A 71,025-nucleotide genomic window follows, 5' to 3' on the forward strand; every position below is an offset into this window, starting at 1 on the left:
CCTCGAGGTTCACTGATCCAGTGGTGAGGGAGAGCCAGGGCCATGCTGTCACTCATCAGTCATTCAATCAATCAATCATATTTATTGACTGCTTACTGAGGGCAGAGCATTGTACTAAGGACTTGGAAGAGTACAATATAACAGACTTGGTAGAAGCAATCCCTGCCCACAAGGGTCTTACAGTCTAAAGGGTATTTATTGATATAAATAAACTATGGATATATACATTAAGTGCTTGTCCACTAATAATTATGTTATTTGTTAAGCCCTTACCGTGCGCCAAGCTCTGGGGCAGATATAAGGTAAGCAGGTTGTCCCATGAGGGGCTCACAGTCTTAATCCCCATTTTACAGATGAGGTAACTGAGGCCCAGAGAAGTTAAGTGACTTGCCCAAGGTCACACAGCAGACAAGTGGCAGAGCCAGGATTAGAACCCATGACCTCTGACTCCCAAGCCCGGGCTCTTGACACTAAGCCATGCTGCTTCTCTATTGGATAAGAATGATGCTTTAGCATAAGATGCTGTGATCAAGATAAAATAGCACCAGGCTTAAATTTGCTGAGCCTGTATTGCATATGATATTAGATGCAAAGAAGATGTCATAACCATATTTCACTGAAGGTCTGTATTAATATCTCCCTCCTCCTCTAGACTGTAGGCTTGTTGTGGGCAGGGAATCTGTCCACCAACTCTGTTATATTGTACTCTTCCAAGGGCTTAGTATAGTGCTCTGCACATAGTAATCACTCAATAAAGCAGCATGGCTTTATTGAGAAGCGGCATGGCTCAGTGGAAAGAGCACAGGCTTGGGAGTCAGGGGTCATGGGTTCTAATCCCAGCTCCGCCACTTGTCAGCTGTGTGACTTTGGTTAAGTCACTTAACTTCTCTGCGCTTCAGTTCCCTCATCTGTAAAATGGGGATAAAGACTGTGAGCCCACATGGGACAACCTAATTACCTTGTATCCCCCCCCCCCCCCGCCCCCCGTGGCTTAGAACAGTGCTTGGCACATAGTAAGCACTTATCAAATGCCATCATTATTATTATCATTATTAATAAATACCATTGATGATGAATGTGTGTTAGCTAGGATGGGGTTGAGACTCTTCCATGGCTGGTGACCACAGTGGCCTGAACAGGTCAACCCACAGTCTTGGAAGTGACAACCAAATCTTGATGAACCCCATCTGTGACAGCTGCCTATTAAATCTGTGCTTAGAGGATCTCTGCTAGACCCAGGAGTCCTTCGATATCTGGGAGAAATCTGAGGGATTCTGTCAATAATCTACTCCAACTCCCAAGGTTGCCATAGTGCATACTTAAGCCTCTAAAGTCAGGCTGGATCAAATGGGGCCCAGTTCCTAGAAAAATCAGGGCTGGCCTAGCCCTGCATTGTTGAGCTGGGATTGGATTTATCTGAGAAGGCACTAGGCCTGTTCTATCAGTCTTATACTTCTGAATAGAAGCTGAAAAACTGGAGGTGGACAATCGAGGAGAGGACTTGAGAATTTAGCATCTGTGTGGCTTTGGGGCTTAAGCCTGGGGGATTTGCAGCTTCCTGATGGGGTTTGGTTGGTTTGGAGCTGATTGGAGCTCTCTGGGGGCTCTGACTTTCAGAGATGCCCAGAGTAGCCACAGGCCATAGTGGATCCTTTGGTCATCAAATGCCCAGAAGCACTGCCTCTTTGGCCATGGGAGTCTTCCCCATGTACTGCCATCTAGGCCCCCAGAGATAGTGTCTTAAGGCTGGAGAGCAGAATTCCAATACAGCACTGCAAACAGAAGCAAGTAGGTGGTTGTAGAGTTCTTGAAAAAGAGCACAAGATACGGTAGTAGGAAGCAACCAACAAGACTCCGGGAAGAGCAAATCATGCCAGAACCAATTCCATTTCCTTCTATCACAGAGTGCCAGACGTGAAGATGGGAGTAGAGGGGAAAGGGAAAGGGAGCTATAAATGATGTCTACCTCAATGGTAGTTTGATATTTGACTCTATCAACATGATGGTCTTATCAATAAGCTAATGTTCAGGTGAAGGCGAAATGGACTCGAGTCACTCCCAAAATAGAGTCATCTAGGGCCATCTAGAGTCATCTATTCATCTAGTAGTGCTAAGTGCATCAAGGGTCACAGGGGTTGGTTCTGGTTGCTCTTCAATACCTTTCTCAACGACCAGGATGAAGGAATTGAAAGGATATTTAACAAGTTTACAGATCACACAAGTAATAAAAATAAGAAGAACTGTGGTATTTATCAAGCGTTTATTATGTGTTAACCACTATTCTAAGTGCTGGGGTAGTTACAAGTTAATCTGATCAGACATAGTCCCTATCCCATTTGGGTCTCACACCTTAAGTAGAAGGAGAACAGGCATTGAATCCCATTTTACAGATGGGGAAACTGGGGCCCAGAGAAGTTAAGTGACATGCCCGAGGTCACACAGCAGACAAATGGCAGAGCCAGTATTAGAACCCAGGTCCTCTGACTCCCAGGTTTGGGCTTTTTCCAGTAAGCCATGCTGCTTCCTAGCAACATGAGTATGAATCAGCAATTCTTTATGAACATGGTATTGAGATTTATACTTAAATGTAACTAGAATATGATGTACAAGAGTCAGGCAGGAACCCTTCTCTTACAGTCTGCATTGGACAGACCCCTGGTTTTGGTTGTAGTAAGCCACTTGAGGGCACAGACCTTGACTTCTGTTGTAATTGTCTTAGCTCCTGGCACATCAATTAAATCAATCAATCAATGGTAAAGCACTTATACTGTGCCGAGCCTTGTACTAAGCGCTTGGGAGAGTACAAGACTTGGGAGAATAGATATGATCCCTGCTCTCAAGGAGCTTGTGATCTAGAGGGGAAGAACAGACACTAATATAAATGACAGGTAGGGGAAATAATTGAGTTAAAGATTTGTATGAAAGTGTTTATGGGGGAGGTGACAGCCTTTGCACATAGTAAGCACTCAATCGATCAATTTGGAGATGTTGCTGTTGAGGATGATGAATATGAGGGAACAGCTTTAAATTGCAGCAAGAGAAAATTTGGGTGGGCATAAGAAGGAACTGGACATTTTAGGCACTAAAACAGGTGACTGCAAGAGGCTTGGGAATCTCCTGCCTTGGAAAATACAAGAACAGGCATGAAGATTCCCCCTGTTGGAAATGGAAGACAGGTGGCATTTGAAAGAACAAAAGGACAAGAACAAGAGGATTTAAAGCACTCAATCACTTTGCCCCCTCCTATCTCCCCTCACTTTCTGCTACTACAACCCAGCCGGTACACTTTGTTCCTCTAATGCCAACCTATTCACTGTACCTCAATCTCGTCTATCTCATCAATGACCTCTTACTCATGTCCTGCCTCTGGCCTGGACCACCTTCCCTCTTCAAATCCGACAATTGCTCTCCCCACCTTCAAAACCTTATTGAAGGCACGTCTCCTCCAAGAGGCCTTCTCTGATTATGCCCTTCTTTCTAGTTCTCCCACTCCCTTCTGCGCCGCCTTGACTTGTTCCCTTTATTCACCCCACCCCCCAGCCCCACAGTATTTATGTCTATATCTGTAATTTTATTTATTTATATTAATATCTGTCTCCCCTTCTAGACTGTTAGCCTGTTGTGGGCAGGGAATGTGTCATATTATAACAGTAATATATAACACAATATAACAGTATAACTGATAATATTCTGAGAAATCCTCAAGATAACCATGGGTTATCTGGGAAGGGAGAAATAGGGGAAATGGGGTTAGGAGGGTTCGGGCAGGTCTTCTTCCATTTGGCTGACAGACCCATTTTCAAGCTAGGCTCAGTGGATTGGTATTCTGGGTAAATGGGGCTCAGGTTGGGCCACAACATGGCAGGCTGGGCTTGGGAGCACCAGGATTTGGGTCTGTGGCTGACTCTATCTTGTTTGAACCTCTTCAGACCCTTGCTAGTTGGAGAGAAGTCCCTTAGGCCCAGCAGGGGCTGGGGGAAGTGAGGGATGAAGGGAAGGACTGGGGAGGGAGCATCTGAAGTCTGAGCAGGGAACAGTGCTTTGTCCCACCAGACTCTCCCTCTGTTTGTCCTGGTTCTGAGGGGGCAAGGGAACTGCCATTCTCGTCACTCAGGATGCAGTGGGTGGCCCAGCCGCAAACTCCCTCCCCTTGAGATGCCGCCCTTAAGCTGTGAGTTTTCCTTCCTCTGCAGATAACCGATTTCCTCTGGAAAGTTTCAGGGGAAACACTCTGTTGCCACATTGAGTCAGCTTGAGAACCTGTTGCCCAGGACTAGAGAGAGGTGTGTGGCCCAGTCCTGATCCAAGATGGCCCAGGTCCCTTCAGAAACCTTGTCCAGCCCAAACGGAGTGCTGGGGAACCAAAGCTTCAAGAGACCCATGCTCCCAAAGCCACGGGCTTGGGGCCATCTTCATCCTCCTCATCTTCATCCTCCTCATCCTCATTGTCTTCATCCTCCTCATCCCCTTCATCATCTTTCTAGGCGGGGCCATGTTTCTGCAGATTTTGCGGGAAACTCGCTGCTGTTTTCGGAAAAACCGTGTTGTGGTCTCCTCTTCTGCACCCAGAAATGTACTTCCCCTACACAAGGAAACTCTCACTCAGGGAAAATAATTGCCCATTTCCTCCTGTGCAAAGGGTTTTTTTTTCTTTAAATCTTCCTGTGCTTTAAACCCAGACATATCTCCTGCAGGGAATGATGTGTCTGTCTGTCCCCACCTCCAAGGGCACTTATCACCCTTGATGACACCCTTGACAGCCGGTGTCCCCCTGGGAACTTACCATAGTTTATCTTGGTTTCTGGTTTTCTGGTTCTCCACTTATAATTTCTCCCACCTCAGCACCTGACTCTTCCAAGAGAGAGCCCAGTTATTCTGGTGTGTGAACATCCTCCTCGGTGACTTGAGGGCGGGAGAGAGAGAGGCTCCACCGATCCGCTGATAGGTTTAGGGCCCTAGAACTCCATTTTGGATCCATATTAGTGCATCAAGATTCCTGTCCCCACCCCCAACAGGCCTTCACTAAGGAAGCTGACAGACCTTGGTAGATTATTTATGTTAACGTATGTCTCCCCCTCTAGACTATTAAGCTTGTTGTGGGCAGGGAATATGTCTGTTTATTATTATATTGTACCCTCTCAAGTACTTAGTACAGTGCTCTGCACATAGTAAGTGCTCGATAAATATGATTGAACGCATATGGCTGCAGACTGCCTGCTGAGTGCTCCGTGAGCATAGACATACATGTCTCACTTGCCTTGCAGGTGATCATGCCTAGGTCTCCCTATACCCCAGCCAGACTTCCAAGCTAGAACTCCTCTTCCTCCCCCCAAAGCTGGACATCACAAGGCAGAGGAAATTGGGGGATGGAGGGGCCAAGGGCTTAGGGGTAAGCACTGCCTGGTCCACTGAGCTTCCTATAGACCACCACTGCCTAGGAGACTGGGGAATTCTGTTGGGATCAAATGGAAAACCCACTCCCAGGCATCTCCCCAGGCCTAGATCCACTTAGCCACCTAGCAAGGAGCCATGGGGCAGCATGGAGTCACTATGAATCGGAAACGACCCTATGGCACTTAATAATAACTGTGTGCAGAGTACTATTCTGAATACCTGCCTTGTGCAAATGCCTACTGTGGGCAAGACACTGTTCTAGGTGCTTGGAAACATTCAACAGAAGAGAACCATCACTATCCTTTGGATACTGGATATTGGAGAAACAGCGTGGCTCAGTGGAAAGAGCACGGGCTTGGGAGTCAGAGGTCATGTGTTCTAATCCCGGCTCCGCCACTTATCGGCTGTGTGACTTTGGGCAAGTCACTTCACTTCTCTGTGCCTCAGTTACCTCATCTGTAAAATGGGGATTAAGATTGTGAGCCCCAGATGGAACAACCTGATCATCTCGTATCCCCCCAGCGCTTAGAACAGTGCTTTGCACATAGTAAGCACTTAACAAATACCTTATCATTATTATTATTATCATCCTGTGAGAGTTAATGGCCTTGACAAGGGGACACAAATTGCTCTACAAAGAGGAGGCCTTCCGCCCAAGCCTTCATTTCCCCTTTTACCTCTCCCCTCCGTGTTGCCTATGCACTTGGGCCTGTGCTCCATAAACATTTTGACATTCACCCCACAGCACTTATGTACATGACATACTCTGCTGCTTATGTCATTTATTTTAAAGACTGTCTTCCCATGTAGACTGTTAGCTCCTTGAGGGAAGGGATCATGTCTATCAACTCTTTTGTATTGTACTCTCCCAAGTGCTTAGTGCAGTCTTCTGCACACAGTAAACAGTCACTACCAATCGATCAGTTATCAATCAGTGGTATTTATTGAGCACTTAATGTCTTCAGAGCACTGAACTAAGTATTTGGGAAAGTAATAATGGTATTCATTAAGCACTTACTGTGTGCCGAGCACAGTTCTATGTGCTGGGCTAGATATAACCTTTTCAGGTTGGACACAGTCCCTGTCCCACATGGGGCTTTCAGTCTTAATCCCCATTTTACAGATGAAGTAACCGAGGCCCAGAGAATAATAATAATAATAATAATAATAATAATAATAATAATAATAACAATATTTGCTAAGCACTTACTAAATGCCAAGCACTGTTCTAAGTACTGGGGTAGATACAAGGTAATCAGGTTGTCCTACATGGGGCTCACAGTCTTAATCCCCACTTTACAGATGAGGTAACTGAGGCACAGAGAAGTGAAGTGACTTGCCTAAGGTTACACAGCAGACAAGTGGCAGAGCCGGGATTAGAACCTAGGTCCTCTGACACCCAGGCCCCTGCTCTTTCTGGTAGATGTGATCCCTGGGCCCAAACAGCTTATAGTCTACAGGGGGAGAGCGATGAACCAATAAATACCATTAACTGATACAGTTGTTTCATGGGTTTCAACAGTTTATGGTGCTGGACATTAATTGGGGATGACTTGTTTAAAGAGGTTGGAATTTAGGAGGAATATGGGGAGAGCTGTGGTCTGTAGGATTTGGGAAGAGAGGACTTCCAAGCCAGGGAAACCGGGTGAGTGAGGGGACGGAGGCTGGAAAGTCGATTGCGAGGTATGGTTAGAAGATTGGCTTGGGAAGAATGAAGACAAGGAATCAGGGAATAACGGGTGAAGAAAGCAGTTAGGAAAATTGGAACTAGATGGTGGAGAACCTTGAAGATGACTGTGAAGGGTTTTTGTTTGACACATCACACAGGGAGCCAGTGGAAGGTTTTGAGGAGGGGAGAGAGATAGGCTGAGTGATACTTCAGGAAGATGATCTGTACAGCAGTGTGTGGTATAGATTGGAAAGCAAGGTGTCAGGGGAGAATGGAGGCAGAGTAGTGCCTGGAGGCTCTGAGACCAGAGAGAAGGCTAATGCAATAGTCTAACAGGACCAAGACCAGAGCTTCTAACAGGCTGGTAGTAATTTCCTTACAGAGGAAGGGACAGATAAAGGAGATGTTGTATAAGAAGAACGGGCAGGATTTAGCAGTAAGTTGAATGTGAGAGTTGAAAGATGGAGGATTTGATGATACTGAGGTTGTGGGCTTCTGGGACAGAGGAACGTGGTGTTACTGACTGAGATGGGAAAGTTAGAAGTAGGAATGAATTTGGGGGAAAGATGAGGAGTTCTGCTTTACACATGAAGTAATTAAGACTAAGGCTTAGTCTCTAAGCTAGCTGATTGTATGATATGAACAAGAAAGTGGGGATTAATCAGGGAATGCCAGCTGGAGGAGGTGACATTTTAAGGTTTTAAAGACAGGGGAGAGACCCAATTAGGTGGATCTAAGGGGAGAAGGGAGTCTAACGAGTGAGGTACAGTAAGCATAGCTTGGAAGAATCAAAGAATGCATGATGGGGTGTAGAAGAGTAAATGAGAGGCGAGAGAGAGAGAGAGAGAGAGAGAGAGAGAGAGAGAGGGAGAGAGAGAGAGAGAGAGAGAGAGAGAGAGAGAGAGAGAGAGAGAGCACTGTCTGGTGGAGAGCCTTGAAATCTTTCTCACTCTTATCCCGACTCCTCAACCCTCTTCCCTCCCACCCCTCATGTCCACCCCTCATGTATATGTGTATGACAGTGAAGTTCACCTATGAGTGCATGTGTGTCTGAAAAGACTAATGCGTGTCCCATGGTCCTAGTCACATTGGGCACGCAGAAGGCTGCCCCTGGTTGTGTTATTATTACAGTATTATTATATTATTATCATTATTATTACTATGGCATTTATTAAGTGCTTACTGTTTGTCAAGCACTTTTCTAAACACTGGAGTGGATACAAGCTAATCAGGTTTGGACACAATCCCACATGGGCCTCACAATCTAAGTAATGCTTAATGTTTGCAGCACCTGGCATTGTTTTCTCTTTTGCCACCTTGTTTCTTGTTCCATACAAAGTTTTTGCTCAAAGAGAGACTCTGCTTTCTTAATCCAAACCCCCACATACCTGCTCTGACCCTCTGACCCCACCTCTAAAAGCAGGCACAAGAGTGGGAGCAGGAACCCACTCCAGTCATAGGGGCCTGGGACACCGGGAGCCTCTTCAGTTCCACGAAGGGAAGAGAGTGGTGGTGGAAAAGGTTCTAGAGAGACCAAGTGTAAAAACTGAGGATTTCAGGGAGCGGGAAGGGAGAGCAAAGCCACTAGCTAGGAAGCATGTGGAGGTTTGGGGGAGAATGATGTGTCAAATATCCACTAAAGTTTCCCGTCCAACCGCTAGGTGTCAGTGTTGCACCACAAGCGGCTGCTGGAAGGATTATTCCTGTCTCCTACTTCCACTTCGGACTACAGCTCAATCAGTGACATTATTGACTGCTTACTGTGTGCAGAGCACTGTACTAAGCGCTTGGGAGTGTACAATATAACAGAGTTGGTAGACACAACCCCTGCCCACAATGAGCTTACAATCTAGAGGCAAGGGACAAAGTCTCAAACCTAGGGGCTGGATGCAGTCTACTTAGGCAAACTCGTAAAGGTGTCTTCACACTCGAAGAAGACACCATTGATGGTGAAATCCACTTATGGGTGTATATTTGTACATATTTATTACTCTATTTATTTTAATGATATATACATAGCTATAATTATATTTATTCTGATGGTGAGCCCATTATTGGCTAGGGACCGTCTCTATATGTTGCCGATTTGTACTTTCCAAGCACTTAGTACAGTGCTCTGCACACAGTAAGCACTCAATAAATATGATTGAATGAATGAATGGAATGACCAATGTGAAGACCCATAATTTTGCCTGCATTGTGAAACTATCTCTTGCTGTGCTGTCGTGGTTGTTGTTTGCAGCACTGTTTTCACTTTTGCCTCCTTGCCTAATGATCCTCACAAAATTTCTGCCCCCACTCCTTTCGTGATACCAGTGTGCCACACTGGTCTATCTGAGGCAAGCGACTTCCACTTTTAAACTGGAATGTGGCATTGTTGGAAGCTTTGTCTTACTGTCCCCTAAAACTTCTCCTCTGGCCCCCTTGCTTGCTATTTCCCAATTTCAGTCCATCATATTGCAGTTGTCTGCATATCTTTCTGTCTTCCATTCTCCTCTCACATGTCACCTAGTGCACCAGTGTTGTGGTGAGCAGAGTTTCAGTGCTAGGAGAGTGATATCTTTCTAGGATTTCATTGCTTCTAATCCCATTTAGCTATTTGATTTTTTTAAAAATCGTATTTGGTAAGTTCTTACTATGTGCCAGGCACAATACTAAGCCCTGGGGTAGATACAGGATAATCAGATTTGATTGTGTCCCACATGGGGCTCACAGCCTTAATCCCCATTTTACAGATGAGGTAACTGGGACACAGAGAAGTTGTGTGACTCCCCCAAGGTCACACAGCAGACAAGTGGTGAAGCCAGAATTAGAACCTGGGTCCTCTGACCCCCAGGCCCATGCTCTTACCATTCAACAACGCTGCTTCCCGTAAGCAGGGACTTATGTTGCTGACTTGTACTTCCCAATCACTTAGTACAGTGCTCTGCACACAGTAAGCGCTCAATAAATATGATTGAATGAATGAGTGAATGAATGAATGAATGAATGAATGAATGAATGAATGAATGAATAAGCAGCTGATTCTGAATATAGCCCTTAAGTGACAGTGATGGAACTGCTCAAGGAATCAAGGTGTCCTCTCCATGCTTATGGATCTCAACAGGTGTGCTATAGGGTACAGGTGTTTTATCATTCTTCATGGCTCTGCCTGCTGTGGTGACTTCCATAGTAGTTGAAACAAATGCCATATCTTTGCATGTTGGAAGGATTGTATGTTTTGCGGGGCCACCTCTTCAATAGCAGAGAAGGCGTGTAGAGGAGAACATAAACTCCTCACCCTCGGCTTCAAGGCTCTCCATCACCTCGCCCCCTCCTACCTCACCTCCCTTCTCTCCTTCTACAGCCCAGCCCACACCCTCTGCTCCTCTGCCACTAATCTCCTCACCATGCCTCGTTCTCACCTGTCCCGCCGTCGACCCCTGGCCCACGTCATCCCCCTGGCCTGGAATGCCCTCCCTCCCCACATCCGCCAAGCTAGCTCTCTTCCTCCCTTCAAGGCCCTACTGAGAGCTCACCTCCTCCAGGAGGCCTTCCCAGACTGAGCCCCCTCCTTCCTCTCCCCCTCCTCCCCCTCTCCATCCCCCCTGCCTTACCTCCTTCCCTTCCCCACAGCACCTGTATATATGTATATATGTTTGTTCGTATTTATTACTCTATTTATTTTACTTGTACATATCTATTCTATTTGTTTTATTTCATTAATATGTTTTGTTTTGTTCTCTGTCTCCCCCTTCTAGACTGTGAGCCAACTGTTGGGTAGGGACCGTCTCTATATGTTGCCAACTTGTACTTCCCAAGCGCTTAGTACAGTGCTCTGCACACAGTAAGCACTCAATAAATATGATTGATTGATTGATTGATTGATTAAAATATTTTTGCCATCTCTTCAAGATTCCCACTTTTCTGGGAATGAAGCTGGAATGTCTTCAGTTTCCAGAAGAGCTGTGAGGGCATGTATAGGGCCAAATACTGTCTGTAACAATATGGAGACTAGACTGTAAGCTCACTGTGGGCAGGGAATGTGTCTACCAACTCTGGTATATTGTACTCTGCTAAGCTCTTAGTACAGTGGTCTGCACACAACAGACTCTCAACAAACACCATTTATTGATTGGTCGTTTGATTGAAATACAATTCACTGTAAAAGTTCTTGGTTTTGTGGCTGTCTGCATGGCCCTGGCTTTCCTCCATTTTGGCATCCTGCTGTATATGTTCCTAAACTTGATCTGCATGCCGCAATGAAGGTTTTTAGAAGCCTCACTCTTGCCTGAGTCCTAGGATGCCACAGATGCTGTTGGTGTAGTAGACGTTTGGCTGCAAGTAGACTTTAGATCTTCCTGAAAGGACCATCTAGGGCTGAACTGCTGTTGGGACCAATGTGCAGAAGAGGCAGATGTTTGACAGACCTGGAAGGGCTTATTTTACCCATCCTCAGCATTCTTGTATATATGTCTATTCAATTGTACATTCAATTTTTGGACTAATCGTGTCACTGTTTTTAAGTTTGTCACCCCCCTCCTCCATCTGCAATTGTTCTGCTAGTGTATCCGTAGAGTTCTCTTGGTAAAATTACGGAATTGATTTACCATTGCCTCCATTCACGCAGTAAACTTGAGTCTCCGCCCTCGACTCTCTCCCATGCTGCTGCTGCCCAGCACAGGTGAGTTTTGACTAGTAGCAGATTGCCTTCCACTTGCTAGCCACTGGCCTAGCTAAGAATGGAATGGGTATGCCCCTCCTTGACTCCCCCCCACCGTAGACAAGATTGGTCCTCAGCTTCCTTCTCTCCTTCTCCATGCCCACTCTGATCCTCGGAGACTTCAATATCCACATGGATATCCCTAACGACTCCTCTGCCGCCCGCCTTCTATCTCTCCTTGACGCTGCCAACCTCTTCCTCCACCCCACCTCACCCACTCACCAACTTGGTCATACCCTCGACCTCATCATCTCCTACCGCTGCACTGTGTCCACCCTCACCAACTCTGTAATCCCTCTCTCTGATCATAATCTTCTCACCTGCCTCCTCACTCACACTCCTTTCCCCTGTAAATCCGTATTACTCCCTCACAGAGATCTCTGCTCTCTGGACCCCACCCATCTTTCGGAGCGCCTCACACCCCACCTCGCCGCCCTCTCCTCTCTACCCAGTCTTGATGATCAGATTACTGCTCTCAACTCTACCCTTTCTACTCAGCTAGACTCACTCGCTCCCCTTTCCCTTCGCTGCTCTCGCACCACTAACCCACAGCCCTGGATCACTGCCACTGTCCGCCTCCTTCGCTCTTATGCTCGAGTTGCAGAACACTGCTGGCGAAAGTCTAAACACCATGCCAACTTCGTTCACTTCAAGTTTATCCTTTCCTGCCTTAACTCAGCCCTCTCTTCTGCCAGACAAAACTATTTCTCCTCCCTTATTGACACCCATGCCCATCACCCCTGCCAGCTCTTCCGTACATTCAACTCCCTTCTCAGGCCCCCGGTTCCTCCCCCTCCTCCTTCCCTCACCCCCAACGATCTGGCCTCCTACTTCATTAACAAAATTAAATCCATCAGGTCCGACCTCCCCAAAGTCTCTTCCCCCCTTTCTCCAACCCCCCAGCTCTCAACACTCTCTGCTACTCTCCCATCCTTCCCAGCGGTATCCTCAGAGGAGCTCTCCTCCCTCCTCTCAAGTGCTACTCCGGCCACCTGTGCTTCTGACCCCATTCCCTCTCATCTCATGAAATCTCTCGCTCCATCCCTTCTCCCCTCCTTAACTTCCATCTTCAACCACTCACTCTCCACTGGTTCCTTCCCCTCTGCCTTCAAACATGCCCATGTCTCTCCCATCCTAAAAAAAACCTCTCTTGACCCCACCTCACCTTCTAGTTATCGTCCCATATCCCTCCTACCATTCCTTTCCAAACTCCTTGAACGAGTTGTCTACACGCGCTGCCTAGAATTCCTCAACAACAACTCTCTCCTCGACCCCCTCCAGTCTGGCTTCCGTCCCCTTCATTCCACGGAAACTTCCCTCTCAAAGGTCACCAATGACCTCCTGCTTGCCAAATCCAATGGCTCATACTCTGTCCTAATCCTCCTCGATCTCTCAGCTGCCTTTGACACTGTGGACCACCCCCTTCTCCTCAACACGCTATCTGACCTTGGCTTCACAGACTCCGTCCTCTCCTGGTTCTCCTCTGATCTCTCCGGTCGTTCTTTCTCAGTCTCTTTTGCAGGCTCCTCCTCCCCCTCCCATCCTCTTACTGTGGGGGTTCCCCAAGGTTCAGTGCTTGGTCCCCTTCTGTTCTCAATCTACACGCACTCCCTTGGTGACCTCATTCGCTCCCACGGCTTCAACTATCATCTCTACGCTGATGACACCCAGATCTACATCTCTGCCCCTGCTCTCTCCCCCTCTCTCCAGGCTCGCATCTCATCCTGCCTACAGGACATCTCCATCTGGATGTCTGCCCGCCACCTAAAGCTCAACATGTCGAAGACTGAACTCCTTGTCTTCCCTCCCAAACCTTGTCCTCTCCCTGACTTTCCCATCTCTGTTGACGGCACTACCATCCTTCCCGTCTCACAAGCCCACAACCTTGGTGTCATCCTCGACTCCGCTCTCTCATTCACCCCTCACATCCAAGCCGTCACCAAAACCTGCCGGTCTCAGCTCCGCAACATTGCCAAGATCCGCCCTTTCCTCTCCATCCAAACTGCTACCCTGCTCATTCAAGCTCTCATCCTATCCCGTCTGGACTACTGCACCAGCCTTCTCTCTGATCTCCCATCCTCATGTCTCTCTCCACTTTAATCCATACTTCATGCTGCTGCCCGGATTATCTTTGTCCAGAAACGCTCTGGACATATTACTTCCCTCCTCAAAAACTTCCAGTGGCTACCAATCAATCTGCGCATCAGGCAGAAACTCCTCACCCTGGGCTTCAAGTCTGTTCATCACCTCGCCCCCTCCTACCTCACCTCCCTTCTCTCCCTCTACTGCCCAGCCCGCACCCTCCGCTCCTCCGCCGCTAATCTCCTCACCGTGCCTCGTTCTCGCCTGTCCCACCATCGACCCCCGGCCCACGTCATCCCCCGGGCCTGGAATGCCCTCCCTCTGCCCACCCGCCAAGCTAGCTCTCTTCCTCCCTTCAAGGCCCTGCTGAGAGCTCACCTCCTCCAGGAGGCTTTCCCAGACTGATCCCCTTCCTTCCTCTCCCCCTCGTCCCCCTCTCCATCCCTCCCATCTTACCTCCTTCCCTTCCCCACAGCACCTGTATATATGTATATATGGTTGTACATATTTATTACTCTATTTATTTATTTATTTTACTTGTACATATCTATCCTATTTATTTTATTTTGTTAGTATGTTTGGTTTTGTTCTCTGTCTCCCCCTTTTAGACTGTGAGCCCACTGTTGGGTAGGGACTGTCTCTATATGTTGCCAATTTGTACTTCCCCAGCGCTTAGTACAGTGCTCTGCACATAGTAAGCACTCAATAAATACGATTGATGATGATGATGGTAGAGTACTGGAAACTCTCCAAGTGCGACCCTGAGAGGGGCCTAGAGGAGGAGACAGACATTAATATAACTCTGTTGTACTCTCCCAGTGCTCTATACACAGTAAGTGCTCAATAAATACGATTGAATGAGTGAATGAATGTGCCTGGCAGAGTGACATAATAGGCCTGTATCTCGAGGTTGTTAGAATCTGACCTACAATCTAGGCACTCAGAGATGTTCCTAAGGATTCATTAGTCATCGGGAACCTAAATCAGGAGTACTAGTGGGGTAGTTTTGGTGGAAGTGAGAGGGAGCTTCCGGCTGCCATCTTAATGATTGAGCCCTTGCTACTTTTCCTTTGGGAGGGAGCTTGCCTTCATCTGGGCTCCCACTATGCATACCTCTGTAGCTTGTCACTGGGGTAAATTAGGAGCCAAACTTCAGTCTAGGTGGATTCTCATCAAGAAAAAACTCCAAGAGTCATTTTCAGGAATAAGTTAATTTTCTCGTTTTAAATGTATCAAGCATCCTTTGGTTACAAAGCAGTAAAGAAGATGTTGCGGCAGAGTTAAAGTGTTTTTCAGGGGTTTTGGACTCCGGGTGATGGGAAAGAGGCAGCTTCTAGAGGCCTGCTGTTCTTGGAAGCCTCTCACTACATTTTTCTCATATCCAAGTGAGGAAAGTAACAGCCCATATCCTGCTGCTGGATCTGCTGGACTTGATAACTGCCTTCCTTCTTCCGCAGACACAGGGTGACCTGGGTAGAGGAGTAATGAAGTTCCTCCGTTCCCCCTCCACCCCCAACCAGGGTCAGGGATGCCAAGACTCGGTTTGGGCCCTGGGGGCAATTTGCTAAGCTTGTCTCACTTCATGTAGGGCTGGGTCCCTCACAGAGGAGCTACAGGAAGCTTAGACCATAAGTTCTTTAAGAGCAGGGATTGTTACTACCCGCTCTATTGTACTGTTCTCTTGCAAGCGCCTAGTACAGTGCTCATCCCCCAGGCCACTCTCAATAAATACCACTGATGGATTGAATTGACTGATTCTGAGGAAGGGCATGGAGCTCAGTGCTTTTTGCTTTGGATAGTACCATCACTGCTTCCTGCTCTCCCTTTCCACCTCCCTCCTTCAACTACCAGTACTTGGGGTGCCCAGTACCTCCATATTACCACCTCCTCCTAGGTTAATTGAAGGAAGGTGTTTTCCTTCTTTCTGCCTTTCTCAATAGCCCAAATCCCACCACCACTGCCTTTGGGGTGAGAGAGTGAAGAGTGCCGTGAGACCTCAGGGTATGTCAGAGGACTGCTGTGTGGCTAAAAAAAGGACAGTGTGGGTGGTTCAGTGGTGAAGAGAGGAGGGTGTCAAACCAACAGCACTTCCCCAGTGTGGGAAACTGTGCCAAGTGCTCTATAGATCCTCAAACTAGAAACAGGCCCGGGACCCAAGGTGACTGCTATGAGGGAATCTGTGCCCCATCCAAGACAGCCCCTTCTTTGATTCTGATTTGGCTAGGACCCCAGACCCTCTCCGCAGCCAGGGATCATTTGTCTTGGGGGTGTTATCCAGTCCCTCGGCCACCTCAGCTTTCCACAGGGCACACTCACCAGGAAGCAGCAAAATAAGATGATGATCAGTCCCAGGAGGACAGCCAGGCAAATGAGGATGATGGCCCAAAAAGACAGGTCTAGGGAAATAGCAGACATTAGGGAGCAGCAGATCAGGGGCTCGGGATATAAGGGGAAGAGGGGCAAGAGTTAGAACACTGTGCGAAGCAATGGGGGCTGGGGATATGGCTGGGGGCGGGGGGGGAGGGGCTGGGGAAAGAGGGGTCCAGACTAGGTAGAATTTCTTTTCGAGGGTACAGGACAAGCAGCAGCTTCTGTAAAACTCACCAGAGTTCTCTGTCACTTCCCCAGTCCTTTTGGGAGTATACTCTGAAAGGAAAGGAACTGAGTGTGAGCGACTGGATGGGGACAAGGGGAAGGTTGAGAACCAGGCTGGGGAAGTTAACAATTCCTGTGCTGGATTCCAGAACCCTCTGGGATTCGGAGAGGCCCATGATCCCTTCCAGCCCGTGGACTCTTTGAATCCCTAATAATCACAATTCAGGCACTTCATTCCTTACCATTTACAAGCAGACTGTCTTGGTCTAGGGCAAAGTCCTTCAGCATGGTGCCATTGTTGGTCAGCTGGATGAATTCCTTATATACAGCAACTTTGTCAAAGCTTCTGGACACAGGGCTCCAGCTGAAGTGGCATATGGCATCTACACCTGTATTTCTGCCTGGAGGAACAGGCCTGGACACATGGAGACTGGGATTAGATGAAAATAGAGCATGGGGCCTGGAACTCGGAGGGACTTGTGGTATTGTGAGCTCCAGCCTTGGCACTGGCCTCCTTGGTCCCCAAGCAGTCTCCCTCTGCTGCAGAAACCCAGATCCTATCCTGGTGGGGGCCAGAAATCAGGAACTGAGCATCTGTATTGTTTCTATTGTATTGTTCCGTGGTATTGTACTTTCCCAAGCACTTGTTACAGTGCTCTGCACATAATAAGTGCTCAATAACTCAACTGATTGATTGATTCTTAAAAATTTGGGGGGAAGAAGATTCCCCAATTCTATAGCAGCTCAGGAAATTCCCTAAATCCCAAAACTGTTCATTTCTCTCAGCTTCAGGATGCTAGGGTCTTAACTGAGCATTCCCTGTAGGATTCAGATAGAAAACTCTGGCAGCTGGAGGTGGTAATTAATATTTCAGAGACGTTGGGTAGTGAAATTGAAGGAAAACATTCCACAGTGACCTAGACGTGACCTGAAGAGTAGCATGGCCTAGTGGAAAGAGCACAGGCCTGGGAATTGGAGGACCTGGGTTCTAATCTCGGCTCCACCACCTGCCTGCTGTGTGACCTCGGGGAAGTTACTTATCATCTCTGTGCTTCAGTTTCCTCATTGGTAAAATGACGATTCATTGTCTGTTCTCCCTCTTAGGCTGTGAGGACAGAAACTGTGTCCAACCCAATTAATTTGTATTTACCCCAGCACTCTGAACAGTGTTTGGCACATAAACAAGAAGAAGAAGAATGAAGACTCACTTGAAATCCTGGATTTGACAGTTGGAAAAATATATTCCAAGGCTACTGTTTCTGAAGACTGTGTTGAGCTGTAAGAAAGGGAGAAATTACCTGGAAGCCAAATCTTTGGCCTCGTAGGCACACTACAGAGGGCTCTGCATGCCCAGCCCAGTGCTTCACTGGGAAGTGACCCTCCAAGAATGCTTGTTAAGAGTGATGTTGATGCGGATGGAGGTGGCAGGAGATACTGAGCCCAGGCCAGGCTGAAGGGTGATTAGAGTGTTCTTATGGGTAACCAGGGAAGGAAATTTTGCACTCTCCCATTCCAGGGTTGAACAACCACCAGATAGCTTTCTCAACTTCAATTCTCTTCAACTTCTTCTTCAAGTCTCCCATCTTCCCCAGCAGCGTCCCAAGAGCAGATTTCCTGCTTCCTCTAGAAATCCACCCCCTCCACCCGAGCCTCCGACCTCAACCTGTCGCACCTTATCAAAGTGCTTGCCCCCTCCCTTCTTCCCTCCCTGACTGCTTTCTTCAACTGTTCACTTTCCAATGGCATCTTCATCACTGCTTTCAAATATGCTTATGTTCCCCCTACCCTAAAAAAAACCAAATCCTTCCTGGACCCCACAGCTCCCTCCACTTATCACTCCAACTCCCTTGATTAATTAATTGATAGCTTTTCCAATTGTCCAACCAAAAACCTCCAATGCAACCCTTTTCATTCAAGTCTCTTGTTTACATCCTGCATATACATCCAGTTCTCCTGTAACAAGAGAGTTGCAGTCCTATGAAACCTCTTTTTAAAACAGCAGTGAAATGCTCCATCACCATGCAAATGTACACAAGTAGTTTGTTGGATCACACAGCCCACTGAGCCCAAACAGGTCCCATTCTCAGAAGAACAGTCCCCAGATTCCCTGATTATGTTCTAGCCAAACATGAATTGCAAATATGAGCTATGGCAGAACTGAAATTGAAAATTGTTATCATGACCGCCCCCACACACACCCTGCACCTCACTGCTACAATCTTCTCTTCTTGAGCCCTTCCACTGATCCTGTTCTTTACTGCTTTAACTTTCTCTGATCCCTTCTCCAAGCATAGCCTTAGTGGGAAAAGCACAGTCTGGGAGTCAGGAGATCTGGTCCTGGTGTGTGACCTTGGGCAAGTCTCTTAACTTTCTTGTGCCTCTGTTTTCTCATCTGTAAACTTAGGACTCAGTGCCTGTTCTCTGTTCCCCTTAGACTACAAGCCCCATGTGGGACAGGTATTATCTTTCATCTGACTGTATCTACCTCATCTCTTAAGACAGTGCTTAGGACATAATAAGCACTTATAAAATACCACAATTATTATGTATCATTCTTCTGCAGCTCTTTCCCAGGATTGCACAGTAAGACTGTTTATTCCCTCTCCCAGCAACATTGCTGATTTGGCAACCAGCTTGACTGAACTCTGGGCACAAATTTGCCAGGAGCAAAGGACAGAACAGGTCGCGTGTCTGACAAGCTCACTGCCAGGTTATGCCAGGGTGTGCAAGGGCTCAGTTCTAGTACCTCTGGGCTTACCATTTCAGGTATGAAAGGAAAAATGAAATCACAATTTTACGCTTGTGTATACCTAGCACTCATACAGGTATCAGTAGTTTGTTCTTTCAAATAGATTTGTTATGCCTAATCGTAGTCCTTGGTATTAATAGCAACAATACCTCCACACATTCAAAGACATGCTGTGAGGCAGCATGGCTCAGTGGAAAGACGGTCTTGGGAGTCAGAGGTCGTGGGTTCTAATCCCGGCTCTGCCACTTGTCAGCTGTGTGAGTTGGGGCAAGTCACTTACCTTCTCTGTGCCTCAGTTACCTGATCTGTAAAATGGGGATGAAGACTGTGAGCCCCACGTGGGACAACCCTATTACCTTACAACGTATTACAACCCCAGTGCTTAGAACAGTGCTTGGCATATAGTAAGCACTTAACAAATACCAACATTATTATTATTATTATTACACATTCAATATGTAAAATTATGTCCCTGCTCTCATTACAAATTAAGCTTTGCTTACCACTCTCTCGATATTCTCTTTGTTCTTCTGAAATGCCTCAGAGTTGGGGGTTTTCAGGTCGGAGGAATATGTGAGGTTGATGATGGTGAAGTACAGTCGGAAGTTTTGAGGCTTATTTGTCTCAGGCTGAATCTCTGCCTTCAGTTCTGGGTGAACATAGGAAACATCTTAAAATCCTTGAACTCGAGTGGCTCTCCAGATATCAACTAATCCAGCCTCCTGTTTCCAAGTTAGGTAATGGAATTATTATTAATAATAATGATGATGATGATGGTATTTGTTAAGCACCTACTACGTGCCCAGCACTGTTCTAAACACTGGAGCAATCAGGTAAACAAGGTAATTGGGTTGTCTCCTGTGGGGCTCACAGTCTTAATCCCCATTTTATAGATGAGGTAACTGAGGCAGAGCAGTTAAGTAACTTGCCCAAAGTCACACAGTTGATAAGTGGCAGATGCAGGATTAGAACCCACGACCTCTGACTCCCAAGCCGGTGCTCTTTCCACTAAGCCACGCTGCTTCACACCAGCCACTCCTAAAGAAGTCTGCATCAGCCCCTATGTCCAAGACTGGAGTTGAGGCTGAAATGATCCACCTCAGTTAACCCACATTAGCCTTTATTTTTAACCCAGGTTGTACTACTTGGATCAGGCCTTAATCTCCCTCAGAGCAGGAATCCAACCTCCTACCTCAGGCCCAGCTCCCAGGAAAGAGAGCCTCATTCCCCAACAGAGCTTGGCTCCACCCCCAGCTCCTATTGGCCAAAAGCCAATTTATTTCCAAATCATTCCAAATACCCTGGGGCTGGGGGTGGGGAAAGGACTGGGCCATCCTTCCAAACAACCTGGTGGCCATTCATGGACCAGCCTTACACTTTAAAAGCATAGAAAATCAGGCAGAAATGACATGAGCCAAAACTTTTGAGGAAGTCATTACTGTCATTATAGTAGTAGTGGTGGTGGTGGTGGTAATGGTGGTGGTAGTGGTGGAAGTAGTAGTAATAGTAGTTCTCCTCTTGTCACTGTTCTAAACCACCCATCCCCAGGATCACACTCCATTAGCTCACTCTCATCCAACTGATCCCAGCTGACTTTCAAGAGGAGATAACCCATCTGCTTTCAAAATCTACCCTATACCTGTGCCTCTGACCCCATTGCTTCTTATCATCTGAAAACACTGGCACCCATTCTTCTTCCCTCCCAGCGCTTAGAACAGTGCTCTGCACATAGTAAGTGCTTAATAAATGCCATCATTATTATTATTCCCTCCCCAATCACCATCTTCAGCTATCCACTGTCTGATGGCTTCCACACCTGTGTACATATCCATAATTTATTTATCTATATTAATGTCTGTCTTCCCCTCTAGACTGTAAGCTCCTATTGCTGAAGGGGATATGTCTACCAACTCTGCTATATTGTATCTCCCAAGCACTTGGGACAGTGCTATGTGCACAGTAAGCACTCCAGGAGGTCTTCCCAGACTGAGCCCCCTCTTTCCTCTCCCCCTCCCCATCCCCCCCGCCCTACCTCCTTCCCCTCCCAACAGCACCTGTATATACGTTTGTACAGATTTAGTACTCTATTTATTTTACTTGTAAATATTTACTATTCTATTTATTTTGTTAATTGTTTTGTTTTGTTGTCTGTCTCCCCCCTCTAGACTGTGAGCCCATTGTTGGGTAGGGACTGTCTCTATATGTTGACAACTTGTACTTCCCAAGCGCTTAGTACAGTGCTCTGCACACAGTAAGCACTCAATAAATATGATTGAATGAATGAATAAATACAATTGATTGATTGCTCATGTCTCCCCTGTACTAAAACTAATTCCTGGCTCTGACTGAATTGCCCACTTTCCCACCCACAATCCTTTTCAAACTCCTAGATTGAGATGTATACACCTACTGCCTCCACTTTCTGTTCTCCCTACCCCTTCAACTATGAGCCCCATGTGAGGCAGGGATGGCTGATCTGAAAATCTGGGGTCTAACCCAATGCTCAGCACAGTGCTTTGCACAGAGTAAGTGCTCAATCAATCAATCATATTTATTGAGCTCTTACTATGTGCAGAGCACTGTACTAAGCTTGGGAAAGTACAATATAACAGAGTTGGTAGACACATTCCCTGCCCACGTACCAGCAATTTCAATCTGCTCAAGCTAACCTACTCACTGTGCCTTGTTCTCATTTCTCCCACTGCTGACCCCTTGCTCACTCCCTTCCTCCTGTTTGGAGGAAGTGCTGCACACAGTAAGCACTTAATGAATTTGATTGATTGGGTGTTGTCTGCCAGAGGGGGTACATTTCCCACATCTGCACCACTCAGAAGGGTTGCCAGCACACAGACCCTCTAGAGCCAATGTCGCTGTCTCACTCAGAAGGGCAAGAGCCTGCAAAGGAAGAAGCAAAGAAATGTGGAAAAAGGACTCGTTCCCCTGGAATGAGGGGAGTCTGCATGGTAGAGGTGACTATCTGGGCATGTCTGGAACATTTCTGAGCCAGACATCATTTCTGGACATATTTTTGCTGAATTTGCTGCATAGCCAAGGGAAATAACTTAGGAAGAGGCCTGGAACTCCCAAGGAAGATTGCAACCTGCAAATTCATTCCACAATGAAGACAAAGCAAGAGATTGGGAAGTGGTAAAAAGGCAGCTGCAGGAGAAGATTCCCAGGGAACATTTGTGGTATGGACAGTGGACTTCTACCTACAGGGCATTTGCAAAAGGAATAGGAGAGATCAGGAAGCACAGCTGTGAACACTCAGCGTGAAACCACATTCTCTATAATGGCAAGCATGATCTGCATGTCAGGGAGTCACTGACATCATCATCATCAATCATATTTATTGAGCGCTTACTATGTGCAGAGCACTGTACTAAGCGCTTGGGAAGTACAAATTGGCAACATATAGAGACAGTCCCTACCCAACAGTGGGCTCACAGTCTAAAAGACATCATCCAAGGCCTTCACTGTTGGGAAGCACATGCGTGAGGCTGGGGTGCTCCAGGATGGGCCTGCCCTAGGCCCTGTTATGACTAGTCCAGTGGAATGGAGTTCATCTTTTCTATGTAAAATGTAATTTGGCTGTGGGACCAAGATCATAGTCAGGGTTTTCTCATTGGAGCTGTGGAGGTCGGGGAGCTCCAGAGAATGGAGGGTATCTTTTATTCTATTGCTGTGGGGGTGGGGCTGGTCACTGCAGAACACGGAATGTTTGGGACTGGCTGAACTCTACTTGGTGAAGCTGAGCTGAGTCAGGGCTCCCCCAGAAGCCTGTGGGCAAAATCCATAGGCCAACTGGGGTCGTTGAAACCCCTTGCACAGCCCTGTGCCTTCAATGGCAAACCATATTCCCTTCATTGGCAAGCATGGTCTCCATCTGATGGAGGGCGGGGAGTGGCATCAACACCAGTCCCCACCACCGGGAGACAAGAGCTGGAGAACTGGATGCAACAAGGACAAGGGTGTCCCAGGACCTATCAGGTCTAGCCCAGGGAGTGGGGATCCAGAGACAGGCATTGTCACTCAAGAACAAATTATCAGTTGGCCATGCAATCTCCTAATACTCACCGATCGTAGGGCGGACGGCTGTCCATTCATTGTAGCCTGAAAGAACAGAGCAGAAATGAAAATGCGGCACCCGGGTGTTTGGAAAAGGAGAAAGGGGAAGCAGGGTGCTCTATGATCTTGGGTTCTGGGGGACTGGCCCCTCTGGAGGAAGAGATGCTGGATCTGGGAGGAGGGGGTGAAATGGGGCAGGTAGGGCAGAAGCTGACATAGTAACAACTGGCAGCCTGGTGAAGATGCACCCCTGTTCACCCTCTCCTGCCCCTTCAGCTGGACATTCTCATCAGCCTGAGATGGAGGACCTGAGGGGCTGCCTGGATGCAGACAGTGGGAAAGGACTGGAAGTGACCAGTGCATGTTTCAGGACATACAGGAGAGAACGTCAAAGGGAACAGGTCCCATGAGCAGACTGGAATGCATAAGGAAAGTGATTTGGGGGAAACCAATCCTCCTGAACCAGGCCAGTCACCATTGACATAGAGACTGTCCCTGTCCAGGATGTAGGGGCCCAGCTTGGTGATCCCAATCGTCAGGCGGCTCAGCTCGTGATAAATCTTCTCTCGGTCAAATCTGGGGGTGGTGGGGGCTTTTCTGTAGCTGCAGACGATATCCACCCCACTTTCCACCCCATTCTTCACCGACCTGCGAAAGAGGCATCAACTGTGAAAATGACCAAGTTCTCCCCCAGAATCTGGGTGTATGGGCCCTGCATAACCCAAAACAGCCCCAGAGGTGACCATTCTGAGATGGAGGGCTGGTGAGGAGCACATTGATCCCTCCCAGGACTGGAAAGTCCTAACCCTGAAACACCAAGCATGAAATTCCCTTAGGGAGGCCCCTTGGCAGTTTAGTCAGCAGGATGCCAGGGTGGCAGGGACAGACTGATCCATGCTATTGTCTGGCTGGATGAATCGTTGCACACCCAAGGAGGAGGAGAGAGGTAATAGTAGTAGTAAATGTAATAGTAGAAGTAGTAGCATTTGTTATGTACCACTAGGTGCAACCCCCTGTAATAACCAATAAGGAAGTGCAAACAACAGGTGTCGTATCCCCTGGCCTGCAAGGAGAGTGCAGTCTAATGAGGGAGATTAACCCAAAAGCATTTATAAACAGAGTAATCATAATTTTTAAAAATGAATGTTCAATTAAGTAAAAGCACATTCATCAGTGCTGAGGATGAGTTTAACTCGGTTCATAAATACTAGAGATGGCTGATGGGTTTATTCATTCATTCAATCGTATTTATTGAGCACTTACTGTGTTCAGAGCACTGTACTAAGCGCTTGGGAAGTACAAATTGGCAACGTATAGAGACGGTCCCTACCCAACATATGACTTGAGATATTGGAAATTGATGCTGGAAGGCATGTTGGAAAAGGTGGGATTTTAGGAAGAGTTAGAATGTGGAGAGAGCTACAGTCAATCTGATTTGGGGGGTATGGAGGATTAGAAACCGGGAGAACAGCAGGAGACAGGAGATGTAGGTGGGAGAGTAAGGTCCTGCCAGAACATTGGCATGGTAGGAATAAGAGCAATCGTGTGAGTAGAAAAGAGCCATGTCAGGTGGAGTGAGTTGTTAGAGAGTCTCAGCATGACAGATAGCAGCAGTGGGATCAGTTGATCATCCCAACGTTCTCCCGCAGCCCAGTGCCTCTCACCGCAGCCTGGTCACTTTGCAGCCAGAGTAGCCAGAGCCCACACTGCTCTTCTTGAACAAAGGGTCGAGCTGGAGAGAAAAGGACTTAGTGAGTGGCTGGAGAGAAGGGCATGTGAATCTGACAAGAAAAGGGGAGGGGCATCATAGGGCAGGGCTGGTGGGAATTGGGAAGGCTCACCAAACGCTGCAGGATTTTTTCTGTGGTGTTGAATTTCCAGGACCCCGGGCTCCCCATGTCTGCTGTGCAGCGCAGGTTGGTTATGGTGAAGGTCAGGGAGAAACGCTCCAAATCTGTGTGGGAAAATCACAATTGTTCTCAAAGAGTGGCCTGCACTCTCCAGAGACACAGACAGGAAAGGAGAGACCTCTGCCCATCTTGCTGCTGGTCCCGTTGGGCTGGCATCTAGGTCTAGGAGTCAGATTTAACGCACCTATCCCGGCCCTGGCAGGAGAGAACCTGACCTCCATAGCACTGGTACTCAAAGGGTCAGAGTCCCCAAGTGAACTTCCATAAAGAGCATTTTGCCCTGAGTGTTCATTCCAGGCATAAGCTACAACCCTTCCCTGCCGAGTTAATCAGAGTTCTACATGAGTTTTCACTGAAGAGAAGAAAAAATTTCCACGACAAAGTGGACACAGGAAATAACACACGCTCTGAACCATCAAGCTGTTGGTTTCTTATATTCAGATCAATTATCCAGTACTGGTCTTCTACACACTAACCCCTCAGCAACTCTACTCTTCCCCACCCTCAGTGGCATCCATAGTCTTAGAGATTCCATGGAGGAGAGGCCGGGAATTGAACCTACCTTGGCTGGGTCTTTGATTTGGAGACAGTGTGGTTGTGGACCTGATTGTGGATTTTGACGTTGGCACCACAGGAGCTGCAGAAAGATATTCCATCAATGAAGCAAAAGTGGCATTTTGTATCAGGTTTGCTCTATTGGACCCTTTGGAGGTAAGTCCGCGTGCCATTGCTTGGGGTCACCAATATCCTCATGCAATACGTAGTGCCAACTCTTCACGGCTAATATGGGTGCTGGCTTCCCTCTAGGCCAGCCTGCATAAACCCATCTAGGGGCCATCAAGACTGGCCTATACCCTTCACTGGGCAGCAGGATCCACTGGTCAGGGATTCAGTTTCCAGCATCACCCTCCAATGCCCACATCTAGAAAGCACAATCCAGAAGACGGAATGGAATGCAGTGGGGAAGACCCATAGGTACATCAGAATAGATGCAGGAAAAGGGACCCAGAAATACACAGTTTCACTAAAGACAATATCAGTCGGCCATGAAATCACTGCTACTCACCCATTACAGGATGGACAGGTGTCCATTCATTGTAGCCTGAAATGACAAAATGGCAATGAAATGAGGGGCACTGGGATTTTGGGAGAGGAAAAATGAGGAGTAGAAATCTACAGGATCTTAGGTGCAATGGGCCTGGCAGTATCACTGGGAGATCCATTTGGTAAGGGAAGACAGGGCTAATGGAGAGGGGCCCCAGGAGCTGGCATGTTCTTGGGTAGAAAAGTTGCCTTGTTTTCCCCTGCCACTCCCATTCCCAAGACTAAATTCTCTGTCTTTCTCAATCTCATCTGCCTGGAACAGGGAGGAGTTGTGAGGGCTGCTGGGAGACAAGACAATGGAAGAGGCTGAGAAGGAATGGTGGGGTTCAGGCATTAGAGGAAGTGATCAGCAAAGGGAACAGTTCCCTTCGAGGGGATTGACGGAAGAGGGAAAGTGGTACTGGGGGACACCAATCCTCCCGAAAAAGTCAGGTCACCGTTGACGTAGAGACTGCCCCGGTCCAGGACGTAGGGGCCCAGCTTGGTGATCCCACTAGTCAGGCTACTCAGCTCACGGTAGACCTCCTCTCGGTCCAATCTGGAGATGGCGGGGCCTTTCCTGTAGGTGCAGGTGGCATCTACCCCACTTTCCGCCCTGTTCTTCACCGACCTGGGAAAGGGGCATCAATTATGAGAATGACTGAGGTAGCCAACAGATTCTGGGTGTTTACATCCAGCATAACCCCAAACAGCCCCAGAAGTGGCCACTCAGATTGAGGGCTGGTTTGAACCACTTGGGACCGGCCATTCCCAACCGTGAAATACACAGAAAGCAATGTCTTTTTTGAGGGCTTGTGGCAATTCAGCTGGCAGGATGTCAGGGGGGCAGGGACAGATTGAGGAATGATGCTTTTGGGCTGGTTGAGTCCTTGCACAGTCAAGGAGGAAGAAGAGGAGGGAAATAGGAGTATTAGTAGCAGCATTTGTTGTGGACCCACTAGGTGCAATCCACTGTAATAATTAGTTGGGAACTGCAAACAAGTGAAGTATTCCCTGCCTGCAAGAAGAATGCACTCTAATGAGGAAGATTCATTCATTCATTCAATCATATTTATTGAGTGCTTACTGTGTGCAGAGCACTGTACTAAGCGCTTTTAAAACGAAAAGTATTTACAATGTAATCAAAATGAAAAAATTGAAGACAGACATATATCTACTGGTACTGAGTATAAATTTAAGTTGGTCCATAAGTGCTAGAGATGGCTGATGGGTTTGTATGACTTGGGATTTTGGGAATTCTTGAGGGAAGGCATGTTGGAGGAGGTGGGTTTTTAGGAAGGATTTGAATGTGGGGAGAGCTACAGTCTATCTGATTTGGTGAGGGGAGGAATCGTTACTGGGAGAACAGTGTGAGCAAAGGAGATGAAGGTGGGAGACTTGAGCATGCAGTACAGCTAGAAGGTTCACATGGGAGGAACAAAGTGAGCAATAGCAAAAGAGAAGAGCCATGTCAGGTGGAGTGAGTTGGTGGAGCACTCCAGCATGACAGACAGCAGCGACGGAATCAGTGGATCATCCCAACTTTCCCCCACAGCCCCGTGGACTCTCACCACAGCCTGATCACTTTGCAGCCGGAGTAGCCGGAGCCGACACTGCTCTTCTTGAACAAAGGGTCGAGCTGGTGAGGAAAGTACTTGGTGAGAGGCTGAGAAGAAGGGCATTCATTCATTCATTCAATTGTATTTATTGAGCGCTTACTGTGTGCAGAGCACTGTACTAAGCGCTTGGGAAGTAAAATTGGCAACATATAGAGACGGTCCCTACCCAACAACGGGCTCACAGTCTAGAGATATGTGAACCCGATGGGCAGAAGGAGAAGTGGCATAGGGCCAGGTAGGAGGTGTTGGGGAGGCTCACCAGACGCTGCAGGACTCTTTCCATGGTGTTGAATTTCTGGGAGCCTGGGACACCCATATCTGCCATGTAGTGCAGGTTGCTTATGGTGAAGTTCAAGGTGAAACTCTGCAAGTCTGTATAGAAAGTAACAGTGATTCTTTGAGAGCATGCCTTCAAACGCCCGAGGCACAGACAGGGAAAGAGGGACCCAGCCTGGGGCCTAGGTCAATCTGTCCAACTTGCCAAAAACTCCACTGGGCTGGCATTCTGGTCATATTAAACTCCCCACAGATCCCCAGCTGTACAGGACCTAACCTCCAAGCTTGGGGAGCCTTGGGGAAAGAGATCCCACGGACAACTTCCCCACCCAGCACTGCTACCCTGAATGCTCATTTCAAGAAGCAGCTACAACCTCACAGTGCTGCACTAATCAGGATTTTTTATGGCTTTCCCCAAATAAAGAGTATCCACTTCTATATAAATTCAGGAAATAAAGTACAATCCGAACCATCAAGCTGTTGGTTTTTTTTATTTTCAGAGTGATTCTCCAGAACTGGTCCTTTTTATACAAGTCCCACACCCACCATCCTCTCCCCTTCCCTCAGTATAGCCAGTACTTTTAAATTAAAGGTGAGAACAGGAAGTGAACCTACTTGGGCTGGGGCTTGATGTGGGAGACAGTGTGGTTGTGGACTTGGATGTGTATTTTAACATTGGCACCACAGGAGCTGCAGAAAGATAGTCCATCAATGAAAACAAAAGTGCCATTTTGTCATGGAATGCCAAGCTAGGTCAGGTTTGCTTTATTGAATCCCTTGAAGGGAATTTCACATGCCATCATTAGGGACAAAAGTATCAGTCAGTCATATTTATTGAGCGCTTACTGGGTTTAGAGTACCATACTAAGCACTTGGGAGAGTACAACATAACAGAGTTGGTAGACACGTTTCCTGGCTACAGGGAGCTTAAAGTCTGGAGGGAAAGACAGACATTAATATAAATAAATTGTGGATATGCACGTAAGTGCTGTGGGGCTGAAGTGGGGTGAATAAATGGTGCAAATTCAAATGCAAGGGTGATACAGAAGGGAAAAGGAGTAGAGGAAATGAGGACTTAGTTGGGGAAGGCTTCTTGGAGGAGATTTGATTTTAATAAGGCTTTGAAGTTGGGGAGAGTGATGGTCCTTCATATATGAAGAGTTCCAGGCCAGAGGCAAGAAAGGGGCGAGGGGGTCAGCGGCAAGATAGAGGCATTAGCAGAACAAAGTGTGTAGAGTGGCATTAGCAGAGCAAAGTGTATGGGCTGGTTTGTAGTAGGAAATCAGTATGGTATGATAGGAGGTAGCAAAATGATTGAGTGCTTTAAAGCCAATTGTCTCTGTTTCGTGCAGAGGTGGATAGGCAACCACGGAAGGTTCTTGAGGAGTAGGGATACGTGGACTGAATGGTTTTGTAGCAAAATTATCCAGGCAACAGAATGAAGTATGGACCAGAGAGAGGAGAAACAGGAGGCAGAAAGGTCAGATGTAGTAATCAAGGTGAGATAAGATAAGGGCTTAGATAAATGTGGTAGCAGTTTGGATGGATGGATAGGAAATGGCAGATTTTAGCAATGTTGTGAAGATTGAATTGACAGGATTTGGTGGCAGATTGAATATGTGGGTTGAATGAGAGAGATGAGTTGAGAATAATGCCAAGATTACAGGATTGTGAAACAGGGAGGGAGGTGGTGCTGTGTACTGTGATGGGAAAGTTAGAGTGAGGACGGGGTTTGGGTGGGACTATGAGGAGTTCTGTTTTGGACATGTTAAGTTTGAGGTGTCAGTGGGGACATCCAAGTAGAGATGTCCTGAAGACAGGAGGAAATATGATGTGTCAGAGAAGGAGAAAGATCTGGACTGGAGGTGTATATTTGGGAATCATTCACATAAAGATGGTAGTTGAAGCCATGGAATATGAATCCTTGGATAATATATAGTGTCAACATCTCTTCCATGCTTCATGGCTAATATGGGTGGTGGATTCCCTCTATGCCAGTTCACGTAATACCATTTAGGGCTATGCAATCTGGCCCATACTCTAGGTGACGCCCAGCCATGTTCCATACTGTGAAATCGGGTTCCCTTCACTGGACAGCAGGTTCAACTGGTCAGAGAGTCCATTGCCAGCATCACCCTCCAGCCTCAACATATAGAAATCATAATCCTGAAATCAGAATAGAGTGTAGTGGGGAAGACCCATAGCCATGTGAGATCAGAACTATTGGGAAAAGGTTCCCAGGAACAGAGAGTTTCACTCAAGATGACAATATCAATCTTCCATGAGATCATCGATACTCACCCATCGTGGGATGGACAGGTGTCCACTCATTGTATCCTGAAATGACAAAGTGGCAATGAAACTGAGGGCAATGGGCTTTTGGGAGAGACAAAAATGGGAGTGGGAAGCTACAGCATCTTAGGCCCAATGGTTCTGGCACTAGCGTTGGGGGAACCATTTCATAGGAGAAGACAGGGCAGAGGGGAAGGTAGAGAGGGCCCTGGGCAGTTCTCCCTTATCTCACCCCTCCCACTTCCATCCCCAACCCAGACCAGCTCAGCCTGGAGTTGGGGGGAGTTGGGGGGGGCTGCTGCCAGACATACAGTGGGAGAAGCCTAGTGGGATTGGTGGGCTTCAGACAGATATGGACATGATCAGCAAAGGGTAACATTCCCCTTGCAGGGCTGGAAGGCAGAGGGAAAGTGGTTTGGGGTACACCAATCCTCGTGGACCAGGCCGGTCACCATTGATGTAGAGACTGTCCCTGTCCAGGACATAAGGGCCCAGCCTGGTGGCCCCACTCGTCAGGAGATTCAGCTCGCGGAAAACCTTCTCTCGGTCCAATATGGGGATGGTAGGGCCTTTCCTGTAGGTGCAGATGGCATCCACACCACTTTCTGCCCCGTTCTTCACCGACCTGCAAGAGAGGCATCAAGTGTGAGAATGACCAGGGTCTCTGAAGTATTCTGAGTGGCTGGGTCCAGCAGAATTCGAAACAGCCCCAGAAGTGGCCATTCAGGTCTGGGTCAATTTGGAAACATATCATTCTCTCCTGGGACTGGCCGTTTCCAACTCTGACACATTGAGGATGAAATTCCTTTTGGGAAGACTTGTGGTAATTGAGCTGGCAGGATGCCAGGGTGGCAGGGACAGTTTGAGGCACAACACTTTTAGGCTGGTTGAGTCCTTGCACAGTCAAGGAAGAGGAGGAGAGAAATAGTAGTATTAGCAACAGCATTTGTTGTGGACACAGTAGGTGCAATCCACTGTAACAGTTGTTGGGAACCGCCAACAACAAGTGAATTATTCCCTACCTGCAATGAGGGAGATAAACCTAAAAGTATTTACAAACAGAATAATCAAAATAAAAACTTGAACGTACATTTGAGTAAGTGCATATCCATTGGTGCTGATGATGAGTTTAAGTCGGCCAATGAATGATAGAGATTCGCTGGTGGGTTTCTATGATTTGGGATGTTGGGAATTCATGAGGGAAGGCATGTTGGAGGAGGTGAGATTTTAGGAAGGATTTGAATGTGAGGAGAGCTACATCTATCTGATTTGGTAGGGGGAGGAATCGATGCCGAGAGAATAGCGTGAGCAAGGACATGGAGGTGGGAGAATTGAGCGTACAGTGCAATTAGAAGGTTGGCATGGGAGGAATGAAATAAGCAATAGTGTGAGAAGAGATGCGTCAGTTGAGGTGAGGTGGTGGAGAGCCCTGGCATTGACAGACAGCAACAGCGAGATGAGTGGATCATTCCAACTGTCCCCCGCAGCCCCGTGGACTCTCACCACAGCCTGGTCACTTTGCAGCCAGAGTAGCTGGAGCCGATGCTGCTCTTCTTGAACAAAGGGTCAAGCTGGTGAGGAAAGGACTTGGTGAGAGGCTGGAGAGAAGGGCACGTGAACCCCACGGGAAGAAGGAGGGGAGACATATGTCTGGGTCGGTGGGAATCAAGGAGGCTCACCAGACGCTGCAGGACTCTTTCTGAGGTGCTGAATTTCCAGGAGCCCGGGACCCCCATGTCTGCTGTGTAGCGCAGGTTGGTTATGGTGAAGTTCAACATAAAATACTCCAAGTCTGTACAGAGAGTAACAGTGATTCTTTGAGAGCATGCCTACAAACTCCTGAGAAACAGATAGGGAAGGATGGATTCAGCCAGGGGCCTAACTCATTTGGTCCATCTTGTCACGGACTCTGTTGGGTTGGCATCTTGGTCACATTAAGCCCCATGTGGGACAGGGACAGTGTCCAACCCAATTTGCTTATATCTAGCCCAGTGTTCAGTACAGTGCCTGGCACATAGTAAGCGCTTTAACAAATACGATAATTAAGAAACTCCCCCCAGGTCCCTGATTATACAGAGCCCAACCTCCAAGCTCAGGGAGCCTTAGGGAGAGAGATCCCATAGAGAACTTCTCCACCCAGCACTGCTACCCAGAATTTTCACTCCAAGAAGCTACAACTTCTCTGTGATGTGATGACCGGGGTTCTTAATGGGGATTCTCCAAGGAGAGGAAAGAGAATTCACCACCACGAGGTATGGGAAATAAGGCATATTCTGGACCATCAAGCTGTTGGTGTCTCATATTCAGAGAGGTTCTCATGAACTGGCTCTTTATATACGAACCCCACACCCACCATACTTTCCCTCTCTCTCAGTACAACCAGTACTCTTAAATTGTCTCTGGAGGCGAGAACGGGAAGTGAACCTACTTGGGCTGGGGCTTGATCTTGGAGACAGCATGGTTGTAAATCTGGATGTGGATTTTAATGTGGATGCCACGGGAGCTGCAGAAAGATATTCCAATACAAAGGTGGGGGTTTTTTTATTATTGAAAGGAGAACCAGAGAAGGTTTGCTCAACTGGAACCTTCAGATGGAATTTGCATGCCACCTCAGGGAGACACCAGTATTCCTTTGTTTTTTAAATGGTATTTGTTAAGAGCTTACTTTGTGCCGGTCACTGTACTAAGCACTAGAGTAGATACAAGATAATCAAGTTGGACACAGTCCATATCCCACATGGGGCTCCAACTCTTAATCCCCATTTTATGGATGAGGAAACTGAATCACAGAGAAGCTAGGTGACTTGTCCAAGGTCACACAGCAGACAAGTGGGGGAGCTGGGATCAGAATACAGATCCTTTTGACTCTCAGGCCTGTGCTCTATCCACTAGACAATACTGCTTTTCGACCCTGCCTGGCCCAGGGGCTGTGTCCCACGTGATTACCTTGTATCTAATCCAGCACTTAAAAGAAGTGCTTGGCATATATGAAGAGCTTAACAAAGACCCTAAAACAAAAAGTAAAAAATCTATTCAGGTTCACTAAAGACCAAAATATCAGTTGGCCATAAGATCACCGATACTCACCCACTGTGGGGTGAACAGCTGCCCGTTCATTGTAGCCTGAAAGGACAAAGTGGTAATGAAAATGAGGGCACAGGGATTTTGTGAGAGGTGAAAACCGGAGCTGGAAGCTACAGCATCTTAGGACCATTGGGACTGACAGAATTGGTGGGAGAATTAGATGGGATGAGAAGATAAGGTTAACTGTAGAGGGCAGCCCCAGGCACTGCCATGTCCTCAGGAAGCATCCCTGCCTTATCTCCCCCTACCACTTCCATCGCCAACCCTAAACCCTTTCAGTCTTTCCCACTCTCCTCCCCCAGGACAAGGAGCGGGTGTGAGGGCTGCTAGGAGACAGACAGAGGGAGAGGCCTAGAGGGACCCATGGGCCTCAGACAGGTACAGAAGGAATCAGCAAAAGGAACAGGTCCCATAGCAGGGCTGGACAGTAGAGGGAAAGTGCCTTGGGGGACACCAATCCTCCCGAACAAGGCTGGTCACCATTGACATAGAGACTGTCCTTGTCCAAGATGTAGGGGCCCAGCCTGGTGATCCCACTGGTCAGGCGGCTCAACTCATGGTAAACCTCCTCTCTGTCCAATCTGGTGGTGGGGAAGCTTTTGCTGTAGATGCAGATGGTATCGACCCCACTTTCCACCCCATTCTTCACCGATCTGGGAAAGAGGCAACAACTGTGAGAATCATTAGGGTCACTGAAAGTTTATGCATGCCCCCCCGACCCCGGCCCTACCTCCTTCCCCTCCCCACAGCACATGTATATACGTTTGTACATATTTATTACTCTATTTATTTTACTTGTACATATTTACTATTCTATTTATTTTGTCAATGATGTGCATCTAGCTTTACTTCTATTTATTCTGATGACTTGACACCTGACCACATGTTTTGTTTTGTTGTCTGTCTCCCCCTTCTAGACTGTGAGCCCATTGTTGGGTAGGGACCGTCTCTATATGATGCCAACTTGTACTTCCCAAGCGCTTAGTACAGTGCTCTGCACAAAGTAAGCACTCAATAAATACGATTGATTGAATGAATGAATGAATGTCTGGGTCCGATATAGACAGAAACGGCCACAGACATAGTGACTCTGAGATGGAGGGCTGGTGAGGAGCACATTGGTCCATTCTGGGGCTGGCTGTTCCCAACCCTGAAACTTCAAGGATGAAATTTCCCTTGGGAGGCCCCGTGGCCAGCAGGGTGGACTCAGGGAGGACTGAAACAACAGGATTTTCAAAATATAGGCCTGGGTGGGAGAAACAGGTTGAGGCATAAAGGTGCCTTGCCGGGAGAGGCTTGACACAGCCAGGGAGGTAGGTGGGGATAAGTGTCCCTGAAAGTGGCAGACATGGATCATCCCAACATCCAGGAGATCCATTGGCGAGGATCGTCCCAACATTCCCCCTCAGCCCTGTGGCCTCTCACCGCAGCCTGGTCACTTTGCAGCCAGAGTAGCCGGAGCCAATGCTGCTCTTCTTGAATAAAGGGTTGAGCTGCCAAGGAAAGGACTTGATGAGAAGCTGGGGAGAAGGGCACATAAATGCGACGGGCAGAGGCATCATAGGGTCAGGCCAGTGGGAATCTTGGAGGCTCACCAGATGCTGCAGGACTTTTTCTGTAGTGTTGAATTTCCGGGAGCCTGGGACCCCCATATCTGTTGTGTAGCGCAGGTTGGTCATGGTGAAGTTTAGGGAGAAATGCTCCAAGTCTGTTTGGGAGAATCACAATGTTCCTCAAAGAGTAGCCTGGGCCCACTCGCTCTGCCCATCTTGTTGCTGACCCTGCTGGGCTGGCACCTATGTCCCGGAGTCAGATTTAACACACCTACGCTGACCCTAGTAGGAGGGTGCCTGACCTCCATGGCTCTGGTTCCAAATGGGTGCAGGGTTCCCAGTTGCACTTCCATAAACAGCATTTCTCCCTGAGTGTTGGTTCCAGAAAGAAACTACAACTCTTCCCCTCCAGGTTAATCAGGGTTCTGCATGGGTTTTCGATGAAGAGAAGAAAGAATTTCCAGCACAAGGTGGATAAAGGCAAGAAGGCATGCCCTGAACCATCAAGCTGTTGGTTTTTTATGTGCAGAACGGTTGTCCAAGACTGGCCTTTTATATACCAACCCCTCACAAATCTGACTCTTCCCCACCCTCAATGGTGTCTTAAAGATTCCCTGGAGATGAGACCAGGAATTGAATCTACCTGGGCTGGGGCTTGGTGTTGGAGACAGGGTGGTTGTGGATCTGAATGTGGATTTTGATGTTGGTGCCACAGGAGCTGCAGAAAGATAGTCAATTAAAAGTAGTGTGGCCTAGAGGATGAGCATGGGCCTGGAAGTTAGAAGACCTGTGTTCTAATCCCAGTTCCACTACTTGTCTGTTGTGTGACATTGGGCAAGTCACTTAACTTCTCTGGGCCTCAGTTCCCTCATCTGTAAAATGGGGATTTAGACTGTGAGCCCTTTGTGGGACAGGGACTGTGTCCAACCTAATCAGCTTGTAACATGAGCCCATGAAAGAGACTAGGAATTCAATCCTGAATTTAGGATGAGTATAATATGGAAGACCCATAGCCACATGAGATCATACCCATGGGAAAAGGGACCCAGGAATATATAGTTTCACTCTAGACCAAAATATCAATTAGCCATGAAATCACCAATACTTACCCATGGTAGGATGGACAGGTGTCCTTTCATTGTATCCTGAAATGACAAAGTGGCAATGAAACTGAGGGTAAAGGGATTTGGGGAGAGGCATAAAGGGGAATGGGAATCTCCGGCATCTTCATTCATTCATTCAATCGTATTTATTCATCATCAATCGTATTTATTGAGCGCTTACTATGTGCAGAGCACTGTACTAAGCGCTTGGGAGAGTACAATATAACTTTAAATTGACACATTCCCCGCCCACAACAAGCTTACGGTCTAGAGGGGAAGACAGGCATTAAAATAAATAAATAAATAAATAACAGCTATGCACCTTAGTTATAAGGGGCCTGGCAGTATCACTGGGAGATCTGTTTGGTAGGGAAATACAGAGGTAATGGCAGAGGGGTCCCAGGAACTGGCATGTTCTCGGGTGCAAAACCTGCCTTGTCTCCCCTTGCCACTCCCATTCCCAACCCTAAATTCTCTCAGGCTTTCTCAATCTCATTTTCCCAGTGCAGGGAGGAGTTGTGAGGGCTGCTGGGAGACAAAACAGTGGAAGTGGCCTAGAAGGACTAGTGGGGTTCAGATAGACGTAGAAGTGATGGGTAAAGGGAAGAGTTCCCTTGGCAGGATGGATGAAAGAGAGAGAGTGACACTGGGGGACACCAATCCTCCCAAACAAGGCTGGTCACCATTGATGTAGAGACTGTCCCTGTCCAGGACATAGGGGCCCAGCCTGGTGATTCCACTTGTCAGGAGGCTCAGCTGGTGGTAAACCTTCTCTCGGTCAAAGCTGGGGATGGTGGGGCCTTTTCTGAAGGTGCAGACGGCATCCACCCCACTTTCCACCCCATTCTTCGCTGACCTGCGAAAGAGGCATCAACTGTGAGAATGAACAGTGTCTCTGACAAATTCCAGGAGTTTGGGTCCAGCATACCCTAAAAAAAGCCTCAAACCTTGTGACTGCGGGATTGAGGGCTGGGTAGGGAGCATATCGTTCCCTCCTGGAACTGGCTGTTCCCAGCCCGGAGACATCAAGGATGAAATTTCCTTTGAGAAGCCCCATGGCAATTTAGCCAGTGGGATGCCAGGGTGGTAGAGGCAAACTGAGGCATGACTTAAGGGGCTGGCTTGTCCTTTACAGTCCCTTTAGACTGTAAGTTCAATGTGGGCAGGGGATGAGTCTGTTATATTGCTATATTGTACTCTACCAAGCACCTAGTACAGTGCTCTGCATACAGTGAGTGTTCAATAAATACTATTGACTAACTGGTTGAGGACTTGCAAAGCGAAGGAAGAAGAGAGAAATAGCAGTCGTAGTAGCAGCAGTATTTGTTGTTATCTGTTAGGTGCAATCCATTGTAATAATAAACTGGGAAGTGCAAACTGCAAATGACATATCCCCTGCACTCAAGGAGAGTGCTGTCCAATGAGGAAGATACACCTAAAAACATTTATAGAGTAATCAAAATAAAAAATTGAAGGTGAAATTGAATAAACATATATCCATTGCTGCTGAGGATGAGTTTGAGGCAGACCACAAGTGCTGAAAGTGGCTGATGGATTTATATGATTGGAATGATAGTAATTCATGAGGGAAGGCATGTTGGAGGTGGTGGAGTTTTAGGAAGGATTTGAATGTGAGGAGAGTTACAATCTATCTGATTTGGTAAGGGGAGGAATCAATGCCGGGAGAACAGCGCGAGCAAGAAGATAGAGGTGAGAGACTTGAGCATACAGTACAGCTAGAAGGTTGGCATGGGAGGAACCAAGTGAGCCATAGCGTGAGAAGAGACAAGACGCGTCAGTTGGGGTGAGTTGGTGGAGAGCCCCATCATGACAGACAGCAGCGGCGGATCTAGTGGATCATCCACTAGAAGCAGCGAGGCTTAGCAGAAAGAGCACAGACTTGGGAGTCAGAGGTTGTGGGTTCTAATCCCGGCTCCGCCACTTGTCAGCTGTGTGACTTTGGGCAAGTCATTTAACTTCTCTGTGCCTCAGTTACCTCATCTGCAAAATGGGGATAAAGACTGTGAGCCCCGCGCGGAACACCCTGATTACCGTGTATCTACCCCAGTGCTTAGAACAGTGCATGGCACATAGTAAGCGCTTAACAAATACCATCATTATTATTGTTATTATCCCAACGTTCCCTCACAGCTCTGTGGACTCTCACCGCAGCCTGGTCACTTTGCAGCCAGAGTAGCCAGAGCCGATGCTGCTCTTCTTGAACAAAGGGTCGAGCTGGTGAGGAAAGTACTTGGTGAGAGGCTGAGAAGAAGGGCATGTGAACCCGAGGGGCAGAAGTGGGGTGGCATAGGGCCAGGTGGGAGGTGCTGGGGAGGCTCACCAGATGCTGCAGGACTCTTTCTGTGGTGTTGAATTTCCGGGAGCCTGGGACCCCCATATCTGCTGTGTAGTGCAGGTTGGTTGTAGTGAAGTTCAGGGAGAAATGCTCCAAGTCTGTTTGGGAAAATCACAATGTTCCTCAAAGAGTAACCTGGGCCCAGTTGCTCTGCCCATCTTGCTGCTGACCCTGCTGGGCTGGCACCTCGGTCCTGGAGTCAGATTTAACACACCTACACTGACCCTGGCAGGAGGGAGCCTGACCTCCATGGCTCCGGTTCCAAATGGGTACAGGGTTCCCAGTTGCACTTCCATAAAGAGCATTGTTTCCCGAGTGTTGATTCCAGAAAGAAACTACAACTCTTCCCCTCCGGGATAATCAGGGTTCTACATGAGTTTTCGATGAAGAGAAGAAAGAATTTCCAGCACAAGGTGGATAAAGGCAAGAAGGCACGCCCTGAACCATCAAGCTGTTGGTTTCTTATATTCAAAACAGTTCCGGAAGACTGGTCTTTTATATACCAACCCCTCACGAACCTGCCTCTCCCCCACCCTCAATGGTGTCCATAGTCTTAAAGATTCCCTGGAGGTGAAGCCAGGAATTAAACCTACTTGGGCTGGGAGTTGGTGTTGGAGACAGTGTGGTTGTGAACCTGAATGTAGATTTTGACGTTGGCACCACAGGAGCTGCAGAGAGATAGTCCATCAATGAAAACCTAAGTGCCATGTTTTTCATGGAAGCAATGTCAGTTTTGCGTCATTGGATTCTTTGGAAAAAATTCCACGTGACATCACTAGGGGACACCAGTACCATCATGTAATACATGGTGTCATCAGCCCTTCCACTCTTCATAGCTAATGTGGGCGCTGCCTTCTCTTTAAGCCAGTCTGTGTAAGCTCATCTAGGGGTGGTCAAGACTGGCCTATACTCTAGGTGATGACCAAGACTTAAATGATATATTATCAATTATTTTATTTATATTTATGCCTGTCTCCCCCTCTAGGCTGTAAGTTCGTTTGGGGCAGAGACCATGTCCTCCAAGTCTGTTGTACTGTACTCTCCCAAGTGCTTAGTACAGGGCTCTGCACATAGGAAGTGCTCAATAAATACCATTAATTTACTGATTGATTGATTCCCAGATGTAAATTCACTGTGGAACGACATGCCTCTCACTGAGCAGCAGGTTCCACTGGTCAGTGAGTCAGTTGGTAGGGTCACCCTCCAATCCCCACGTCTAGCAAGCATAATCTTGAAATCAGAATGGAGTGCAGGGGAGAAGACACATAGCCACATCGGGTCAGACCCATAGGAAAAGGGACCAGGGTTCTCCTTGGGCTTTCATCTGGAAGAAGAATTTTCCCTGCTATGTAGACAGGGGAAATGGAGTTTGCTCATGACGGTCAGGCTGTGGGGTGGTTTATATTCAGAGCAATTCTACAATAGTCTCTCTTCAGACAAACCCATACCCACTCTGCTCTCCACCTCCCCCAAATGGAGCCAACAGTTTCAACATTTTCTTTGAGATGAGAACAGGAATAGTGCATACTTGTGCTTGGGATTGATGTCGGAGACACGGTGGATGTGGATATTGGTGTGGCTTTGGACAGGGACGACACAGAAGCTGTTGAAAGATAGTCCATCAGTGACAATTATAAAAATGCTCTTTGCAATGGAGTTGTTTTATCAGACTCTCGAGGGGAATGATTTCATTAGAGCTGAATGAAGACCAAATCCCAGTGGTTAGGAATCTCCCATCACCAGGAGCCTTGCACAATCCATCCATTCATTCATTCAATCGTATTTATTGAGCACTTACTGTGTGCAGAGTACTGTTCTAAGCGCTTGGGAAGTACAAGTCAGCAACATATAGAGACGGTCCCTACCCAACAACGGGCTCACAGTCTAGAAGGGGGGGACAGAGAACAAAACAAAACATGTAGACAGGTGTCAAAATCATCATGCTTAGTGCTGGGCTGTGGTCACCCTCTACTGTCCCTGGCAAAATTGCCCGTGGACTTCCTCTTACACAAGTGGGCAATATTTCAGAGGCCTTCCAGAAAGGACCACTACCTGTGGGCATGCCCAGCCATGTTCATTCACTGTGAAACCATATTCCTCTCATTGGCAAGTATGTTCTGCTGGTCAGGGTCATCCTCCAATTCCCACCCCTTGGAAATCTAATCTTGAGGTCTGGATCGGCTGAGGCAGGAAGGACCCAGGCCCTATCAACTCAGAGCTATAGGAATAGGGACCCGGGAATAGAAAATGACACTGGAAACTGGAGGGCACAGCACCAGTCAGCCATGAGAGTAGCCGATACTCACTGGTTGTGAGGTGGACAGGTGCCCATTCATTGCAGCCTGAAAGGAAAAAGAGGTATTGAAACTGAGGGCATTAGGATTAGGATTCGGGGAAAGGAGAAATAGGGAGGGGGGATACTACAGGTTATTTGGTCCAAGTGGTCAAGTCATGCTATCCATAAAACCCCTGGGTTATGGAAGAGAGAGTTAATGGGGAGAGCTGGTCCCAAATCCTGTCATGTTTTCTGTTGGCAGCTGGTTTCCAACACCCTCTCCCACTCCCTTCCCCTCAACACTAGCATTTGCCACTTTGATTGGCCATGGAAAGGGCAGAGTTGTGGAGGGTGCGGCCTATAGGCTTGAGGTAGAAGCTGGTAGGGATTGTTGAGTGACTCGGGAGAGACCTGCAAAGAAAACAGTCCTTGAGAGTTTGCTGAATTCACAGAAAGAGAATGGTTTGGGGTGACGCTAATCCTCCTGAACAAGGCCAGTCACCATTGAGATAGAGACTGTCCCTGTCCAGGATGTAGGGGCCCAGCCTGGTGATCCCACTCATCAGGCGGCTCAGCTCGCGGTAAACCTTCTCTTGGTCCAATCTGGGGATGGCGGGGCCTTTCCTGTAGGTGCAGATGGCATCCACACCACTTTCCGCCCTGTTCTTCACCGACCTGGGAAAGAGGCATCGACTGTGAGAATGACCAGGGTCACCAAATTTGTGCATGTCTAGGTCCAATATAGATTGAAACGGCCCAGACATAATGACTCTGAGATGGAGGGCTGGTGGGGAGCACATTGATCCCTCCCAGGACCGGTCATTCCCAACCCTGAAACACCAAGGATAAAATTTCCTTTGGGAGGCCCCGTGGTCACTGGGGTGGACAATGGACAATGGACAAATTGTCACATCACAATTTGACCTAGATTAGGAGCAAGTGAAGGAAACAGGCAGAAGTGTGATGGTGGATGGCTGAATGAGCCCTGGTACAGCCCAAGGGGGAGGTAGGTGGGGATCAGGGCCCCGGAAAGTGGCAGATATCCCAGCATCAGGGAGCTCCATCAGCGAGGGTCATCCCAATGTTCCCCCACAGCCCCGTGGACTCTCACCGAAGCCTGGTCACTTTGCAGCCAGAGTAGCCAGAGCCGATGCTGCTCTTCTTGAACAAAGGGTCGAGCTAGCAAGGAAAGGACTTGATGAGAGGCTGGGGAAAATAGCACATGAACCCGATAGGCAGAGGGAGGGGCACCATAGGGCCAGGCTGGAGGTAGTGGGGAGACTCACCAGACGCTGCAGGACTCTTTCTGCTCTGTTGAATTTCTGGGAGCCTGGGACCCCCATGTCTGTCGTGTAGTGCAGGTTGGTTAGGGTGAAGTTCAGGGTGAAACACTCCAGGTCTTGTCACACGTTTCATATTGGAGACAGAAAATGATGCCCATCAGTTCATGTTAACAGTGTAAGGTTGCATCAGTCACAGCTGCTCTTCCTCACAGTTGGCCTTTGCTGCCACACAGTGAATGCTGCAGTTTCAATAAAACCCTGATCCATGGTGACTCCTCAAACAGAAATGTTTTCTCCCATGATGCTAGTCAGTGTGGCCTAGTTGATAGAGCATAGGCCTGGGGGTCAGAGGGACCTGAGTTCTAATCTCAGCTCCGCCACTTCATTCATTCAATCGTATTTATTAAGCACTTATTGTGTGCAGAGCACGGTACTAAGCACTTTGCTGTGTGAGCTTGGGCAAGTCAATTAACTTCTCTGTGCCTCAGTTACCTCCTCTGTAAATTGGGGATTAATACTGTAAACTCCATGTGGGACAAGAACTGTGCCCGACCCAATTTGCTTGTATCCACCGCAGCACTTAGTGCAGTGCTTGGCACATAGTAAGCACTTAACAAATACCTGAAATTATGCCTATTTACTATTATTGATAGATTTTCTCCTCCACTTGCTGGTAATCTGTTTGATCTCAGAATCACCATGTTACCTAGAAATATGATTAAGGATTAGAAACCTATAGTTTCCTTGGCTCTGTGTTCAGTTACTTCCACCGACGCAATTGGTTCCAAGGACACAGTAAATGAAGGGAAAGCCTAGAATGACAGAAAATCAAAGTGTTTTAGGAGATAAAATGAATAGGCAACTAACTGGTGCTTACCGTTGACTGGAGTTGTGGTCATCGGGGCCACTGAGGATGGCTTGGTTCCTTCACCAGCGCTCTGTGTTGTGGTGGAATCGAGGCTTGTGTTGGTTACAATGGGGGTCTTGGCTGGAGTAGCGGTCAGGGGGGCAACCGAACTGGTCTCTGAGCCTGTGCTGAGTCCAGGAGTAATTGTGGTCTCAACTGGAGTTATAATGGGAGTTGAAGCTGTGCTGGTCTCTCTTCTGGCACTGGTCTCCTGTGGACCTGTCGTTTGAAGTGGAGCAGAGGAAGTCGAATGAACTGAGGCGACCAGTGATGAAGAGCTGGTGACCCTGGAGGTCTCAGCTGGAGTCCTAGGAGTAGTTGTAGTAGTAGTAGTAGCAGTAGTAGTAGCAGCAGTAGTAATAGTAGTAGTAGCAGTAGGAGGAAGAGGAGGAGGAGGCACAGATGTGGATCCTGCAGCAGTCTTGGGACCCAGAGTACTGATAGTATGTTTGGTGGGTCCTAGAGTGGTCTCCGTGGTTCTTGATGTATACGGCCCTTGAACAGAAAAAAGGACATAAGCTTGTGTTACTCCCCAAACCTAGAACTCCTTCCCTGCACAAAAATCCATCTGACCACAGCTCTCCCTTCAACAAGTCCCAGCTCTTCCCGGAGCCTTCCCTGATGAATTCACAGCACCCTAGTTGCAACAACCCAAATCACTCTTAGCATTTCCATTAGTTAATCTTGTCCTCAACCCTTATGCAACAAATTTGTTCATCCTAATGCATTTTCACTGACTGCTCTCTGTTCTGACTTTATTTTCCTCCTTGCTCCCACAATTTGTAAATCATTTCTGTCTGCCTTTCTCCCCCTTAGACTGTATGCTCTTTGAGGGAAGGGAATGCATGTCTTGTTTTTGTTGCACTCTCCCAAGTGTGTAGTTCCACCCCTTGTACTCAGTAGGTGCTCAATATATAGGATTGATGGATTGAACCCCCCCACCCCTGCCACCCCCCACCTTCCTCTCTATCTATCTCTGAGAGGGCTGATTCTAGCTTCCCCTCTCCGAGGAGCTTCTTATCAACGTACCTTGGCTACAGAAGACAATATTTAATATGTGGATTAAAACATGAGAAAACTGATGTCTCAGAATGACTTTTCTTACACATATTCCCCTGCACCCATATTTTGTGCAATTTTCAGGAGGTTGAGAGTTATAATACAGTACCAATTTCTCCAACCCTATGACGCATCTAGGAAAATTCCCAGTTGTGTACGAAAGTCAGTTTAGTTTCTGGATGGTTGTGTCAAAGTTCCTGTCTCTTCCAACCCAGAACAATGCTAACTGGGCCAAGGCAGGTGTGGGAGTTGGCCATTAGCCAGAGCCTGTTGGAACTCACTATTTTAGCAGGGGTATAAACATATATTGTGCTTTGTGTCAATCAATCCATCAATCAGTGGCATTTATTGAACACTTACTATGTGCAGAGCACTGTACTAAGTGCTTGGGGAAATACAATACAATAGCGTTAGAGGAAGTAATCCTTGCCCACAAAGAGCTTTCAGTCTACAGGGGGAGACAGATATTAAAATAAGTTCCCAGGTTTATCTCACCTGTGTTTGTCTCATTTCTGTTCATGACTTCCAAAGACAAGAGTGTGGAGAAACCTTGAGTTTCAGAGGGAAATTGATCCTTGGTAATTCCCAGACTTTTTATCCCATGCCTAACCTGGATCCCAACCTTTGGGCTTGCAGAGAATTGGACTCCTAAGCTACCCAGGCAAGCCGGAAGGTTGGAACTGAGGCTCTGCTGCTCTAATTGACTTGGGGGCAATTGAAGCCAACCTCACCGGGAATAAATATGCCAGAGTCTGAAGGAGCAAAAGTAGTTGGCATGGCCTTACTAACAATACCATTTTCATGTGGTCAAATGAAAAGCAATTTCCAACATATATGACAATCATTTGCTAAAACAATTTCCATCCACGTGAATATGGACTTGTACATACTTGTGCTAAGGCCAATTGTTGTTGGAGAAGGAGTGCTGGTTGGTGTGGATATGATGGTGCTATTCCCAACACCTGGCTGTTGGTCTGGGATCTTTGTGATGGGCACAACTACATTCTCTGTGCCTAGAAGAGTAAGGGGAAAGTATTCATTTTTTTGTGATGATACAGAAAATAAGTGTTCATGCCACACAGCATGTAAGATATATTCAACCATCCCACATTATTTGACTCTCAAAAATAATTTATTCTTCCTCAGCAAGAAGTTCTGCTGGAGGACAACATGCTTGTTAAGTTGAAGCTTTCAGGTTGCACCTGGGCTCATGTCCAGAGAAGAGCAACTGGGAAAATGGGTTTTGATGTGGGGTAAGGAAGACATGAATCTGGGCTAGGGAAAGAAGGAAGGTCAGGGGAACCCAAGAGGTCTGGAACAGGGGACCATCACATAAAGTTGAAAATATATTGTATTTGGAGCTTACAGCTGGTAAGAGGCAGAAACCTGACCTACTTGGAACTAAGAAAAAGACTAATAGTATCCAGAGGATTCCACAGTTCCATCAAATATGAGCAAACTTGGTAAATAAAATTCACTGTGCCCAGTGATTGCAGAGGGAGATATGGAGCTTGTGGAGGTCTGTTCACTCTCACCACACAGGCCTTTTTATATACTCTTAACATCCCACACAAAAACACATAAAAATGAAGTAAGCCACGTGGAGAAGAGGTTGATGCTATAATACTGAGATCAAATATAAAACCTGGAAGGAAAAGACATTAATGGAATCTTACTTGTGACCAGGGTGGTACTGGAGGTAGAAGAGAAGCCGGTCCCGAGAACAGTGGTCTCTGCGAGAGTGTGTGTCGGAGTCACAGTTGGGCTGGTTTCTGATTCAACAGTACTGTCGATTCCACTGGCAGTGTCAGTTGGGCTTCTCTCTAGGTCAGTGGTGGTGCCCACTGTCCTGGATGTCATCCCTGGCATGGTAGCCGGAGGGGTCACCTGACTTGTCCCTGACTCAAAACCAGGGAACTGGACCGGGGACGATGGGGATAGAGTTGACGGGGAATAGGGTGTTTGGCCAAACTCTGTTCTGGCAGAAGACCCAAGTGAAGTCTCAACCAAGGTAGTGGGAATGAGGGTAGTAGAACTGGTCTCTGTTCCAGGTGTGAAGGAACCCGAGACACTCATGGATTCAGCAAGTGTAGAGATGGGAGTTGTGACAGGGCTGGTGGCAGCTATATTAAGTGTGAACATTGCACTTGTGTTTTCAGTGGGATATGCTGTTGAAGTAGGGCTGGAGGCTGCCAGGCTTGCATCAGTTGATGTCTTTGGGACGGATGAGGCTAAGGTATCTTCTTGAAGATGGGTCACAGGGGAAGTTGGCACAACTGGGCTGCTCTCTAACTCTGTGCCATAGCCCAGGGCAACTGTAGTGGCTTCTGTGGGGGTGGTCAAGGCAGACCCTGTGACTGCGACAGTTCCTCCACTGAGACCAGCAGGCGATGGAGCAGCTGATAACACATGGGTGGTGTCAGAAAAGACTGTGGGACCCGTTACAGGACTCCTGCTCTGGACATTTGTTATAATTTCAGTCAGAACAGGAACTGGACTTGTTCCCGCTAGGAAGGGGGAAGTGTCAGGAAAGGGTGTGGTTTCAACGAATTCCTTGCTGAGGGCTGTACTTGTACTTTGAGTCAGAAATGTGTCAGGAATGCTGGCAGTTTCTGTACCACCTCTTCTAGTAACTGTGGTTCTTTCAGTCAGAAGTGGAACTGAATTTGTCTCTGAACCCATGACAGTGGTGACTGAAAATGGAGTGATTCCTGTTACAGCCCTCGTGTGGAATTTAGTTGTAATTTCAGTCAGAACTGGAATTGAGCTTGTATCAGCTATAGAATGGGAGGTGTCAGGAAAGGGTGTCGTTTGCATTACAGCAGTGCTGGGAGTTGTACTTTCAGTCAGAAGTGGAACTGAACTCTTCTCTGGTCCCAAGCTTGTTTTCTCGGAAATGGGTGTAGTTCCTTTGGCAGCTCTGCTTGGGATGGTAGTCTGGTTCTCAGGAGGAACAGAAACTGAACTGAGCTCTGCTCCCATGTCAGGGAAGGGTGTAGTCCCTGTAACAACCTCACTAGTAGAAGGCTTTTCAGGCAGACTGGAAATGGAGATTGTCACAAATCCTGTGCTCGTGGTGTCTGGTAAGAGTGTAGTTTCCGTTCCCACCCTGCTGGTTCTGGAAGTTGGACTGTTTGTCAGAAGGGAAACAAAGTGTGTCTCGGTTGCTGTGTGGGTGGTGTCAGGAAAAGGTTGAGTTCCCATCACAGGCCCACTGGAAGCTGCAGTTGAACTTTCCAACAGAAACGGAGTTGAACTGGATCTGGTTCCCACACTGATAGTGTCCTGAATGAGGAGTGTAGTTTCTGTTATCGCTCTGCTGGGGACTGTAGTTCTACTTTCACTCAGAAAGGGGAATGAACTAGTCTCGGCTCCTTTGCCAATGGTTTGCGGAAAGGGTGTCATTCCCGTTACAGGCCTGCTGTGTGTTTCAGTTGTAATGTCAGTCAAAAATGGAGCTGAACTTCTTTCTGGTCCCAAAGGGAAGGTGTCTGAAAAGGGAGTAGTGTCTGGAAAGGGTCTAGTATCTGTGATGGCCTTTGTGGGGACAGAGGTTGTACTTTCATTCAGAAATGGAGCTGAACTTTTTTCTGTTCTGGTACCAGTGATGGCAGGGAAGGATGTACTTCCAGTTACAATGCTGGCTGGTACTGTAGCTGGATTTTCAGTCTGAGAGGGATGTGAGCTTACTAGTACTCCTGTGTGGGTGGTGTCAGGCAAGGATGTAGTTCCATTAGATCCAGCCTTCCTGGGGGATGCAGTTGAACTCTCAATCAGATATGGACTTGAGCTAGTCTTTACTCCTGTGCCAGTGGTATCAGGGGTGCTTGCAGTTTCTGTACTACCTCTGCTAGTAACTGTTGTTCTTTCAGTCAGAAGTGGAACTGAATTTGTCTCTGATCCCATGCCAGTGGTGATTGAAAATGGAGTAATTCCTGTTACAGGCCTCGTGTGGAATTCAGTTGTAATTTCAGTCAGAGCTGGAATTGAGCTTGTATCAGCTATGGAGTGGGGGATGTCAGGAAAGGGTGTTGTTTGCATTACAACAGTGCTGGGAGTTGTACTTGTACTTGCAGTCAGAAGTGGAACTGAACTCTTCTCTGGTCCCAAGCTTGTTTTATCGGAAATGGGTGTAGTTCTTGTTGCAGCTCCGCTTGGGATGGTAGTCTGGTTTTCATGAGGAACAGAAATGGAACTGAGCTCTGCTTCTGTGTCAGGGAAGGATGTAGTCCCTGTAACAGCCTCACTAGTGGAAGGCTTTTCAGGCAGACTGGAAATGGAGATTGTCACAAATCCGGTGCTAGTGGTGTTTGGTAAGTGTGCAGTTTCCGTTCCCACCCTGCTGGTTCTGGAAGTTGGACTGTTTGTCAGAAGGGAAACAAAGTGTGTCTCGGTTGCTGTGTGGGTGGTGTCAGGAAAAGGTTGAGTTCCCATCACAGGCCCACTGGAAGCTGCAGTTGAACTTTCCAACAGAAACGGAGTTGAACTGGATCTGGTTCCCACACTGATAGTGTCCTGAACAAGGAGTGTAGTTTCTGTTATCGCTCTGCTGGGGACTGTAGTTTTACTTTCACTCAGAAAGGGGAATGAACTAGTCTCGGCTCCTTTGCCAATGGTTTGCGGAAAGGGCGTCATTCTCGTTACAGGCCTGCTGTGTGCTTCAGTTGTAATGTCAGTCAGAAATGGAGCTGAACTTCTTTCTGGTCCCAAAGGGAAGGTGTCTGAAAAGGGAGTAGTGTCTGGAAAGGGTCTAGTATCTGTGATGGCCTTTGTGGGGACAGAGGTTGTACTTTCATTCAGAAATGGAGCTGAACTTTTTTCTGTTCTGATGCCAGTGATGGCAGGGAAGGATGTACTTCCAGTTACGATACTGACAGGTACTGTAGCTGGATTTTCAGTCAGAGAGGAATGTGAGCTTACTAGTACTCCTGTGTGGGTGGTGTCAGGCAAGGATGTAGTTCCATTAGATCCAGCCATCCTGGGGGATGCAGTTGAACTCTCAATCAGATATGGACTTGAGCTAGTCTTTACTTTTGTGCCAGTGGTATCAGGGGTGCTTGCAGTTTCTGTACTACCCCTGCTAGTAACTGTTGTTCTTTCAGTCAGAAGTGGAACTGAATTTGTCTCTGATCCCATGCCAGTGGTGATTGAAAATGGAGTAATTCCTGTTACAGGCCTCGTATGGAATTCAGTTGTAATTTCAGTCAGAGCTGGAATTGAGCTTGTATCAGCTATGGAGTGGGAGATGTCAGGAAAGGGTGTTGTTTGCATTACAACAGTGCTGGGAGTTGTACTTGTACTTTCAGTCAGAAGTGGAACTGAACTCTTCTCTGGTCCCAAGCTTGTTTTATCGGAAATGGGTGTAGTTCCTTTTGCAGCTCCGCTTGGGATGGTAGTCTGGTTCTCAGGAGGAACAGAAACTGAACTGAGCTCTGCTTCTGTGTCAGGGAAGGATGTAGTCCCTGTAACAACCTCGCTAGCAGAAGGCTTCTCAGGTAGACTAGAAATGGAGATTGTCACAAATCCTGTGCTCTTGGTGCCTGGTAAGAGTGTAGTTTCCGTTCCCACCCTGCTGGTTCTTAAAGTTGGAGTGTTCGTCAGAAGGGAAACGGAGTGCGTCTCAGTTGTTATGTGGGTGGTGTCAGGAAAAGGTTGAGTTCTCAACACAGGCCCACTGGAGGCTGCAGTTGAACTTTCAAACAGAAATGGAGTTGAGCTTGATCTGGTTCCCACACTGATGGTGTCCTGAACGAGGAGTGTAGTTTCTGTTATCGCTCTGCTGGGGACTGTAGTATTATTTTCACTCAGAAAGGGGAATGAACTAGTCTCGGCTCCCTTGCCAATGGTTTGCGGAAAGGGTGCCGTTCCTGTTACAGGTCTGCTGTGTGCTTCAGTTGTAATGTCAGTCAGAAATGGAGCTGAACTTGTTTCTGGTCCCAAAGGGAAGGTGTCTGAAAAGGGAGTAGTGTCTGGAAAGGGTCTAGTGTCTGTGATGGCCTTTGTGGGGACAGAGGTTGTACTTTCATTCAGAAATGGAGCTGAGCTTTTTTCTGTTCTGGAGCCAGTGAGGGCAGGGAAAGATGTACTTCCGGTTACAGTGCTGGCTGGTACTGTAGCTGGATTTTCAGTCAGAGAGGAATGTGAGCTTACTCCTGTGTGGCTGGTGTCAGGCAAGGGTGTAGTTCGAATAGATCCAGCCATCCTCGGGGGTGAAGTTGAACTCTCAATCAGATATGAACTTGAGCTAGTCTTTACTCCCGTGCCAGTGGTATCAGGGATGCTTGCAGTTTCTGTACCACCCATGCTTGTAACTGTTGTTCTTTCAGTCAGAAGTGGAACTGAATTTGTCTCTGATCCCATGCCAGTGGTGACTGAAAATGGAGTAATTCCTGTTACAGGCCTCGTGTGGAATTTAGTTGTAATTTCAGTCAGAACTGGAATTGAGCTTGCATCAGCTATGGAGTGGGGGATGTCAGGAAAGGGTGTCGTTTGCATTACAACAGTGCTGGGAGTTGTACTTGTACTTTCAGTCAGAAGTGGAACTGAACTCTTCTCTGGTCCCAAGCTTGTTTTGTCAGAAATGGGTGTAGTTCTTGTTGCAGCTCCGCTTGGGATGGTAGTCTGGTTTTCATGAGGAACAGAAACTGAACTGAGCTCTGCTCCCGTGTCAGGGAAGGATGTAGTCCCTGTAACAGCCTCACTAGTGGAAGGCTTTTCGGGCAGACTGGAAATGGAGATTGTCACAAATCCGGTGCTAGTGGTGTTTGGTAAGTGTGCAGTTTCTGTTCCCACCCTGCTGGTTCTGGGAGTTGGACTGTTCGTCAGAAGGGAAATGAAGTGTGTCTCGGTTGCTATGTGGGTGGTGTCAGGAAAAGGTTGAGTTCCCATCACAGGCCTGCTGGAGCCTGCAGTTGAACTTTCCAGCAGAAATGGAGTTGAACTGGATCTGGTTCCCACACTGATGGTGTCCTGAATGAGGAGTGTAGTTTCTGTTATCGCTCTGCTGGGGACTGTAGTTTTACTTTCACTCAGAAAGGGGAATGAACTAGTCTCGGCTCCCTTGTCAATGGTTTGTGGAAAGGGTGTCGTTCCTGTTACAGACCTGCTGTGTGCTTCAGTTGTAATATCAGTTGGAAATGGAGCTGAACTTGTTTCTGGACCCAAAGGGAAGGTGTCTGAAAGGGGTGTAGTATCTGTAAAGGGTCTAGTATCCGTTATAGCCTTTGTGGGAACAGAAGTTGTACTTTCATTCAGAAATAGAACTGAGGTTTTTTCTGTTCTGGTGCCAGTGATGGCAGGGAAAGATGTACTTTCGCTTACAGTGCTGGCAGGTGCTGTAGCTGGGTTTTCAGTCAGAGAGGAATGTGAGCTTACCAGTACTCCTGTGTGGGTGGTGTCAGGCAAGGGTGTAGTTGCAATAGATCCAGCAATCCTCTGGGGTGAAGTTGAACTCTCAATCAGATATGAACTTGAGCTAGTCTTTACTCCTGTGCCAGTGGTATCAGGGATGCTTGCAGTTTCTGTACCACCCCTGCTAGTAACTGTTGTTCTTTCAGTCAGAAGTGGAACTGAATTTGTCTCTGATCCCATGATAGTGGTGACTGAAAATGGAGTAATTCCTGTTACAGACCTCGTGTGGAATTTAGTTGTAATTTCAGCCAGAACTGGAATTGAGCTTGTATCAACTATGGAGTGGGAGGTGTCAGGAAAGGGTGTCGTTCGCATTACAACAGTGCTGGGAGTTGTACTTGTACTTTCAGTCAGAAGTGGAACTGAACTCTTCTCTGGTCCCAAGCTTTTTTTGTCGGAAATGGGTGTAGTTCCTGTTGCAGCTCCGCTAGGGATGGTCATCTGGTGTTCAGGAGGAACCGAAACTGAACTGAGCTCTGCTTCCGTGTCAGAGAAGGATGTAGTCCCAGTAACAGCCTCGCTAGTGGAAGGCTTTTCAGGCAGACTGGAAATGGAGATTGTCACAAATCCTGTGCTAGTGGTGTCTGGTAAGAGCGCAGTTTCCGTTCCCACCCTGCTGGTTCTGGAAGCTGGACTGTTTGTCAGAAGGGAAACAAAGTGTGTCTCGGTTGCTGTGTGGGTGGTGTCAGGAAAAGGTTGAGTTCCCATCACAGGCCCACTGGAAGCTGCAGTTGAACTTTCCAACAGAAACGGAGTTGAACTGGATCTGGTTCCCACACTGATGGTGTCCTGAACAAGGAGTGTAGTTTCTGCTATCGCTCTGCTGGGGACTGTAGTTTTACTTTCACTCAGAAAGGGGAATGAACTAGTCTCGGCTCCTTTGCCAATGGTTTGCGGAAAGGGCGTCATTCCTGTTACAGACCTGCTGTGTGCTTCAGTTGTAATGTCAGTCAGAAATAGAGCTGAACTTGTTTCTGGTCCCAAAGGGAAGGTGTCTGAAAAGGGAGTAGTGTCTGGAAAGGGTCTAGTATCTGTGATGGCCTTTGTGGCAACAGAGGTTGTACTTTCATTCAGAAATGGAGCTGAGGTTTTTTCTGTTCTGATACCAGTGATGGCAGGGAAGGATGTAGTTCCAGTTATGATGCTGGCAGGTACTGTAGCTGGATTTTCAGTCAGCGAGGAACGTGGGCTTACCCCTACCCCTGTGCGGGTGGTGTCCGGCAAGGGTGTAGTTCCAGCGGATCCATTTGTACTGGGAAGTGTAGTTGAACTCTCAACCAGATAAGGACTTGAGCTAGTCTTTACTCCTGTGCCAGTGGTATCAGGAATGCTTGCAGTTTCTGTACCACCCATGCTTGTAACTGTCATTCTTTCAGTCAGAAGTGGAACTGAACTAATCTCTGATCCCATGCCAGTGGTGACTACAACTTGTGTAGTTCCTGTTATAGGCCTGGTGTGGACTTCTGTTGTAATTTCTGTCAGAACTGGAATTGAGCTTGTATCAGCTATGGAGTGGGAGAAGTCAGGAAAAGTTGTCATTTGCGTTACAACACTGCTTGGAGCTGTACTTGCACTTTCAGTACGTAGTGGAACTGAACTCTTCTCTGGTCGCAAGCTTGTTTTGTTTGAAATGGGTGTAGTTCCTGTTGCAGCTCCTCTGGGGACTGTTGTCTGTTTTCCAGGCAGAACAGAAACAGAACTGAGCACTGCTCCTGTGTCAGGGAAGGATGATGTTGTAGCCGTAACAGCCTGGTTGGTGGACGGCCCTTCAGGCAGACTTGAAGTGGAAATTGTCACAACGCTTGTGCTGGTGGTGTCTGGTAAAAGTGTAGTTTCAGTTACTACCCTGCTGGTTCCTGAAGTTGGACTGTCCATCAGAAGGGAAGCTGAGCGTGTCTCAGTTCCTGTGTGGGTGGTGTCCGGAAAAAGGTTAGTTCCTGTCACAGCCCTGCTGGAGGCTGCCGTGGAACTTTCAAACAGAAATGGAGTTGAGCTTGATCCGGTTCCCGCACTGATGGTGTCCTGAACACGGAATGTAGTTTCTGTTATCGCCCTCCTGGGAAATGACGTTGCACTTTCACTAAGAAAGGGAAATGATCTAGTCTCTGCTTCCTTTCTGGCAGTGTGAGGAAAAGGTGTCGTTCCTGTTACAGGCCTGCTGTTTGCTTCAGTTGTAACATCAGTCAGAAATGGAGGTGAACTTGTTTCTCCTCCCATAGGGATGGTGTCCATAAAGGGTGTAGTTCCTGTTGTTCCCCTGCTGGGAAATGTACTTGGTCTTTCTGTCCCAACGGAAACCGGGGTTGTCCTTGCACCAATGTCGGCGGTGTCTTGAAAGGGTGTAGTATCCGTTAAAACCCTAATGAGGACAGAAGTTGCACTTTCATTCCGAAATGGGACTGAACTTTTTTCTGTTGCGGTGCCAGTGGTGGCAGGGAAGAAAGTACTTCTCGTTGCAACTCTGACAGGAACTGTAGTTGTACTTTCAGTGAGAAAGGAAACTGAGCTTACTCCTGCTCCTGTGTGGGTAATGTCAGGCAGTTGTGTAGTTCCATCAGATCCAGCCATCCTGGGTGGTGCAGTTGAACTTTCAGTCAGATATGGAGATGAGCTTGGCCCTACTCCTAAGCCAGTGGTGACCGGGATGCTTGTAGCTTCTGTACCACCCCGGCTAGTAATTGTCATCCGTTCAGTCAGAAGAGGAACTGAATTCGTCACTGATCTCATTCCAGTGGTGACTAAAAATGGTGTAGTTCCTGTTACAGGCCAAGTGTGGACTTCTGTCTTTTCAGTCAGAACTGGAATTGAGCTTGTATCAGCTATGGAGCTGGAGGAGTCAGGAAAAGGTGCTGTTTGCATTAGAACACTGCTGGGAGCTGTACTTGTACTTTCAGTCAGAAGTGGAACTGAACTCTTCTCTGATCTCAAGCTTGTTTTGCCTAAAATGGGTGTAGGTCCTGTTGCAGGTCCACTGAGGACGGTAGTCTGGTTTTCAGGAGGAATGGAAACTGAACTGAACTCTGCTCCTGCATCAGGCAAGGATGTAGTCCCTGTAAAAGGCTGACTACTGGATAGTCTTTCAGGCAGACCGGAATTGGAAAGGGTCTCTACTCCTGTACCTGTGGTGTCAAGAAAGGGCTTCGTGTCCGATATAGTCCTGCTTGTAGCTGTGGTTGTACTTTCAGTCAGAAAGGAAACTGAACTGGATCCTACTCCTGTATCAGTGGTATCTGGCAATGACTTGGTTCCTGGTGCAGTTCTGGTGAATGTCGTTGTACTTTCATTCGTTATTGGAAATGAGTTTTTCTCTGCTCCCTCGCCTGTGGTTTGGGGAAAGGGTTGAGTTTCTGTTACAGCTGAACTGGCACCAGTGGCTGTACTTTCCTTCAGAAAGGCAATCGAACTGGTTCCGGCTCCCATCGTGATGACATCTGAAATGAGTGTGGTTCCAGTTGCACTTCTGTTGGGGACTACAGTTGTAGTTTCGATCTGAAATGGAACTGACCCTGTCTCCATTCTGGGGAGGGCACTATCAAAAATAGATGTAGTTCCTGTTACCACTGTGCTGGAGCCTTTAGTTGTAATTTCAGTCCAAAATGGAAGTGTACTTGTTTCTGCTCCCATGTGGGTGGTGTCTGGAAGGGGGGTGGTCCATAATGCAGTTCTGCTGGGCACTGTAATTTGTCTTGCGGTCCAAATGGAAACTGAACTTGTTACTGTTCCTTGTGCGGAGGATTCATCTGGAGGAGTGTTCATGAGGGGAGACCCAGGGGTCTCAGCTCCAGGTGTGGTGGCCAGAATAGTTGTGGCACCGGAAACTTGTAAGTCTGTGCTGGCTCCTGTAGGAGAGGCTGCCTTATGGGCAGTGATGACATCTGTTGCTAAAGGAGTCAGAGTGGTAACCGGTGCTTCTGTGAGGCTGCCCACTATACTTGTCTCCTGTACTAGGGTGAAGGCTGACAGGGCAGCTGGGCCTGTTCCAGCCTCAGTGGTAGAGTATACTGGAGTACTGCTGCTGGGGACTGTGGGTATTGTCTGAGCTCTGGGAGTTGGCCTGTATGCCGAGACAGCTGGCTGGGTCCCCATTGCAGTAGGAGCAGCAGAAGTTACACTCTCCCATGGACCAGCACTGACAAGGACAGTTGGGCTCAGTTCCTCTCTCGCGGTGTTGCCCGGAGAGGAAGGGCTCTCAGATGGTGCAGCTGGACTGGCCTCACCACCCAGAGTGGGGCTTGGAGCAACCGAGGACTCAGGCCAGGTCGCGGTCAGCAGGGAAAATGTGCTGGTCTTTTTGGCAGTCACAGTGACAGCTGTAGTTTCACTTGGAGTGGAGACAGCTGGCTCTCTTCCTGAACTTGGGATATCCCTCAGAGTAGTGGGTTGAAGGCCAGTTGAGCTAATCCCTGCTCCTGTATGCGGTTCCAGGCTGCTTGTTGGGGCCAGAGTGGACATTGGAGTGATACCTGTGGTTGCTATGGGGAGAGACAAGCTTTCAGTTGCTGTAAAAGACAGGGGGACAAGAGACTTTATCCCTGATTTGGGAGCAGAGTTGATTGGAGGGGAGGTCTCAGCTGGCACAATGGTCCCAAGTATACCTACGCTGGTCCCTGATCCAATTCTTGTGCATACTACATTTGTGGAATCAGAGAGGGAAGTGGAAACATGGAACAATATGGTAGTTCCTATTGCACTTGTGATCAGGAAGGAAGTGGTCCTGGCTAAGGGGCTACCAAATGGGTAGCTTCTGGTATAGAAACCTACTGGGGAAGAGCTCTCAGTTGTAATTTCTCTCCGAGGGCTGATTGTATTCAACCTGGCTCCTGCACTGTTGACAACTTTGGTTCTCCTCTCAACTGAGTTGGTGAACTTAGGTATTGTGCTACCAGTGGACTCTTGGGTTGTGTGTGTATGTGTGTGTGTGTGTGGCGGGGGGGTGTCTCAGAGACTGTCTTCAAAGGACCTAGGAATTATTCTTGACTCCTCTCTCTTTCAATCCCCATATTGTCAGTCACCAAATTCTGTTCATTCTTCCTCCACAACATTTTCAGAATCCGCTCTCTCCTCTCCATCCAAACTGCCACCACACTGGTCCAAACATGTCATATCACAACTTATCAGCCTTCTCGTATATCTCTATGCATCCAGTCTCTCCCCTCTCCATTCCACACTTCATTCTGCTGCCTGGATCATTCTTCTCCAACATCTTTTTGCACACATCTCCCCATTCCTCAAAACCCTCTAAAGGTTGCCCATAACTCCCTACATTAAGCTACTGACAATTGACATCAAGGCATTCAATCGGTTTTCTCCCCGGTACTTTCTCCATTCCCACTACACCTCAGATTGTACACTTTGTTCCAACCTACTCAGTGTGCCTCGTTCTCATTTCTCTCTGATGACCCCTTGCTCACACTCTCCCTCCTGCCTGGAACTCATGTCCTCCCCTTCCACATGCAGCAAGCCACTGCTCTCCCCATCTTCAAAGCTTTTCTGCCATCACATCTCCTCCAAGAGGCCTCCCTTGATTAATCTCATCCCCCCACCCTCTATCCCACACTGCTGCCATTCCAGCCTTTCTGCTACACCTAAACCTTGAGTCCTCACCCCCCATAGCACTTTTTTATGTGTCTTTAAACTTTGATGCTTCCCCCTACCTGTAATTTCTTTTAGCATCTTCCCCACCCCCACCCCAGATTGTAAACTCCTGGAGGGCAGGGATTGTGTCTATTAATGTTAGTGTACTCTCCCAAGTACTTAGTCCACTGTTCTGCACAGAGTAATCACTCAATAAACTTAATGGATGATTGACTATAGAGAGAGGTTCTTGCATCTGTTCTGGGGATTGGGGGTGCGATTACATTCTCTACTCTCAAGTTGCCTACAGTTCATTCATTCATTCATTCATTCACTCAATCATATTAATGGGTGCTTACTTTGTGCAGAGCACTGTGCTAGTGCTTGGGAGAGTACAATATAACAATAAACAGACACATTCCCTGTTCACAATGAGCTTACAATCTAGAGGGGGGACAACAGGGATGTCACAGGAATGTCACAGCTGTGGCTGTGGTTCCTGTTCTCTGTTGGTTAGTCTTGGAGGGTAATCCTAAAGATGGACTGGGGGGGATTGGGGTATCCTTCTGATCAGGAACCCCATTCCTACTTCTATAGCTTCATTCATTCATTCCCAGGACTGAGGGTGCTATAGCGAAAGATGTAGCCAAGGACTGTTTCCAGAGTGGTGGGTGACGTACCTAAAGACCGCCCCCTCCTAGTACTGTGGAGCTGATGCATTTTTCATTGCTGAATTTAAAAACAATTTTTATTGTTGAATTTTCATGTGTTTTCATTTGGTTCGCCTTATATCCTCTGACCTATTAGGATGTCTTCCCCAACGTGTTCTCCTCACCCCAACCACATCTGGATGATTTTTCTTATAATTACCAGAGTACTCCATTCAGTGCTTTGTATACTGTGAGTGCTTAATAACTGTTAGCAATAATAACAATGACATTGATAATTGGAGGACAAACAAGTAAAAGACACAATCCTTTCCCTTGAGGAGCTCTCAGTCTAATGGGGAAGACAGGAGAAAAACATTGACATATAGTACCTGTAGGCTTTTTGAGGTTCTAGATTATTCCCTCCCTCGGGAACATATGGGAAAATGACTGGCAGGAACGGGTTCCATTCACTGAGGTGGAGAAGACATTAGGATGGACTAGAAGATTTCTAGCTCTGAAACACTGTTTATCTGGGTTTGGAGAGATAAGGAGGAAACCCGGCACTTACTTGTGGTGAAAACAATTGTTGGAGTCAGAGAACTGCTTGGTGCAGATGTGATGTTGTCACTCCCCCCACCTGGCTGCTGGTCTGGCATCTTTGTAGCGGGAACAACTGCAGGCTCGGTGCCTGGAGAAGATAGAAGGCAAGTGTTTGCCCAGGGTGTTTGCACTGAGTACATATGTCCCACCCTATCCAAACCTCTTCACAATAGACCATTCCTAAACCCTTCACAGGCTACAGCCTCCTCCAAAGGACACTTGCTGCTCTAAATTGTCTTTCTGAACGCCAAGGCATGCCAAACTGAAAACAGGAGAGATAATAATAATAATAATAATAATAGTATTTGTTAAGCACTTACTATGTGCCAAGCACTGTTCTAAGTGCTGGGGTAGATACAACGTAGTCAGGTTGTCCCACATGGGGCTCCCAGTCTTAATCCCAGTTTTACAGGTGAGGTAACCAAGACCCAGAGAAGTGAAGTGACTTGCCCAAAGTCACACAGCAGACAAGTGGTGGAGCTGGGATTAGAACCCACGGCCTCTGGCTCCCAAGCCCCGGCTCTTTCCACTGAGCCACGCTGATTCTTACAATTGATATAAGCACCTACCTTTTCTGAACTGATTCACCAACTGTAGAATGGGGTCAACAGTGTCAGCTTTGCAGGGTGTTTTTAGTAGAAATTATTTGTGGATTTGGCATGCTTTAAAAATCTCAGGGAAGGTAATAGATAACAAAATTCAAGTTAATATTACTTTTAACACTACAAATGAAAAATCGGTTAATTTACCTGTGTTGGGAGACAAGGATGAGGATGATGACACCATAGAAACAGTTGAAAAAGAAGATGCTTCTATCTTGATTGTTGCAGTGGCAACGGGTAAGGTGCTTAGAGGAGCTGTTGGGGAATTTGCAGCTGTCAGTGAGGCATTAGTGCTCTCAGGGAAAGGTATCACTGTGTCCGTGGTTGTGTTGGGAATTACAGCCGAAAGGCTCACCGAAGAGGTAGTCACCGAAGACATCTCTGTGGGTAGGAAAGTTGCAGGGATAGAGCTGGATGAGGACTTTTCCAATCTGCTGGTGGTAGCTGAGGTAAGGGCTTCTGTTGCAAAGGATATAGAATGCATGTGAGCAGACGTATTTGGAGACCCTGATTCAAAGGTAGTACTGTCACCTGTCACAATTTTATGATCATCACTGGAAGTCACAAAGATTGTCTTAGACGTTGTTGAACTAGGATTCTCAGATCTAGGAGTGTGAGAAGAGGTTGCAGAAGTGGTCTCAGAAGACACACTGATATTGCCAAGTGTATTTTGGTTTGATAGGGTGATCACCTGGGGAATTACAGAGGATTCTGGGGCACTGGAAGTGCCTGTGGATGTTGAATTTACACTTTTGTCAATGACATGAGTGGTCCTTGATTGTCTGGTGGTGATCTCTGATACCAAAGATGGGCTGGTGCTCTCAGAAGTCATTGGTTGACTGGTTGAACCCAAAGGAATAGGTGGTGAGGACGAACTTCTATTGCCTATGCTGTCTGTGACAGCTGTAATGGAAACACTACTGCTACCAGGGAGAAGTGTTGTTTTGACAATAGTTGAGTTGGAAGTTGCAGCTGATGTGCTCTCAGAAGTGAGGATTACTGTAGACTTCTCTGTGTTTGCCAGGTTTGTCAGAGTAGAGCTGGATAAGGTTGATGTTTCCCTTAGGCTGGTGGTGACTAAGGAAAGGGCTGTAATCTGTTCTGGTGAGGTAGGGGCACCTATTGTGGAAGACATGGAGAGAGTGCTGTCAGGTATATTTGGAGATCCTAATTCCACAGGAGTTGTACCAACTGTTGCAGATTTCTGAGATTCAGTAGTGGTCATGGAATGTGGTGTGGACACAGATGTCCCAGTGATCTCACTTCTAAATACATCAGAAGGATGAGGAGATGAGGCTTCATGAGTGGTCTCTGAGGTCATACCGGTACTGACAAGTTTATTTTGTGCTAAGTGGGTGATCACCTTTGTAAATGTTGAGGATTCTGTTGCATTGAAAGTGCTTGATGTTGAACTTACACTTGAATCTATAATGTGAGTGACCCCTGACTGTCCAGTAGTGATCTCTGTTACAGGAGGTGGACTGATGCTCACAGAGGTAATCGGTTGACTGGTCGATGCACTTGAACTGCTTGAGCTGTCTGTGGTGGCTGCAGAGGAGACACTAGTGCTATCAGGAATGGGTATTATTTTCTCAGTGGTCACATCAGTGATTGGATTTGATGTGGTCTCAGAAGTGACGGTTATTGCAGACTTCTCTGTGCCTCCGAGGTTTGACAGGGTAAAGCCAGATACGGTCGATCTTTCCATTTGACTGGTGGTGACTGATAAAGGGGATATAGTCTGTTCTAGTGAGGTAGGGGCACCTGTTGTGCTAAACACAGAGAGTGTGCTGGCAAGTGTATTTGGAGATCCTGATTCAGTTGGAGTAGTATCAGCCATCACCGATTTCTGAGGTTCCCTGGAGGTTAGAGAATGAGGCATGGACACTGTTGAATCTGTGCCATCAGTTCCAAATTTTTCAGAAGGAAGAAGAGATGAGTTTGTAGGAATGGCCACTGAGGTCACACTGGGGGTCGAGGGGGTAATCACAGACAATTCTGTTCCATTGGAAGTGCTTGGTGATGGTGCATTTATGGTTATACCAGTGATCTGAGTGGTTGTGGATTGTTCATTGGTGATCTGTGATCCTGAAACTGGGCTGGTCCTCACAGATGTCGTTGGTTGACTTGTTGAACCCAATGGAACAGTTGCTGAGGATTCACTTGCACTGATTGTACTGTCTGTATCAGCTGTAATGGAAACTCTAGTGCTACCAGGGATGGGTGTTGCTTCATCAGTTGTGTCAAGAATCAGAGGTGATGTGTTCTCAGAAGTGGGGATTACTTCAGACTTCTCTGTGGTAACAAGATTCACTGGGGTAGAACTGGATACATTTGATCTTTCTCCTCGGCTGGTGGTGACTGATGAATGGGCTGTGCTTATTCCTGGCGAGGTATGGGTACCTGTCATAGGAGTCCCAAAGAGAGTGCTGATAGGAGCATAAGGAGTTCTCAATTCAACTGGAGTAGTACCCACTGTCACCGATTTTTGACGATCACTGGGGGTTACAGAATGCTGCGTGGACAGAGTTGTACCTGTTGTGCTCTTATCTCTGAGTGTGTCAGAAAGAGTAGAAAATGTGGCTGCAATGGTGGTCTCTGAGGTGCCACTGGTGCTGAAAAGTGTATTTGGTGTTGAATGAATGAACCCATTTCTAATCCTAGAGAATTCTGGGACACTGGAAATGCTTGCGGATGTTGAGTTGAAGCTTTTGTGAGTGGTCCCTGATCGTCCAGTGGTGGCCACTGATACCGAAAGTGGGCTGGTGCTCATGGATATCATCGGTTGACTGGTTGAACCCCTATGAACACTTGCTGAAAAGGTGCCTACATTGCTCGTGCTGTCTGTGTCAGCTGTAAAGGATTCACTGGTGCTAGCAGGAGAAGGGGTTGTTTTGTCAATTGTGTTAGCAATTTCAGTAGATGTGCCCCAAGAAATGCCGGTTACCGCAGACTTCCCTGTGGCTACACGGTTTGTAGGGGTTGAGCTGGATACAGTAGATGAAAGGACCGTGGTCATTTCTGGTGATGTAGAGGTACCTACTGTGGAAAATGAAAAGGGATTGCTGACAGGTATATTAGAAGATCTTGATTCAGCTGGAATCGTACCAGCCGCCACTGATTTCTGAGATTCACTGGTGGTCACCGAAAACTGCACAGATTCTGTTGTTTCAGTGCTCTCAGTTCGCAGAGTGCCAAAAGAGCTAGTAGATGGGGTGGAAGAAGCAGTGAACGAGGCTGAGCTGATGCTTAGAAGTGTATTTGGAACTGGGTGGGAAATCACTGGTGTAACTGGAGAGGATTCCGATCCACTGGAAATGCTTGGTGATATTGAGTTTATGCTTTGTCCAGTAGTAATCTCTGAGGCCAAAAGTGGGCTGATGCTCACAGATGTCATTTGTTCACTTGTTGAACCCCAAAAAGGAGTTGCTGTGGATGCGCTTGCTCTGCTAGTGCGACCTGAGTCTGCTGAAATGGAAGCATTAGTACTACTGGAGGGGAGTGTTGTTTTGGCAGCGATTGGATTGGATGTCCTGTCAGAAGTAGTGATAACTATAGTCTTCTCTGTGGCTATGAGGTTTGTCAGAGCAGAGCTGGATGTGGTTGATGTTTCCAAAATGGTGAAAGAGGCTGATGGAGGGGCTGTAGTCATTTCCGGTGAGGTAGGGCCATCCGTTGTAGAAGACACAAATGGAGTGCTGAGAGGGTTATTGAAAGATTGTGATTCAACTGGAGTAGTACCAGATGTTACCAACTTCTGGGATTCAGTAGTGGTCACCGGATACGGTGTGGGCACAGTTGTGCTGGTGCTCTCTTTCCCATGTGTGTCAGAAGGACTGATAGATGATGCAACAAAAATGTTGTTTGAAGCTGAACTGAAAGTGAAAGGTGAATCTGGTATTGAGTGTGTTATTACCTGGGTTACCATAGAGGACTCTGGGGCATTGAAAGTGGTGGTTGATTTTGAATTTGAACTTGTGCTAATAACTTGAGTGGTCACTGACTGTCCCATAGTGCTCTTTGTAATAGAAGGTGGGCTACTGCTCCCAGAAGTTGCTGTTCCAGTGATTGAATCCAAAGGAATAGTTCCTGAGGATGAACTTGCACTGCTTGAGCTGTCTGTGGCAGCTGAAATGGAAAAACTGATGGCAGCGGTGGGTGTTGTCTTGCCTGTGGTTCTGTCACCAATTAGATTTGGTATACTCTCAGAAGTGGTGGGTACTGCAGATGTTTCTGTGATTATAGGGCTTGTCCGGGAAGAGCTGGATATGGTTGATGTTTCCAGCCTGGTGGAGGAAGTTTCTGGAAGGGCTGTGGTTATTTCTGGTGAAGTAGGGATATGTACTGTGGAAGACCCAAATGGAGTGCTGACAGGTGTAAGGGAAGAGCTGGTTTCACCCAGAGTCATACCAGTTGTCACCAGTTTCTGAGATTTGCTGGTTTTCACCACATATGGTATGGATGCAGGTTGGTCAGAAGGACTTGGAGATGGCACAATGGAAACGATGTCTGAAACCACACTGGCAGTGACAAGGGTATGTGGTGTTGAGTGTGTGATCACCGGGGTAATTGGCGAAGATTCTGTTATACTGGAAGTGATTGGTGATGTTGACTTTGCACTTGTATTAGTTATGTGAGTGGTCCCTGATTGTACCATGGTGCTCTTTGTAACAGATGTTGGGCTACTGTTCCCAGATGTCACTGTTAGACTGGCTGATTCCAAAGGAACAGTTGCTGAGGACACACTTGCACTGGTTGAGCTAGCTGTGGAGGCTGAAATGGAAACACGGGTGATAACAGGGGTAGGTGTCATTTTTTCAGTGGTTGTGTCAGCAATTGTATTGGATGTGCTTTCAGTAGTGCCGGATACTGCAGACATCTCTGTGGTTATGAGGTTTGTCAGGGAGGAGCTGGGTATGGTTGATGTTTGTGATATGGTGGAGGAGGCTGTTGAAAGGGCTGTGGTCATTTCTGGTGATGTAAGGGTATGTGCTGTGGAAGACCCAAATGGAATGCGGACAGGTGTAAGAGAAGAGCTGGTTTCACCCAATTTCTGAGCTTCACTAGTTGTCAATGCATATGGTGTGGACAGAGGTGTGTCAGAAGGACTTGTAGATGGTGCTACAGAAGTGATGTCTGAAACTGCACTGACGGTGACAACGGCACCTGTTGTCCAGTTTGTAATCACTTGGGTAATTGGAGAGGATTCTGTTAAACTGGAAGTACTTGATGATGTTGAAATTGCACCTGTACCAGTTATGCTAGCGGGCTCTGACTGTGCCATAGTACTCTTTGTCACAGACATTGGGCTGCTCCCTCCAGATGTCATTGTTTGACTGGCTGATTCCAAAGGAACAGTAGCTGAGGATACATTTGCACTGGTTGAGCCAGCTGTTGGAGCTGAAATGGAAAGACAAGTGCTGCCAGGGGTAGGTGTTGTTTTCTCAGTGGTTGTGTCAGCAGTTGGATTGGAGGTGCTCTCAGTAGTGGCAGATACCGCAGACATCTCTATGGTTACGAGGTTTGTCAGGGAGGAGCTGGTTATGGTTGATGTTTGCGATATGGTGGAGGAGGCTGTTGGAAGGGCTCTGGTCATTTCTGGTGATGTAGTGGTATGTTTTGTGGAAGAACCAAATCGAGTGCTGACAGGTGTAAAAGAAGACCTGTTTTCACCCAGAGTCATACCACCCGTCACCAATTTCTGAGCTTCACTAGTTGTCACTGCATATGGTGTGGACAGAGGTGTGTCAGAAGGACTTGTAGATGGCGCTACAGAAGTGATATCTGAAACTGCACTGACAGTGACAAGGGTATCTGTTGTCCAGTTTGTGATCACTTGGGTAACTGGAGAGGATTCTGTTAAACTGGAAGTGCTTGGTGATGTTAAAATTGCACTTATACCAGTTATGCTAGCGGGCTCTGATTGTGCCGTAGTGCTCTTTGTCACAGACATTGGGCTACTCCCTCCAGATGTCATTGTTTGACTGGCTGATTCCAAAAGAACAGTAGCCGAGGATACATTTGCACTGGTTGAGCCAGCTGTTGGAGCTGAAATAGAAAGTTGAGTGCTGCCAGGGGTAGGTGTCGTTTTCTCAGTGGTTGTGTCAGCAATTGGATTGGAGGTGCTCTCAGTAGTGGCAGATACTGCAGACATCTCTATGGTTATGAGGTTTGTCGGGGAGGAGCTGGATATGGTTGATATTTGCAATATGGTGGAGGAGGCTGTTGGAAGGGCTGTGGTCATTTCTGGTGATGTAGGGGTATGTGCTGTGGAAGACCCAAATGGAGTGCTGACAGGTGTAAGAGAAGAGCTTGTTGCAACTGGGGTTGTACCAGCCGTTACCAATTTCTGAGATTCGCTAGTGGTCACCGCAAAAGGTATGGACTCAGCTGTGTCAGAAGGACTTGCTGATGGCGCTCCAGAAATTGTGTCCGAAATTGCACTGATGGTGGAAAGGGTATCTGGTGTCCAGCTTGTGATCACCTGGGTTATCGGAGAGGATTCTGTTAAACTGAAAGAACTTGGTGATGCTGAATTTCCACTTGTACCAATTATGTGAGTCATCCCTGATTTTGCCACAGTGCTCTTTTCCACAGATGGTGGGCTGCTGCTCTCAGATGTTGTTGTTTGACTTTCTGATTCCAAAGAAAGAGTTGCACTGGTTGAGCTAGCTGTGGAAGCTGAAATAGAACTATGAGTGCTACCAGGGGTAGGTGTCATTTTTTCATCAGTTGTGTCAGCAGCTGGATTGGAAGTGCTCTCAGAAGTCTTGGATACTGCAGACATGTCTGTGGTTATGAGGTTTGTCAGGGCAGAGCTGGGTATGATTGATGTTTGCAATATGGTGGAGGAGTCTGTTGTGAGGGCTGTGATCATTTCTGGCGATGTAGTGGTATGTATAGCGGAAGACCCAGATGGAGTGCTGACTGATGTTATAAAAGAGGGTGTTTCAGCTAGAGTAGTATCAGCAGTGACCAATTTCTGGGATTCACTAGTGGTCACTGAATTCGGTGTTGACCCAGGTGTGCCAGCAGGACTCGTAGATGGTGCTACAGAAGTGATGTCCAGAATTGCACTGAAGGTGGCAAGGGTATCTTGTGTTGATTGTGTGATCACTGGGGTAATTGGAGAGGATTCTATTAAACTGGAAGTGCTTGCTGATGTCGAATTTGTACCTATATCAGTTGTGTGAGTGGTTCCTAATTGTGCAATAGTGCTCTTTGTCACAGATGGTAGGCTACTGCTCCCAGATGTCTTTGTTTGACTGGTTGATCCCAAAGGAAGAGTTGCTGAGGATACACTTGCACTGGTTGAGCTAGCTGTGGCAGCTGAAATGGAAACACGAGTGCTAGCAGGGGTAGGTGTCGTTTTGTTACTGGTTGTGTCAACAGTTGGACTGGATGTGCTCTCAGAAGTGGCAGGTACTGCAGTTGTCTCTGTGATTACAAGGTTTGATAGGGCAGAACTGGATATGGTTGACCTTTGCAATATGGTGGAGGAAGCTGTTGGAAGGCCTGTGGTCATTTCTGGTGATGTAGGGGTATGTGCTGTGGAAGACCCAAATGGAGTGCTGGCATGTGTAATAGAAGAACGTGTTTCACCCAGAGTCACACCAGCTGTCACTGATTTCTGAGACTCGCTAGTGGTCAATGAATAAGTTTTGTCAGGACTTGTTGATGGCACTACAGAAATGATGTCTGAAATTGCACTGACAGTGACAAGGGTACCTGGTGTCATGCGTATGATCTCTGGGGTGATCAGAGAGGATTGTGTTAAACTGGAAATGCTTGGTGATATTGAATTTGCGCTTGTACTAGTTGTATGAGTGGTCTCTGATTGTACCACAGTGCCCGTTATAAAAGATGGTGGGCTGCTGTCTCCAGATGTTGCTGTTTGACTGGCTGATTTCAAAGGAACAGTTGCTGAGGTTACACTTGCACTGCTTGAGCTAGCTGTGGAAGGTGAAGTGGAAACGTGATTTCTACGAGGGGTAGGTGTTGTTTTTACAGCAGTTGTATCAGCATTTGGATTAGAAATTATCCGAGAAGTGGCAGTTACTGAAGATGTCTCTGTGGTTATGAGGTTTGTCATGGCAGAGCTGGATGTGCTTGATGTTTGCACTATGGTGGAAGAGGTTATTGGAAGGCCTGTGGTCATCTCTGGCAATTTAGGGGTACGTGCTGTGGAAGACCCAAACGGAGTGCTGACAAGCGTAAGAGAAGAACTGGTTTCACCCAGAATCATACCTGTTGTCACTGATTTCTGAGATTTGCTAGTAGCAACCACATATGGTGTGGACAGAGGTAGGTCAGAAGGACTTGTAGATGGCACAGTGGAAATGATGTCTGAAATTGCACTGACAGTGACAAGGGTATCTGGTGTTGAGCGTGTGATCACTGGGGTAATCGGAGAAGATTCTATTATATTGGAAGTGATTGGTGCTGTTGAATTTTCACTTGTACTAGTTATGTGGGTGGTCTCTGATTGTGCCATAGTGCTCTTTTCCACAGATGATGGGCTGCTGCTTCCAGATGTCATTTGACTGGTGGATTGCAAGGAAACAATTGCTGAGGATACACTTGCACTGGTTGAGCTAGCTGCGGAAGCTGAAATGGAAACGCGAGTGCTACCAGGGGTAGGTGTCGTTTTTTCAATGGTTGTGTCAGCAATTGGATTGGAAATGCTCTCAGAAGTGACAGTTACTGCAGATGCCTCTGTGGTTACGAGGTTAGTCAGAGCTGAGCTGGATATGTCTGATGCTTGCAATATGGTGGAGGAGGCTGTTGGAAGGGCTGAGGTCATTTCTGGAGATGTAGGGGTATGTGCTGTGGAAGACCCAAATGGAGTGTTGATAGATGTAATAGAAGACTGTGTTTCAACTGGAGTAGTACCAACTGTCACTGATTTCTGGGATTCACTAGTGGTCACCGAATATGATGTGGATGCAGGTTTGTCAGAAGGACTTGTGGATGGTGCTACAGAAGTGATGTCCAGATTTGCACTGGCAGTGACAAGCATAACTGGAGTTGAGCGTGTGATCACCGGGGTAATCAGAGAGGATTCCGTTACACTGGAAGTGCTTGGTGATGTGGAATTTGCATTTGTACTCGTTATGTGATGGGTCCCTGGTTGTGCCATGGTGCTCTTTTCCACAGATGGTGGGTTGCGGCTCTCAAATGTTGTTGTTTGACTGGCTGATTCCAAAGAAAGAGTTGCTGAAGATACATGTGCACTGGTTGAGCTAACTGTGGAAGCTGAAATGGAAACACGAGTGCTACCAGAGGTAGGTGTCATTTTTTCACTGATTGTATCAGCAATTGGATTGGAAGTGCTCTCAGAAGTGGCCATTACTGCAGATGCATCTGGGGTTATAAGATTTGTCACAGCAGAGCTGGATTGGGTTGACGTTTGCAGTATGGTGAAGGAAGCTTTTGGAAGGGCTGAGGTCATTTCTGGTGATATAAGGGTATGGGTGATGGAAGACCCAAATGGAGTGTTGACTGGTGTAATAGAAGAGCTTGTTTCAGCCAGAGTCTTACCAGCAGTCACTGATTTTTGATATTCACTAGTGGTCACAGAATATGATATGGATACAGGTTTGTCAGAAGGACTTGTAGATGGTGCTATTGAAGTGTTATCCAGAATTGCACTGACAGTGACAGAGTTATCTGATTTTGAGCATGTGATCACTGGGGTAATCAGAGAAGATTCTGTTATACTGGAAGTGATTGGTGATGTTGAATTTGCACTTGTACTAGCTATGTGAGTGGTCCCTGATTGTGCCATGGTGCTCTTTGTAACAGATGTTGGGCTACTGCTCCCAGATGTTGTTGTTAGACTGGCTGATTCCAAAGGAACAGTTGCTGGGGATACCCTTGTACTGGTTGAGCTAGCCGTGGCAGCTGAAATGGAAACACGGGTGCTACCAGGGGTAGGTGTCATTTTTTCAGTGGTCATGTCAGTAACTGGATTAGAGGTACTCTCAGAAGTGGTGGTTTCTGCAGATGTCTCTGTTGTTACGAGGGTAGTCGAGGCAGAACTGGATATGGTTGACGTTTGCAATATGGTGGAGGAGGCTGTTGGAATGGCTGTGGTCATTTCTGGTGATGTAGGGGTACGGGTAGTGGAAGACCCAAATGGAGCACTGACTGGTGTAATAGAAGAGCTTGTTTCACCTGGAGTCTTACCAGCAGTCACTGATTTTCGATATTTGCTAGTGGTCGCAGAATACGATGTGGATGCAGGTTTGTCAGAAGAACTTGTAGATGGCTCTTTGGAAGGGATGTCTAAAATTGCACTGGTGGTGAAAAAGGTAACTGGTGTTGAGTGTGTGATCACTGGAGTAATTGGAGAGGATTCTGTTAAACTGGAAATACTTGGTGATGTTGAATTTGCATTTGTACTAGTTATGTGAGTGGTCCCTGATTGTGCCACAGTACTCTTTTTCATAGATGGTGGGCTGCTGCTCCCATATGTCATAATTTGACTGGCCGATTCTAAGGGAATATTTGCTGAGGATATACTTGCACTGGTAGAGGTAGCTGAGGAAGCTGAAATGGTAACACGGGTACTACCAGGGTTAGGTGTGGTTTTTTCATTGGTAGTGTCAGCAATTGGGTTGGAAATGCTCTCAGAAATGGTGGTTACTGCAGACATCTCTGTGGTTATGAGGTCTGTCAGGGCAGAGCTTGATATTGTTGATGTTTGCAATGAGATTGAGGAGGCTGTTGGAAAGGCTGTGGTCTTTGCTGGTGATGTAGGGGCAGGTGCTGAGGCAGACCTAAATGACGCATTGCTATTTGTAATAGAAGGGAGTGTTTCAACTGGAGTCTTACCTGCCGTCAACAATTTCTGAGATTTGGAAGTGGTCACCTCATAAGGTGTGGACAGGGGCATGGAGGAAGGACTCACAGGTGGTGCTACAGAAGTGATGTCCGAAACTACACTGATGGTGACAAGGGTGTCTGATGTTGAGCGTGTGATCACTGGGGTAATCGGAGAGGATTCTGTTGAACTGGAAGTGCTTGGTGATGTTGAATTTGCACTTGTACTAGTTATATGAGTGATCTCTGATTGTGCCACAGTGCTCTTTATCATAGATGGTGGGCTGCTGATCCCAGATGCCGTTGCTTGACTGCCTGATTCCAAAGGAACAGTTCCTGAAGATACACTTGCACTGGTTGAGCTAGTTGTGGAAGCTGAAATGAAAATATGAGTGCTATCAGGGGTGGATGTCGTTTTTTCTGTGGTTGTACCAGCAACTGGATTGGAAGTGCTTTCAGAAGTGGCAGATACTGCAGATGTCTCTGTGGTTATGAGGTTTGTCAGAGCAGAACTGGATACGGTTGATATTTGCAATATGGTGGAGGAGGCTGTTGGAAGGGCTGTGGTCATTTTTGGTGACGTAGGGGAATGTGATGTGGAAGACATAAATGAAGTATGAACAGGTGTAATAGAAGAGCTCATTTCACCCAGAGTCTTACCAGCTGTCACTAATTCCTGATATTCACTAGTGGTCATCGAATATGATGTGGATGCAAGTTTGTCAGAAGGACTTGAAGATGGTGAAGTGGAAATGATGTCTGAAATTGCACTGACAAGGGTATCTGGTGTTGTGCGGGTGATCACCAGGGTAATCGGAGAGGATTCTGTTATACTGGAAGTGTTTGGAGATGTAGAATTTTCACTCGTACTAGTTATGTGAGTGGTCCCTGATTGTGCCATAGTGCTCTTTTCCACAGATGGTGGGCTGCTCCCAGATGTTGTTGCTTGATTGGCTGGTTCCAAAGGAAGTGCTGTTGAGGAGACACTTGCATTGGTTGAGCTAGCTGGGGGAGCTGAAATGGAAACACGGGTGCTACCAGGGGTAGGTGTAATTTTTTCAGTGGTTGTGTCAGCAATTGGATTGGACGTGCTCTCAGAAGTGGTGGTTACTGTAGCAGTCTCTGTGGTTATGAGGTTAGACAGAGCTGAGCTGGATACATTTGATGTTTGCAATATGTTGGAGGAGGCTGTTGGAAGGACTGTGGTCATTTCTGGTGACGTAGGGGGACGAGCTGTGGAAGGCCCAAATGTAGTGCTGATAGTTGCAAGAGAAGATCGTGCTTCACTTGGAGTTGTACCGGCCAT

At 47.3% G+C, this 71,025-nt stretch overlaps 1 protein-coding gene across 6 annotated transcripts; it reads right to left on the reverse strand.

Annotated features, from left to right (window-relative positions):
- Positions 1-15,042: 15,042 nt before the first annotated feature.
- LOC119949508 (mucin-16-like) lies at positions 15,043-52,879 on the reverse strand. 6 transcript variants are annotated; one of them, XM_038771343.1, is made up of 39 exons: positions 45,736-52,879; positions 44,950-45,072; positions 42,971-43,495; positions 42,097-42,209; positions 41,922-41,989; positions 41,313-41,485; positions 40,842-40,877; positions 40,064-40,138; positions 39,129-39,203; positions 38,521-38,633; positions 38,347-38,414; positions 36,863-37,035; positions 36,186-36,221; positions 35,720-35,794; positions 35,119-35,231; positions 34,949-35,016; positions 34,004-34,176; positions 33,527-33,562; positions 32,868-32,942; positions 32,119-32,231; positions 31,943-32,010; positions 30,892-31,064; positions 30,449-30,484; positions 28,763-28,837; positions 28,131-28,243; positions 27,824-27,891; positions 26,711-26,883; positions 26,236-26,271; positions 25,732-25,806; positions 25,101-25,213; positions 24,924-24,991; positions 23,735-23,907; positions 23,269-23,304; positions 19,695-19,840; positions 17,651-17,718; positions 16,685-16,857; positions 16,452-16,493; positions 16,164-16,243; positions 15,043-15,316 (listed from the first exon to the last, which is right to left on the reverse strand). In XM_038771343.1, the coding sequence occupies exons 1-39, from the start codon at positions 52,877-52,879 to the stop codon at positions 15,212-15,214; spliced, it is 11,196 nt and encodes a 3,731-aa protein (XP_038627271.1). In that variant the 3' UTR covers positions 15,043-15,211. The 6 variants fall into 6 exon arrangements, with proteins under 6 accessions (XP_038627271.1, XP_038627272.1, XP_038627274.1 ...); XM_038771344.1 differs by lacking the exon at positions 32,868-32,942; XM_038771346.1 differs by lacking the exons at positions 35,119-35,231; positions 35,720-35,794; positions 36,186-36,221; positions 36,863-37,035; positions 38,347-38,414.
- Between the last annotated feature and the right edge of the window lie 18,146 nt (positions 52,880-71,025).

The sequence above is a fragment of the Tachyglossus aculeatus genome, chromosome X2 (genome assembly GCF_015852505.1).
Source record: "Tachyglossus aculeatus isolate mTacAcu1 chromosome X2, mTacAcu1.pri, whole genome shotgun sequence".
NCBI lineage: Eukaryota > Metazoa > Chordata > Mammalia > Monotremata > Tachyglossidae > Tachyglossus > Tachyglossus aculeatus.

Bases quoted from the DNA above. Each gene is read 5' to 3' on its own strand.
- LOC119949508 (XM_038771343.1), bottom strand. From the start codon at position 52,879: ATGGGATCAGAGATTAGTTCAGTTCCACTTCTGACTGAAAGAATGACA. The intron at 41,486-41,921 runs GTGAGAGTCCAC...CCTCTTTCCCAG, and splicing joins TGCAAAGTGACCAGGCTTCG to GTCGGTGAAGAACAGGGCGG. The intron at 35,232-35,719 runs GTAGATTCAATT...TCTCCCAAACAG, and splicing joins AACACCAAGCCCCAGCCCAG to ACTTGGAGCATTTCTCCCTA.